The sequence below is a fragment of the Chiloscyllium plagiosum genome, unplaced genomic scaffold (genome assembly GCF_037043375.1).
Source record: "Chiloscyllium plagiosum isolate Xiang-an unplaced genomic scaffold, Cpla_swu_hap1 HiC_scaffold_2, whole genome shotgun sequence".
Classification (NCBI taxonomy): domain Eukaryota; kingdom Metazoa; phylum Chordata; class Chondrichthyes; order Orectolobiformes; family Hemiscylliidae; genus Chiloscyllium; species Chiloscyllium plagiosum.
The window spans coordinates 47,363,915-47,436,003 of record NW_028270140.1 but is presented as its reverse complement, the minus strand read 5'-3'; the positions used below and the strand labels follow the sequence as shown (position 1 = coordinate 47,436,003).

The following is a 72,089-nucleotide window of genomic DNA, read 5'->3' as shown; positions in this document are numbered from 1 at the left end:
TAACCTATGTACCCTTCATTGTACTATCTTCCATGTGCCTTTCCTAGAGTCGCTTGAATATCCCTGATGTATCTGACTTTACTACCACAGCTGGCAGTGCATTCCATGTACCCACAACGCTCTGTGTAAAGAACCTACCTCTGACATCTCCCTTAAACTTTCCTCCAATCACCTTAAAACTACCGCCGCATGTGTCTCCGCCCCCATGCCGATCTCCAAGCCTAACCCCGCCCCCCGCCGAGTTCTGTCACCACGCCTAACCCCGCCCCCCCACCCAGCTCCAGCCCCACAACAGGTCCTCGCTCCCAGCCCTGCCGTGTTTTCACCATCCCTCCAGACCTACCCCTCTCTGAGGATGAAAGATCAGTCCTCAGCAGAGGCCTCACCTTCATTCCCCTACGCTCTCGGATTAATGAGTTCAACACACGGCGTGACATCGAACAATTCTTCCGCCGCCTTCGCCTCCGTGCCTTCTTCTTCAACCAAGACTCTCGCCCACCCTCTGACGACCCTTTCTCACGCCTCCAACACACCCCATCCACCTGGACACCCCATGCTGGCCTCCTACCTGCCCTCGACCTCTGCATAGCCAACTGCCGCCGCGATATTAACCGCCACCTGAACTCCCCCACCCCTCTCACCCGCTCCAACCTCTCACCCTCGGAAAGCGCAGCCCTCCACTCCCTCCGTTGCAACCCCAACCTCACTATCAAACCAGCAGAAAAGGGAGGCGCGGTAGTAGTTTGGCGCACCGACCTTTACACCGCTGAGGCCAAATGCCAGCTCGCAGATACCGCCTCCTACTGCCCCCTTGACCATGACCCCAACCCCCACCACCAAACCATCATCTCCCAGACCATCCATAACCTCATCACCTCGGGGGATCTCCCATCCACCGCCTCCAACCTCACAGTCCCACAACCCCGCACCGCCCGTTTCTACCTCCTGCCCAAAATCCACAAACCTGACTGCCCCAGCCGACCCATTGTCTCCGCCTGCTCCTGCCCCACTGAACTCATCTCCGCATACCTTGACACGGTCCTGTCCCCCTTAGTCCAAGAACTCCCCACCTACGTTCGGGACACCACCCACGCCCTCCACCTCCTCCATGATTTTCGCTTCCCCGGTCCCCAATGCCTTATCTTCACCATGGACATCCAGTCCCTGTACACCTCCATCCCCCATCACGAAGGACTCAAAGCCCTCCGCTTCTTCCTTTCCCGCCGTACCAACCAGTACCCTTCCACTGACACCCTCCTTCGACTGACTGAACTGGTCCTCACCCTGAACAACTTGTCTTTCCAATCCTCCCACTTCCTCCAAACCAAAGGAGTAGCCATGGGCACCCGCATGGGCCCCAGCTATGCCTGCCTCTTCGTTGGATGTGTGGAACAGTCCATCTTCCGCAACTACACTGGCCCCAACCCCCACCTTTTCCTCCGCTACATCGATGACTGTATCGGCGCCGCCTCGTGCTCCCACGAGGAGGTTGAACAGTTCATCCACTTCATCAGCACCTTCCACCCCGACCTCAAATTCACCTGGACAGTCTCAGATTCCTCCCTCACCTTCTTGACCTCTCTATTGCTATCTCAGGCAACCGAAGCAACACGGACATCTACTACAAACCGACCGACTCCCACAGCTACCTGGACTACACCTCCTCCCACCCTGCCCCCTGTAAAAACGCCATCCCATTCTCCCAATTCCTTCGTCTCTGCCGCATCTGCTCCCAGGAGGACCAGTTCCAAAAACGTACAACCCAGATGGCCTCCTTCTTCAAGGACCCCAATTTCCCCCCTCGACGTGGTCGACGATGCCCTCCACGCATCTCTTCCACTTCCCGCTCCTCCGCCCTTGAGCCCCGCCCTCCAACCGCCACCAGGACAGAACCCCACTGGTCCTCACCTACCACCCCACCAATCTCCATGTACAGCGCATCATCCGCCGTCATTTCCGCCACCTCCAAACGGACCCCACCACCAAGGGTATATTTCCCTCCCCTCCCCTATCAGCATTCCGTAAAGACCACTCCCTCCGTGACTCCCTTGTCAGATCCACACCCCCCACCAACCCAACCTCCACTCCTGCCATCTTCCCCTGCAACCGCAGGAGGTGCAAGACTTGCGCCCACACTTCCCCCCTCACCTCCTTCCAAGGCCCCAAAGGAAACTTCCATATCTGCCACAGATTCACCTGCACCTCCACACACATCATCTATTGCATCCTCTGCACCCGATGTGGCCTCCTCTATATTGGGGAGACAGGCCGCCTACTTGCGGAGCGTTTCAGAGAACACCTCTGGGACACCCGGACCAACCAACCCAACCACCCTGTGGCTCAACACTTCAACTCCCCCTCCCACTCCACCAAGGATATGCAGGTCTTTGGACTCCTCCATCGCCAGACCACAACAACACGACGGTTGGAGGAAGAGCGCCTCATCTTCCGCCTAGGAACCCTCCAACCACAAGGGATGAACTCGGATTTCACCAGTTTCCTCATTTCCCCTCCCCCCACCTTGTCTCATCAAATCCATCGAACTCAGCACCACCTTCCTAACCTGCAATCTTCTTCCTGACCTCTCCGCCCCCACCCAGTCTGACCTACCACCCTCACCTTGACGTCTTTCCACCTATCGCATTTTCGACGCCCCTTCCCCAAGTCCCTCCTCCATACCTTATATCTTAGCCTGCTGGACAAACTTTCCTCATTCCTGAAGAAGGGCTTATGCCCGAAACGTCGATTCTCCTGTTCCCTGGATGCTGCCTGACCTGCTGCGCTTTTCCAGCAACACATTTTCAGCTCTGATCTCCAGCATCTGCAGACCTCACTTTCTCCACCTTAAAACTATGCCCCCTCGTAATAGCCATTTCTGCCCTGGCAAAATGTCTCTGGCTATCCACTCCATCTGTGCCTCTCATCATCTTGTACATCCGTATCAAGTCACCTCTCATCCTTCTTTGCTCCAATGAGAAAAGCTCTAGCTCCCTCAACCTTACTTCATAAGACATGCCTTCCAGTCTAGGCAGCATTCTGGTAAATCTCCTCTACACCCTCTCTCAAGCTTTCATATCCTTCCTCTAATGAGGCAACCAGAACTGAACACAATATTCCAAATGTGGTTTAACTAGGTCTCTTCAGAGATGCAACATAGCCTCGTGGCTCTTAAACTCAATACCCTTGGTAATGAAAGCCAACACACCATACACCTTCTTTATAACTCTATAAATTGGGTGGCAACTTTGAGGGATCTATAACATGGATGCAAAGATCGCTCTGCTTCTCCAGATTGTTAAGAATCCTGCCTTTAACCTTGTATTCTGTATTCAAATTTGACCTTCCAAAATAAATTACTTCATACTTTTTTCTGCATCCTGTCAAGACCCTGTTGCAACCTACAACAGTTGTGCACACTATCCACCATTCCACCAACCTTTGTGTCATCAGCAAACTTGCTAACCCATCCTTCCACTTCCTCATCCAAGTCATTTATAAAAATTACAAAAAGCAGAGGTCCCAGAACCAATCCCTGTGGAACACCACTGGTCACCTAGCTCCAGGCTGAATACTTTCCATCTACTACCACCCTCTGTTTTCCATGGGCCAGCCAATTCTGTATCCAGACAGCCAGATTTTCCTGTATTCCACACCTCCTTACTTTCTGAATTAGCCTACCGTGGGGAACCTTATCAAATGCCTTACTAAAATCTACGTACACCACATCCATTGGTCCACCTTCATCAATGTGTTTTGTCACATCCTCAAAGAATTCAATAAGGTTTGTGAGGCATGACCTGCCCCTCACAAAGCCATGCTGACTATCTCTAATCAGACTATGGCTTTCCAAGTAATCATACATCCTGTCTCTCAAAATCGTCTCTAATAATTTGCCCACCACACACACAAGACTGAGTGGTCTGTAATTCCCAGGATTATTCCTATTACCTTTCTTGAACAAGGGGATAAGATTTGCCACCCTCCAATCATCTGGCACTGCTCCAGTGGACAGTGAGGATGCAAAGATCATTGCCAAAGGTGCAGCAATCTCTTCCTGCATCCTGTAGTAACCTTGGGTATATCCTGTCTGGCCCAGGGGATTTATCTATCCTTATGTTTTTCAAAATTTTCAGCATATCTTCCTTCTTAACGCCAACCTATTTGAGCATATCAGTCTGTTTCACACTGTCTCACAAATGTCAAGGTCCCTCTCAGGAGTGAATATTGAAGCAAAGTATTCATTAAAGACCTCCCTTACCTCCTCTGACTCCAGGTGCAAATTCCCTCCACTATCCCTGATTGGCCCTACCCTCACGCTGGCCATCCTCTTGTTCCTTATTTAAGTGTAAAATACCTTAGGGTTTTCCTTAATCCTATCCACTAAAGCTTTTTCATGCCCCCTTCTAGCTCTCCTAATTCCATTCTTGAGTTCCTTCCTGGCTACCTTGTGACCCTCTAGAAACCAATCTGATCCTTGTCTCTTCAACCATAAGTAAGCTTCCTTCTTCTTCTTGACTAGATGTTCCACATCTCTTGCCAGCCAAGGTTCTTTCAATCTACCATCCCTTCCTTGCCTCAATGGGACAAAGCTATCCAACACTATCAGCAACTGCTTCCTAAACAACCTCCACATTTCTGCCGTGCATTTCCCTGAGAACATCTGTTTCCAATTTGGGGACTCCTGTTCCTGCCTAATAGCAGTGTAATTCTCCCTCCTCCGATTAACTACTTTCCCTTACCATCTGCTCCTATCCCTTTCCATGATTATAGTAAAGGTCAGGGAGTCATGATCACTGTCACTGAAATGCTCTCCCTCTGAGAGATCAAACACTTGGCATGGTTGGTTGCCATTGGTCTCCCCTCTTGTCAGCCTATCTACATTTTGAGTCAGGAACCCTTCCTGGACACACTTGACAAAAGCTGCTCCATCCAAATTATTTGAATTAAGGAGGTTCTAATTAATATTAAGGAAGTTAAACTCACCCATGACAACAACTCTGTTACTTACGCACCTTTCCAAAATCTGCCTTTCAATATGCTCCTCTGCCTGTTTCTGATTTCCACCCACACTGACTCTGTAGACAAACTCTTCTCGATGATATCCCTTTCTACAGCAGTGATCCTATCCCTGATTAACAATGCCACTGCCCCACCTCTTATACCATCCCACCATTCCTTTTGAAACATCTAAACCCTGGAACATCCAACAACCATTCCTACCTCTGTGATAGTCAAGTGTCCTTAATGGCCACAACAAAATAGTTCCAAGTACTGGTCAATGCTTTACATTTGACACTCTTATTCCTGATAACTCTTGTGTTAAAATAGACACACTTCAACCATCACATTGTCCTATCAATTGTCTATCCCTCCTCACGCTGTATCTGGCTGTTCACTACTTACTCCATCATCTGATCTGTAGCTCCAGATCCCACCCACCTTCCAATCTAGTTTAAATACTCCAGAAGAGCTCTAACAAACCTCTCACCCAGGACATTGGTGCCCCTCCAGTTCAGGTGCAACCTGTCCTGCTTGTACAGGTCCCATATCTGAAGTCCTCCCTCCTATACTAGCCCTGCAGCCATGTGTTAATCTGCACTCACTCTCTGTTCCAAGTCTCACTAGCCTGTGGCACCAGTAGCAATCCTAAAATTACTACTTTGCTTGTCCTGCCTTCTAACTTCCAACCTAACTCCGTATATAGGGTATTCTTTTTTCAGGAACTCATCTCTTTTCCTACCTAAGTCATTGGTACCAATATTTACCACGGCTTCTGGCTGCTAATGGAGTTCTATAATTTTACAAGCCAAACCTTAGCAATGTTGTATTTGTTGAATACACAATAAACACCTGCATGTTATCTATAGATCTGTTTTTTTTTATCTAAGCTTCCTGTGTTATGTAACTGTATAATTGTCAAGTGTTCTGTTGTTAATCCAATTGGGTGACTCAAATACAAAGTAGAATACTGCATTGTATTTCAATTTATTTGATCAAGATATTTGTTATTGTGCATTGGAAAAAATTGACATTTGCATGATAGATATAGGTGAAAGCAGAGAAATGTTTTGTTTATCATGAGTGAAGTACAGGTTTACAGAAAAGGAACCTGTGGGCATTGAGTTTGTCTGTCGTGTGTGGGGAAATTTGGCTGTGTTACTTTTAAATAGTGGTGAAGAATGGGGAACTTCCAAAGTGATGAGAAAAACAAACTAAAATGATATGGTTATTACTCTTGGTTGCAAAGTAATCTCCTTATTGAACCTTTTTATCAATTCAGTGATTTTTATCAATATTGCTTTAGTTTTCCTTGTGACTCATCTCATTTACTTTTCATGTTATTCAGTCTATAATATTAAAAGCTGTCCAAGTTATTAAATATTAATGAATTTCTTGTAGAGCAGTCTGGAATCTGCAAGACAATTTTTGTGTTCAGTTGCCTGAAATGTTCTGCTTAACCTGATCTATGCTCCCTTTACTGAAATCGTCTAAATGGGCAGATCCAGATAAATTTTAGTAAGGTCTCTCCAAAGTAGGTTAAGCCACCTGATTCTTTTAAAACCACTTCTAATACTCTACCATTCAATGCAGGCACCTTTGTCCAATGTCTAAATTATAGCAAACAAAATTAATGAGAGCATTTCAGCTTGGACAGAAAAGCTTCATTAGTAAATGCATATGATAAATAGATTAAACATAGGAACATAAGAAAAAGGGGAGGCTGTTCAGCCCGCCCTGCCTTTTCCACCAATCATGAGATCATAGCTGATCTGTGGCCTAACTCCATATGCCTGCCTTTAACCCATATCCATTAATGCCGTTACTTAACCAAAATATATCTATCTTGGATTTAAAGTTAACAACTGATCCAGCGTCCAATGCTATTTATGGAAGAGAGTTCCAAACATCTGCCACCCTTTGTGTGTATTAGCCCTTCCTAACATCTGTCTTGAAAGGATTGCCCCCTAGTTTGGAAGAAGTGGAAATGGTTTATCTTTATTTACCCCGTCTTTTCCTGTTAATGTCTTGAAGACTTCGATCAGATCACCCTTAACCTTCTAAGATGTGGAAGTGCCAGTGTTGGTGTGGGCTGGACAAGGTCAGAAGTAACACAACACCAGGTTAGAGTCCAACAGGTTTATTTGAAATTACAAGCTTTCATTACCAAAAGCTTTCAGAGCATTGCTCCTTTATTACTTGACAAAGGAGCAGCGCTCTGAAAACTTTTGATTTCAAATAAACCTGTTGGATTGTAATCTAGTGTTGTGTGACTTCTGACCTTAAACTTCTAATTTCTCGAGAAAATAGACCTAATTTTTATAATCTCTTCTCATAACCTAACTCCTGAAGTCCAGGATCATTTTTGTAAAATAATGTTGTATTCCCTCCTTCACTGAGATATCCTTCCTAAGGTGTGGTGCCCAGATCTGCTCTCAGTTCTCCAAGTGGGGTCTAACAGGATTTTGTATAACTACAGCATAACTTTTGCATCTTTATACTCTAGTCTTCAAGATAAAAAGGCCAGCATTCCATTAGTCTTCTTAATTATTTTCTGCACTATAAGGACCTTTGCACCTGAGCCCGCAAGTCTCTTTGTGCATCCATTCCATTTAACTTCACTTGATCTAAAAAGTGACTTGACCTATTCTTTTTCAGACCAAAGTGGGTAGCTTCTCACTTGTTGACATTAAAATCTATCTGCCACAGTTTTGTCCATTCACTTGGTCTATCCCATTGTAATTTTATGCAATCATCTGCACTGTCTATAGTACCACTTAACTTTGTGTCATCAGCAAATTTGGATATATGAACTTCTATGCCATTATCCATGTTGATAATAAATAATATGAATAAGTGAGACACTAATTAAGGATCCTTGTGGGATACCAGTGGTTGCATCCAGCAATTTGCCTACCACTCATTAATCCTACATTCTGTTGCCTGCAACTCAATTACCCAGCCATGTCAATGGTTTGCCCTATTCTCCATGGGCTTCCACATTAGTTAATCATCGCTTGTGGTACTTTATAAAATGCCTTTGGAAGCCCATGTGAACAACATCCCTGCTCGCTGCCTTAGTCATCTCCTCAAAAAATTGGATGAGGTTTGTCAGGCATGACGAACCTATGGATTTGATTTTTGACTTGATTTTATTTATTGCTGTCATACATATCGAGATATAGATGAATCATACTTATACAAGTACATCCGGGTAATAGACCTGCATGCAGAATATAGTGTTACAGCTACAGACAAGGAGCAAGTAATGATCAATTCTAATATATGAGAGGTCTGGTCATAACAGCAGGGAAGAAACTGTTCTTAAATCTGTTGGGACATGTTTCAAACTTTTGTATCTTCTGCCTGATGGAGGAGGGCGGAAGAGAATATAATCCGGGTGGGAGAATATAGATGTGGTCATCCTGTTATGACTTATTCGTTAGGTGCATTATCCATCCCCCCAACACCCACCAATCCACCCTTTACTCCTGGCACTTTCCCTTAGCACTGCAAGTGGTGTAAAACCTGTGCCCACACCTCCCCCTCCGACCTCCATCCAAGGCAACAAAGGATCTTTCCACATCTGGCAGAGACTTTCCTGCACATCCAAACACCTCACCTACTGTGTCCGTGACTCTCGATGTGGTCTCCTCTGCATTGGGGAGGCAGGACGCCAGCTTGCGGAACATTTCAGAAAACATCTACAGGACACATGTACCAAACAACCTCACCGCCCTGTGCCCGACCAGTTCAATTCCCCCTCCCACTCCGTCAAGGACATGCAAGTCCTGGGCCTCCTCCAAAGCCAAATCTTAGCCACCTGATGCTTGGAGGAAGAAAGCCTCATCTTCCGCCTTGGGACCCTCCAACCACACAGCATTAATGTTGATTTCACCATTTCCTCATCTTCCCTCATCCCACCTTATCCCAGATCCAACCCTCCAACTCGGCACCTCCCTCTTGAACTGTCCTACTTGTCCATCCTCTCTCCCACCTATCTGCTCCACCCTCCACTCCGACCTATAACCATCATCTCCCACCTTCATCCACCTTTCGCCTTTCAAGCTACCCTCCCCTCACCTCCACACTCCTCCTATTTATCTCTCAGCCCCCTTGGCACCCCTATCCCCCTCACATTCATGATGAAGGGCTTATGCCCGAAACGTCGACTGTCCTCCTCCTTGGATGCTGCCTGACGTGCTGTACTTTTCCAGTGCCACACTTTTTGATACATCCTGTTATGAACCACACCAAGTCTACTTGATTGACTGAAAATATTCAAGCTGTTCCGATATCCTGCCATTGATTATAGACTCCAACATTTTCCCCACCAGGTTGTCCTCTTTCACCCTTCTTAAAAAGCAGAGTGACATGTGCAAATTTCCAATCCAGAGGGACAACTCCTGCATGTAGGGAACTCTGAAAGATTATAATTAGGGTGCTTATAATATGCTCCCCTACTTACTTCCTAATATCTTTGGACAGAAACCATTAGGTCCTGGGGATTTGCCTTGCTGTAATTCCGTTAACTTGCTTATTACTGATGTTCTTCTTACGATAATCTTATTTAGTCCCAGTCCCCAATCCTCTACTAATTTCCTTGGGACTTCCAGCAATATATCCTCCTTTTCTATTGTAGATTAGATTACATTAGATTACATTACAGTATGGAAACAGGCCCTTCGGCCCAACAAGTCCACACCGACCCGCCGAAGCGCAACCCACCCATACCCCTACATTTACCCCTATACCTAACACTACGGGCAATTTAGCATGGCCAATTCACCTGACCTGCACATCTTTGGACTGTGGGAGGAAACCGGAGCACCCGGAGGAAACCCACGCAGACACGGGGAGAACGTGCAAACTCCACACAGTCAGTCGCCTGAGTCGGGAATTGAACCCGGGTCTCTGGCGCTGCGAGGCAGCAGTGCTAACCACTGTGCCACCGTGCCGCCCACCAAATACTGGAAATACTGGAAGCAAAGTAATTATTCAACATTAAAAAAAACCCGAAAGAATTTCAGTTGCTGGTAATCAGAAACAAAAGCAGAAATTGCTGTAAAAACTCAGCAGGTCTGGCAGCATCTGTGGTGAGAAATCTGAGTTAACATTGTGTGTCCAGTGACCCATCTTCAGAATTCAAGATGTCTACCATTTCCTTATGGTTATAGAAAATATCCCCACTTTCAGTTAGAAATGGACCAATACTGCTGCTGACCACCCACTTTCCTTTTACGTCAGTACAGAATTTCTTCTTATTGATTTTGATGGCCCTTGTAAGTTTCCTTTTATAATCCCTTTTTGTAACTCTGATAAGCTGCTTTGTGGCCATTTGCTGGTCCTTGTATCTTGCCCATTCAGTAGGATCTTTGCTGTTTATTTGCATTTTTGTAAGTTTTATGCTGTGGCTTATTTCCTTCATTGTCCATGACTGTGTTTCTGTGGTGGAGATCTTCCCTCTCCGTGATATGAACTGGTTTTGTATTGTGTTAAATATTTCTTTAAACATCCTCCAAAGTTCTTCAGCTGTCTTACCCATTAATAGATTTTCCCAGTTTAAATATATTAGATCAACCAGGGCAAAATTGCACAGCGGATGAGGTAATGCTGGGATGCAACAGTTGACTGTTACTGGAGGTAGATGCTGTATACAAGCAATTTACGCATAATAGCTTGGATCGAAAATTAATTAAACTAAGAAAATGTGCCTAATTTTGGATTATACATATGTAAAACTGACAGGCCAGAATTTACTGTTAATCTGATAGGGGTGAATGATGCGATGAGTATGCAAAAGTCCAGGCAATTTATGACGAGGAAGTTTTATCCTGTGAACTATGAATCATCACAAATTGTAGGATAATTGCTGCAGCTCCATTATTTGCCTTTCAAATGCTGGGAATTGCCAGAAACTCTCCCATGTTTGTCAAGATGCCTACATTTATACTTCTAAAATATATTACTTCATGCTGTATTCCCTTTATAATAGTCATTCATCTCTCCAGAAGCTGTTAATTTTTGAACTCAATTAGAAATTGAAAGATAATTGCTCTACGTACATAGAACGAGAAACTCAGCTCAGAACTTCTTGATTCAAGTTCCAGCTGCCCCAGAATATATGTCATAATAGGTTCATTGGAAATAATGTTTGGGGCTGTCATGGCACAATGATAGTGTCCCTGCTAAACAGAAGGTTTGGGTTCAAGTCCCATTTGCCCTGGAATTGAGTCATAATATGCCTGAGTAGTTTGATTGAAAATAATTCACAGCAGGTAACTAGGATATAAGTCAAACTGGTCTCATCAGCATGATTTGTCAAATTGATTTGTGATGGGTATTGGCAGGATGTTTTGTTGAACCTTCAGCAATTTGGCTGAATTTCAGGTTACCCATACTGGACCACCTCATTGATCTTATCGTGAACATGCGTGGTTTCACAAATTTCGAGTAGCCAAAAAGTACTGTTCTGTTTGTCCAAGTAGCATAATTCATATGCTAAAACAAACAAATTTCATGTTAAGATAACAACTGAATTAATTTCCTGAATTTCATGGAGACTAACAAGCTGAGTTCTGGCCAGGGCTCTGTCATATTTACATTGTCCTCTGCAATATCCCATCAGCATAATGAGGTCAAACATGCATTGTATGCCTGTGCTTCAACTGCCTGAGCTGATTCTGAGTGATGCTGACTGTTCAAGTCGTTAAACTTCATTGCTTAAGGAGATAGACTATTGGTTCATCATGTGCCAAGTCCGAGCCACCCAAATGAGCTTGTTATGTCATTACCAAATGGCGCTTTCAGCAATACATCAACATAAATTTAGTTGGAGCTGAAGGGTGAGGATGATATCCTGCTCATTGCAAAATGCCAATTCTAGCAAGTTCCGGCCTAATGTTTTTTGCATGTCATACAACCGTGCTTACGTAAAAATAATTCCAGCAATGCGAAAAAAAATCAGTGTCAATTAATTGTATTCATTATTTCTTCTCCAACCCACTTTCATGTTATTTAAGCTTCACTCTCCAGTGTGCATTGCCAGTCAGATTACTGAAGTTATATCACACAATTCCTGAAGAAGGGCTTATGCCCGAAACGTCGATTCTCCTGTTCCCTCGATGCTGCCTGACCTGCTGCGCTTTTCCAGCAACACATTTCAGCTCTGATCTCCAGCATCTGCAGACCTCACTTTCTCCTCAATTATATCACACAATGTTTTGCAGACATTCACAATAGTAATTCATTTTAAGTAAGTCACATATGCTGGAGGTTTTTCTGTGTGAGAAACAATATTTATTATGTTTTAAAATAATGACAGCTTATGAGTGGGTTTGGGGCAGCATATATGTGCAGATCAAGCCTGGTGGCAGGCTGATGAATTGCTCACCAGTGTTGTTAGAATTTTCTATCAAGTTTATTTCTAAAAGGTCAGGTGAATATATGCAAGTTTGTGGCTTTACTTGCTGCTATGTGTTTCAATAGACTCCCGTGTTCAACTTGCAGAGTTATGATTGAATTAAAGGTTAGTATTTGCTTATTTCTTAGAGGAAAATGAATCAGCCAACAACCAGCTGTTGAAAACCATTATGTTTATTGGAAATGCAAAGAACAAAGGTTCCAAAATATAAGAAACATGACAGAAAATATCCCTTGATCTTAAATGTGTCACTTGATATCTCCGACAATTTCAAAGTACCTCCTTATTCAATTACAGCTGCTGGAATGTACAAGGATATGACCATCAGATCTTACAAAGATGGATTTGGATGTGACGCTCAGTGTTGTAAAAGATAAATGATTGCTTAAGAGGTGTTGTTATACAGGGCCATTACCTGAAGATAATAAAGGAAGAGAATTGGGTGGAAAGGTGGGAAAGTTTGATTTGAATAGGGAGAACAGGAGGATTGCAAATGTCTGAACAGAATGGCTAATGGTTCAGACTGAGACCCGCCATTCAAACTGAGAAAGAAAAGTGCCACAAAAACAGAGGGCAGACAAAAGGTCACTGGATGCAAAACATCAACTCTGTTTTATCTCCCTACAGATGCTGTCAGGCCTGCTGTGTTTCTCAACCATTCTTCTCTTTGTTCCCTATTTCCAGTATCTGCAGTCCTCTGGGTTTATTTAGGGAAATGGGATCAGTATCTTCATAAGAAGCTTCTTTTACACTATACGAAATAGATTGTTCATGAAATTTTACACGCTTGGTAGTTATGTCATGAACAAGATTTTAACCCTCTCAGATGGGTGAGAATGGAGGTGGGTGGGTGGTGTGATTTCATGCCTACTGACTGGTGTACCAGTTTGTCAGTATCATTGCATCTGAGTCATTTATCTGGATGCTAGTTTGGGGATGAAATGGCTCCCTGCCCACAAGTTGAGTGTTAGGGACAGGGTCAGGGGAAAGCTGATTGAGCAAATTCACTGTCATTTAAAGCTATGCATCAGATAATCCTGAGCAGAAGACTCAAGGTTTCAGAACTCCAGGAGAACTTTAATATCCCCCTGTCACAACTCTGGCCATAGGCCATCCTGTGAAGGGGTCTCGACTTCACAATAGTAGCCTGGCTACCATGGCCATTTGTTAGCTCCAATCTGTTAATGTTTCTGAGGGGGCTCCATAAGTTGGGGGCATGGTTTCTCTTTCTCCCTTGCCTGAAATGGCAGCCTTACCTACTGATGAGGTTAAAGACATCCTGATTGCTCTCCACCTTCAGAAGCCCATTTTCATTTCCTTAATGAGCCAGCAAGTACATTGTCTACTCACCAATTGGGAATCTAGACTGTATCATTGCTGGATAATTGTTCCTAACACAATGTGGACTTGGGGCTTGCATTTAATTCAGATGTCGGGGTCTTGTTCCAAAATGCAAACTCCTGCTTCAAAGTGTTGTGTGATGGTGTCTTTACTAAGTGAAGAAGTTAATGCATTGTAAAATATTATTTGTGTCACTTCTTGATTAAGCACTAATACCAGACCAAAACATTCAAAATTCGATGTTTTGGTGTAAAACTGTAGCCAGTGTCATGATAACAGATTGGGACTTTTTTTCCCTTGAAGTGTAGGAGGTTGAGGGGTGATCTTATAGAGATTCATAAAATCATGAAAAAATAGTTTAGGTGAATAGCCAAGGTCTTTTCCCCAGGGTAGGGGAGTTCAAACCATAAGTCTTAGGTGAGAGCAGAAAAGTTTAAAAGGGTCAACGTTTTCCCACAGAAGGTGGTGTGTAAGGAATGAATTGCCAGAGGAAGTGGTAGAGGCGAATACAGTTAGAACGTTTAAAAGACATTTGAACAAGTGCATGAATAAGAAAGGTTAAAAGGGATATGGGCCAAATGCAGGCAAATGGGGATAGTTCAGTTTAGGAAAGCTGGAGGGCATGGACGATTTGGACTGATAGCTCTGTTTCTATGACTCGTTGACTCTAGCGCTAGAAACATCAAACTTTTAATTTCAACTTGCATTTTTAAAATTATTAGAAGACTGCTGCAACCAGAAGACAATTGTGGATATAAATTCAATGATTCAAATAATGCCTGGTCTTTGTGTGTTAGTGGCTTGAAATACCAATGTGTACACTAGTGTGCTGTGAAGATCACAATTTGAGAATTAATCATCCCTGCCCTGCAAATAATGAAAGAAAATAATACTCTTGTACTCTGAGTGCTGCCAGCCAGTCACTGTTAAAGGGAACCAAGATAAACGAATTTCAGGCAACCTGCAAATAGCCAAGGATCTCAAAATTGATGATCAGCTACCATTATCAATACTATTAGTACCATTCCATGTAATGGCTGCAATGTTCTACTATCTACTCTTCACAAGTGACTCCGAAGTTGATCTGCACACATTTCTATTAACAATTATCATTCTATTAAAAGAAAATCTTTATTCTTTTATCTCTATCAAAAAACATCTTTATCAAAAGTGCATCCAAGTTCTGAACTCACCCGCAAAAGGAAACATCCTTTTTCTGTCCACCTTGTCAAGACTATTCAAGATGTTATACACTCCCTTCTTTGGTTCTGTTTCCATTTATTTCCTTTGCATGGACTCATATAGACTATTCTTCTGATCTGAGGTCTCTGAATCCTGCCTTATGATTGTCTTAGCTTTCACAGAATCACAGAATTGGCATGAGGGTAGAAGAAGGCCATTCAGCACATTGTGACTGCATCTGCTCTTCAAATGAACATATTGCCTTGTGCCAATCTCCTACATTTTCCCATATCCTTGCACACTATTTCTAACCAAGTACTCACCCAATGCCTTCTTGAATGCTTCAGTTGAACCTCCAGGCAGTCCATGCCATACCCTAACCACTCGCTGCGTTACAAAATATTGTTCTCATTTGTGCTTCTTTTATCTAAAGTTGGTATTTATTCTTTTTAGGATTTTGGACCTCTACCTCATCAGAAGTTATAAGAATGTTCATAAGAGATCAATTATTTTTATTGCCTGCATACATAACACCTCCCTTGCAAATTAATGTTGTATACTGCTCATAGATTAGTCAAGGCTGAAAATGTGTTGCTGGAAAAGCGCAGCAGGTCAGGCAGCATCCAAGGAACAGGAGAATCGATGTTTCGGGCATAAGCCCTTCTTCAGGAATGAAGAAGGCCTCATTCCTGAAGAAGGGCTTATGCCCGAAACGTCGATTCTCCTGTTCCTTGGATGCTGCCTGACCTGCTGCGCTTTTCCAGCAACACATTTTCAGCTCTGATCTCCAGCATCTGCAGCACTCACTTTCTCCTCATAGATTAGTCAACCCTTTATATCTTTTTGCTATATATTTAATTGTTATGGCTATCCTCTTCAAAAACAACCTTACATTGATACAGTACTGTTCAAATTGCTTTACAGATAATCAAGGACCTTTATTTTTAAATTATTTTTCTTATGTAGTGTAATGATGCTTATGCCTTTGGCGAAAATGAAAATTACAATTTATATTGTTCGGTGATGCTCCCTTTTAAGAGTTACAATTCTCCAGGACTTGGCTTCTAGCAAATAATTTTGTGACCATTTTGCCTGTGAGATAACCAATAGAATAACAGGGTCAACCCGTAGTGATTTCTTGGGATGAGTAGATTATGGGTTTGGTTCTCTTTCAAGCAGAACAAGCTTAGTGCAGGAAACATCTCTTTCCAGCAGGATTTGGGAGTTTTGTATGTTGGCTACAGAATTTCAAAACTCTTGATAACTGAAGGACTCCTAATAGTGAGAAGAAATTGTAGGATAGTCAGGCTGTGTGAAAGGAAAAGTTTTAGGTGCATACCTCCAAGTTTGGGTGTACTGACCTGGGATGGCTGTATCTAAGCTGCTATAAATACTTGTGGAATTGAGAGTCCACAATTGACTGGAGGAGATTTAAATGGTCAACTTTGCTGGAAGTAAATTGAAGTTCAAAAAAATCTCAACTCATATGAAGTTTTGAAACAAATAGTTGCAGAAAAACATTTCCTTTTAGAAGGTTGGTTTAGTTTATGCGATTGTGAACATTGTATTTTTGGTATCTTTAACATTACTAACTATTTACAAAAGATACGTTTTCATGTTCTTTGAATCTGGAAAAATAAAACTATTTTGTTTACATTGTGAGCCTTGTAGCATCATTCTTATAGTAAATACCTGTGTTGTCAGATTCTAAGAAAAAAAACTAAACACTCTATTGGACTCTATAGAAATCATAATAGTAACCGATTTGTGGATAACAAGATCCTATAAATAGCACAGGATCAATGTCTAGACAATCTGTCAAAGTGATCAGACAAGGCTAAATATTGGCCAGGACACTGCAACAACTTCCATTCTCTCCTTCAAATAGTGCACTAGTAATCATGCTGAGGAAGCATCTAATTCCCCTTCACTGTGCATAGACTTCCAAAGGCAGAGAACCTGAGGAATAGGATAAACAACTCTTGCTAAATTAAAACCAGGCAAAGTTTAAGTAAAGTGGATTGTTGATTTAAAAACAAAAATATCTTGTCCTAGGGAATTGAAAACTAGGGCTTAATCTGGGGCACAGGAAATGATTGCATAACTAATTTCACACTGTCCTATCTCCCACTGTTTTAACCACATCCTATGAGAGTTTATTTCAGTCTTTCCTGGCCAGAAGGAAGCCACTGTTCAGGTTTAAGGATTATAGGGAGGACAGTGGCTCATGAAAAACTGATTGTTAGATAGCTGACATTTTAAGTGAATTCTCCTTACTCTCATGGTCTGATATTCAACAACTGTATGTATCCCGACACATCACGATTCTGCACTGAAACATCTAAAATAGCAAGTACTGTTTCCAGGCTGTAATCAAATATGATTGATCTGAAACTGACTCATTTTTTTCATTTTTAGGGAAACCATGGGTCAAGGATTTGAAGATAGTTTTATGCAGAAAATTGGCCCAAAGTGGGTTGGCATCTCAATATTGTTTTGGAACATTGTAAAATATGGGACCGAGCAGGTATATACCCAGTGGTGGGATTAGCAGGTTGCAAGCCATGCATTATTGTAGAATCAGGAAAGGTATCGTTCTGCTCCTGACTTCTTGATGAGGTAAACAAACCATTTGTTGTACCTATGCAACCTCTGCTATGCCCTCAGCATTGATCAAACTCAACCCAATACGATATTACCTCTTGCAGATTCCTTACTAGATAAGTTTAAAATCAAGTCCTAGAGACCCTAGAAGTGATTTACACGAATAGAGAATACAGAAGTGATTTACAAGAATGGAGAAAGAACTTAGAAGAATGGAAAGAATGAAGAAGCACTTAGTGAGAATGGAGAGAGTGCAGAAGGGATTTATAATAATGGAGAGAGTACAGGAAGTGATAACGGAAGTTGATCCAGGAATGAGAAACTTCAGTTATGAGGTTAGATTGAAGAAGTTGGGACTGTCCTCCTTGTCGAGAAGAAGACTGAGAGGAGTTTTGATAGGTGTTTTCAAAATCACGAATAGGCTGGATAGAGTAGATGGGGAGAAGCTGTTCCCATTTAAAAAGGGCATGAGCACAAGAGAACATGGATTTAAAGTGATGTGCAAAAGAATTAAGGGTGATGTGAGAAAACTACTCAGTGAGTGGCTAGGGCACAGAATACCTTGCCTGGAAGTATGGTGGAGACAGATTCAATTGAGGGATGCAAGAGGGCATTGGATAATTATTTGTACGGAAATAGAAAATGTAAGAGATTGGCACAAGATAATATTGCTCATTTGAAGAGCCAGTGCAGACACACTGGGCTGAATGGCCTCCTTCTGCTCCATAACAATTGCGTGATTCTGTGAAGTCCCTCAGAATTTTATTACATTTCCAATTGTGTACAGTGTGCTCCTATTGCACATGAATCAACAGAAACAAAATTAAGGTTTCCCAAGATTATTACAGAAGACTCGAACCTCACATGTTGCCTCATCTTCCAGAAAACGTCCTCAGTCTCTTCAACTACTTGATGGCTTGTGGCATTTTATAATTACCAACATTTAAACAAAAAAAAATCCCCTTTCACTGTACCCTAATTGTATCCACTTTACTCTACTTATACCCATCCTAACAATGAAAGTCGCCTCACATCATATCTGAAATAACCAGTTGTTCTAAAATAGACTAACTAATGCAGGTTAATTTCTGACATCAGTCAGAATTCAGTCACTCTTACAGCTATTTTTCTCTAAACATCCATCATCCCCACCTCAACCTTTTTATATTCCTGTAATATTCTTACTTATTCTAAACCTACAATCTGTTTGACATTTCTTTACCCACTGTCACATGATTTTCACTGCCTCTAGAACAGGTGAAATAGCTCCCTCAATAGATTCCTTAGGTCCCGGAAATGCTTGTAATATCCTTGGAATCCAATAACTTCCTTACGCCATCTCATCCAATCATTAATGAATCATAAATGGCCTTCACTAACTGAGCTACAACACAGCAAAGGAGGTTATCTGAATATTACCACATATGGCATTTTGTTCTTCATTCTTGACCTTATATAATCAAAATGTGTCCACATAACATCCATGCTACTGTTTGCTGTGTTGTTGGATCCAAGTGTACCACAATTTATGATTGTTATCCCACTCTTTCTAAAGATGTTTCCAGTTTCCCTGGCATTACTGAAGCAGCACCTCATGAAAGACCAATGCATGAATGCAAAAAAGATGATCTCTGCATTAGATAAATCGCTCAACACCATCATTCTTTTTCTTAGGTCCCTCTGATGTATTGACTTGTTTCACCATTTCACCATGCCATGGCTTTGCTTATGTCTGTCCCTGAGGCTCTGATCACTGAAGTATTACATTTTCTTGCAACAACCAAGAGTTGGACTTATACAATTAGATAGGGCCTTGGGTAGTGCTGTAGAACAGAGGGACTTAGGGGTTCAGGCACATAATTCTTTGAAGTTTGCATCACATATAGACAGGGTGGTTAAGAAGTGTTCAGTACACTTGCCTTCATTGCTCAGTCCTTTGAGTACAGGAGTTGGGAAGTCATATTGGGGCTCTACAGGACATTGATGAGGCCTCTTAGAGTCATAAAGTCCTAGAGATGTACTGCACAGAAACAAACCCTTCCATCCAATTTGTTCATGCCAATCAGATATCCTAAATTAATCTAGTCCCATTTGCCAGCACTTGGCCCATATTCCTCTAAACCCTTCCTATTCATATACCCACCCGGATGCCTTTTAAACATTGTAATTATACCAGCTTTCAACATTTTCTCTGGCAGTCATTCCATACATACACCATCATCTGCATGAAAAAAATTGCCCCTTATATCCCTTTTAAACTTTCCCCTCTCACGCTAAACCTATGCCCTCCAGTTCTGGACTCCCCCATCCCAGGCAAAAAATCCTTGCCTATTTACGCTATCCCTACTCCTCATGATTCTCTTCTGGAGTACTGTGTCCACTTCCTGTCACCCAGCTATAGGAAGGGTATTATTGAGCTGAAGAGAGTTTAGAAGAGATTTACCAGAAGGTTGCTGGGTATGGAAGGTTATAGTTATAAAGAAAGGCTGGATAGGCTGGGACATTGAGTTTGAGAGATGAGCTTATAGAAGTTTATAAAATCATGAGAGGTATAGATAGGGTTAATGGCAGGTATCTTTTCCCTAGGGTGGGGGATTTCGAGACTGAGGGCCCATTTTTAAAGTGAGAGGAGAGGGATTTAAAAAAGACATGAGGGGCAAATTTTTACACAGAGGGTGGTTTGCGTGTGGAATGAAAATCCTGAGGAAGTGGTGGATGTGGGCAAAATTACAACTTTAATAGACATTTGGATAAGTACATGAAAAGGAAAGATTTGGAGGGATATGGGCTGGGAGTAGGCAGGCATGACAAGTTACGTTTGGAATTATATTAGATATGGACTGGTTGGACTGAAGCATCTGTTTCCATGCTTACTGACTCTATGACTCTATGGCCCTATGACTTCATTACAAGTATTCAAGTAGCACATTGATTGAACAGTTTCAAATCCACAGGGATTTCCTGTTCCCCTTTGCTTTTCCTTTCTGTGTTGTGAATGGTCATCTATTTCTCTGGTTGATGTGTTTGTAACTACTTTCTGAAATTTGCATGCCCCTTAATCTTTTCCTGTCTGTGTGGTGTGAAATGCAGTCAGTTCATGCTCAGCAGTTTTCTGTTTCTGCAAAATAACCTTATAAAACATAATGCAGCACCAGGCTTCTCTTTCTAATGAGGGAGAAGCGCTATGGCCTTCTGGAACTATGGCATGCTGGAAATCTTATGAATCCAGGAAGATTCACCGATACTAGCTACATACTTAGTTGTGTGTGCTTGCCATTATCAAAATTTAACTAACTACCTGATAAATGAGATCCTAGAATGAATTTTCTTTGACGGATCAAGTGAGTAATTGGCAAATGAATGCCATTGTGGATAAGTGTATGATGTTGTACTTCGGTAGAAGAAATGAGGAGACCACATACTCTTTGGAAATTAAGACTCAGAACGTGGCTGAAGAGCAGACACATCTATGTGCACTGTTACATAATCACTGAAAGTAGTACCAAAAACAGAAATTGCTGGACAATTGAAAACAAAAAAAAACCTGGAGAAACTCTGTGGAGGGAGAAACAGAATTAACGTTCTGAGTCCAAACATTCTTTGGTGGAAACATTTTTAAACATTGAATTTGAAACATTAACTTTGTGTCTCTCTCCAAAGATCCTGCCAGACTTGCTGAGCATCTCCAGCATTTCTTGTTTTTTATTTTGAAATTCCAGCATCTGCAGTATTTTGCTTGCATTTGTATTAAATCACATTCTGTTTTGAGAGACAAAAGACTTTGCTGCTGAGAATTATTTGTTGCTCATCTTCTACCATAGATTACCAGAAGACCCTTAGACCAGCATAGAAAGAAGAATGGTGGTGAAACCCCTTTCCCATGACAAATTGTTAGTACAGAGGCCTCCCCATCACTGTTGTAACAATTTCATTATTCTGTTTCATTTTTGTTTCATTGTGGAGCAAAAATGAAATTGATAGTGTTCATATTTGGGAGTACCAGTGGACTCTTTGAGGACCAAGCCTATTTGGGGTAATGTGAAAAGATCTGATTGAGGTTTGCTGACTTAAAGACATCTGGATGAACCAGCTGCTTCAAGATACTGATGCACTATTGGGTCCTCCACTTGGAATATGCTTACTTTGGAGAATCAACAGAGTTGTACAAACCAGGACAAGCTGTTGGAAGAGGGAGAAAAGAGTGTATGATGTTCAGGGAGCCATTGTCCAACCTGAAGTGCAGTGAGGACCAAATTGTACTACGCCTGTGTTATTGTCACTAATGTCTGTGATCAGTTGTACCCATTATTACAATTTCAGATCAGCGGACACCATTTATATGCATGTAGCTAGAGTGGAGCTGTTAGACCATTATGTGGTTTGTCGTTGTGCAAGGGATGTCATTGACACTTTTTATTCTTTGAGGTGTGGATTTCATTCTCTTTTTCTACATAGAAATGATTAAAAGAGCACATGATTGCCAGAATTTCAGACTTGTCCTTGTTGGACTGCATGCACATTGATTTACTGATGCCCAGTATCGGCCATGTACTGCAACTGGTCAAGATTCTACTCTCTCAATATTCAGTTGAGATGTGACCATAGACACTGAATCATAGGTCAATTACTTTATTTTCAGAGAGTCACATTCACAAAGGTCTATATTGCAGATAAAGGCACATTGGCCAATCAAGTCTGCAGAGGTCAGATACAACTATCTAACTATTTTATTCAATTTTTCAGCATCTCTCATGTGCCTTTACCTGTCCTGGGTTGCCAGCCCACACTGTGCTACAACAGTGTGGCTGTAGCCTGGCTGGTGGAAAACTGCTGAAATTTAATGGGGAGACTGCACATAAAACATAAGGGCACAAGTAAACTATTCAAATCATGAAGTTTACTCTGCCGTTCAATGAGATCATGGCTGATCTGATAATCCTTGAAGAATATCCTTGAGTACCTCTAAGCCTAGAGGTGGCTCAGACTGCTCCATCTTGGCTAGGATGGCAGAGTCATTGATAGATTTGCAGCAGTAGGGAGCCCAGGTGTTATATTTCTGAGTAAGGGCAGCAGGTTTAAATGGACATTTCCCTTCCCGTGGTCATGTCTCAGTAATCCTGGTAGACTCTTTGTCTTATATTTGTCCCAGTCTGCTTCCTCTTATGCCTGAATTAGGCTTAATTCTAATGCTGTATCACTCAGTCTTTATTTTTTGGGCCTACCCTTTAATGCTCCTTTCTTGTGTCCTTTCACTTACACAATTAATTAAAATCCTTCCTCATTGAACTGTTTGGTTCGTGATCCCAGCTCTGCTAGAGTCAATTTGCTACTTAGATCATATCCCTTCTTAGCAAGAATTGGTTTTAATAGTCAAGAAATGCTCCGTTCTTGCACCACTTGTTCTGACTTGCAATTACTTTCTTTTCCTTGTTAGGCGTATTCTAATTTATGCATGACAGTTGGGGTAGCTAAGGGATTTCTACCTTAGAAATCCTTTTTATCACTTCTTCACAATTCTCTAGGCTCCTATGGCAGTACCTACAAAATCTGCATTCTCTCTCATCTGGAAGGACTTGGGCAACAGATACATGGGAACACCATCCCCTGCAAATTCCCCTCCCAGCCACTCACCATTCTGACTTGGAAATATATCATCAGTATTGCTGAGTATAAATCCTGGACCTCCCTCCTTAACAGCATTGTGGGTGTCCCTATACCTCTCAGACTGCAGTGGTTGAAGAAGGCGGCTCACCATCAACACCTCATGGGTCATTTGGGATGAGCAATAATTCATGGTCTAGCCAGTGACAACTACATGCTGTGAACAAATAAAAAGGGTGCCCTGAAAATGTCTGAAAACCTAAACTTTATTCTACTGTCAATATTCACTCCAACACAGTCTATGATGTCTGGTTGTTGACCTTTGTCCCACCTCCACCTCACCCTGAACATGCTCTTCTCTGATTCAGTGTATTCTTCATCTTGAAACTAGCGAGGCAACACAGCATGTAGTGTTAACATCAGCAGCTGCAGCAACATCCATCTGCTACTTCAATAAATTACACATCAAGGGTGTCATTGTGACTGTACAGACTACACCAGACTGTTGGAAACATCAACGAAGGCATATCCTGGCTTTAGGGCAGTTGAGAGTAGGGTTGTATGAAGAACAGACATTGTTGGGGTGGGAGTATTGATCTTCATTGGGGTACGGCTCATGGCGATCCGGTGGACGACTTGGCACTGCGGGGAAGCAAGATTGGACATCACAGCTGGAGACTTTGGGGGTTTGTATGATCTATGATCGGGGAGGGGGAAGACAGGCAGTGATCAGCATTCCAGAGTCTGAAAGTTTCCTTGAGGGTCAAGGTGGAGGTGCTGGGGGAGATGATGGCATCATCACTGTTCCTCCCAGTCCACTAGGAGTGCGAAAAAGGCATTTATCTTCCAGAGCCAGCACTTATGTTCACTGCTGGGTCTCCTAGGCCTTGTGAAACACACAGCACTAAGTTCAAAATCAGGCTCCAAATCTGAGTGTGGGCATCCTTTTCTGCTTGTTATGAGATGTGTTAATAAAAGGCTTTTATTCTTTTTCTGCCCTCTAGTTTCCCGACACACTGATGAATTTAATCACAAAATTTCCGCGGAATCCTTTAAGTTACTGAACATTGAGAAAGCATTTACTCAGCTATAACATTGATGGGAAACCATTAGAATGGGAAACTGTACAAAAAAATCCAGGAACTAGAATGCTATTGGGAACTCAGCAGAATGGGATGAAATAATCAAACTACCGCCACAGTGAGTAGGGGAAATGAACATGAAAAGTACCGTCAAATCATTTTATATTTCCCTTTTCTCAGAAATCTTGCTGATAGGAAGAAGTTGAACAAAATAGAACTGAATAGGATGTTGAGAGGCATTCCAATAGAAATTTACAAAGTCATGAGAGGTATAGGTAGAGTTAATGGTTGTGGGTCTTTTCCCTAGGATGGAAGATTTCAAGACTAGGGGGCACATTTTTAAGGTGAGAGGAGAGAGATTTAAAAAAGACATAAGAAGCAATTTTCTTACATAGAGGATGGTTTGCACGTGGAATGAATTTCCTGAGAAAGTGATGGATGTGGGTATATTTATAATATTTAAAAGATATTTGGATGGATACATGAATAGAAACATCAATAATCTCTGACCACACAGTTAGTTTCCAAGTTATTTACTTGAATTGTATTGGAATTACCAATGTTTATTACATTGTTCTATCAGGTATGAGATTGAATAAGTGTGCACATGGATAAAACAAGTCATTTAAAACAGATATAAATTATTCTGAAATTTAAAATATACCTCCAAGAGCTTGTTGTTAATTGGGTGCATATTTGATCATTTAATGCTTGTTGTTATTAAGCTTTGGTAATGATTTATAAGAACACTGTTGCCTAAGAACTCTTTCCACTCCAGTCTGCAGCATGCATCTGCCTCAAATTGTAGACTTATTTCTGCAATGTTAGGGAAGCGATTACAAACCACCCTTCCCAACCTAAACAAGGAACTCTTTCTATAAGGAATGTGAGGAAGGCAGTTTGCTGATCTGAAGATAGGCAGAGGTAGAAACAGAGCTTGGTAACACCTACATGGGGTGGACTGGAGAGGAACGCAATGACTTCATGTCCCCACAAATAATGCTTAGATGCTCTTAGGGCTTAAGAGTTTACTAATCTCAGAGCTTGCTTATCATTATCAGACCAAAGAAATGTTTACTCCCTTGACTTGGGCTTGTTTGTTCTGAAGATGAAAGGGTGGAATCCAATCCGTAACATTGCACAGTCCCTGAAGATATTAATATACAAACGAGGAACAGGAGTAGGCCTGCTGACCTTTGGAGCCTGCTCTGCCACTTGATGAGATTATGGCTGATCTGAATTTAACCTCAACTCTACGTTCCTGCATATTCCGAATAATCTTTTATTCACTAGGTAATCAAGGATTTATCTATCTTTCCTTTAAAAATAATTAAAGATTCCAAATTAATTACTTTTGAGGAAGGGGATACCTAATACTCATTATCCTCTGAAAGAACTGTTTTCTCCTCATCTCTGCCTTACCTAGGCACTCTATATTTATAAATTAGTTCTAGATTCTCTGACAAGCGGAAACAAGTTTTTTTCTGCATCCATCCTGTCAAGCCCTTTCAGGAACTTATATCCCTTAATTATGTCACTTTGGGCTCTTCTAAACTCCAGAGGATACAGGCCCAGCCTGTCTAGCCTTTCCTGATAAGGCAATCTGTTCATTCCAGGAAATAGTCGAGTAAACCTTCTCTGAACTATATTCTTCTGTAAGCACAATGACCAGTACTCCAAATGGGTTCTCACCAATGCCCTGTATGACTGAAGCATAACGTCCATTCAATTCCCCTCTAAATAAAACATAACATTCTGTTTACTTTCTTCATTACTTTCTGCAAGTGCAGACTAACATTCTGCAATTAGTTCCCATTAATACATGGGAACATCACCATGTACGAGTTTCCTTCCATGTCACATACCATACTGACTTGGAAATATATCACTGTTCCTTCAGTGTCAGTGGATAAAAATCCTGGAATTTCCTGCCGAACAACATTATGGATTCACCTAAAGCACATGGACTATAGCTGTTTAAGCATCTCCTCAAGAGCAACTAAGCACAGACAGAAAATGCTAGCCCAACCAGTGATGTCCTCATGAATGCAAAACAAAAATCATCTTGGGGGTTCAACAAACGGTTGGAAATTAAGACATTTCACTCTCACCATCGGGAAGCTCATTGTTGACCATCTTACATGATTTTCCCAACTTTCTTCCTATGGCCCATGTTGAGGGGCTGGCAGATTTCTGCACATTGTGTTAAAAGACAAGGGGAAGGTTTTGCCATATATGCACCTTCAGCTTTGTTAAGACATTTAAATGTCGTATTATGGCTTTGTTTATGGCTAGATTTCAAACATTGCAGAACATTCAAGTAAAGTGCCTTGGGTTTATAAAGCATACAATACACAACAATACTTAAAAATACATGTAAAAAATTAGATTTGCAAGCACACCTGCTGATGGTTTGGACAAAAATTTTGAACCGTTGCAGTTCTGAAGTTTGTACCTTCAGTCTTGCTTTGTGCCGTTGAGTTCTCTGCTTGAAGGTAGGACCGAACCACAAAGCCATGATTTCCATCATGAGTGCAGCAAGAAACCACATCCCAGACAGCACTTCAGCCAGAATGGGGATCAAAATGGCATTAATCTGACCCACACCAGCTTTCTGGTCAATTGATTCCCTGTGGATTCTGCAATCTCTTCATTTCTATGTGCTGCAAATATTTATAAGTTGAAACTCAACCTGTTTGGCCATCACATGCTGGAGTGGGAACGAAACTCAGAGTTTCTCATTCAGTGGCAAGATCATTACATAGCATCACAAGGTCTCCTCTATGGGTCTTTATAATTCCTAACAGCCATTACAAACTTCACTCATGATTCATTTCTCTTAACCTTTCTAATTGAAAAGCCATATGTTGAGTTACGGGTGTTATGGTGGCTCAGTGGTTAGCACTTCTGCCTCACAGTGGCAGGGACCTGTGCCCACTTCCAGCCTCAGACGATTGTCTGTGTGGCATTGCACATTCTCCCCATGTCTGCATGGGTTTCCTTTAGGTGCTCTGGTTTCCTCCCACGTTCCAAAATGTGCAGATTAGGTGGATTGGCCATGCTAAATTGCTGATAGTGTCCAGATATGTGCATGTTAAGTGGGTTAGCCATGGGAAATGCAGGACTACATGAATTGAGTAGGTGGATGGATCTGGGTGTGATGCTGTTCAGAGGGTTAGTGTGGATTCAAAGGGTCGAATGGCCTGCTTCCACACTGTAGAGATTCTAAAATTATATGTGAATTAAAATCCAATTCCATGTAATGAAAATTTAACAGACTTGTCCTTATTATTAAGAGTTAATGATGTGGTTTCTTCATCAAACATTTCAACTAAGTTAATGGAATGAATATAATTCCCCTACTTTCGTTATTTATCACTAGTTTCTCTCATGTTTCAATTTTGGCAATTGAAGACTTTATTTCAAAGTTTCATTTTGTATCATTCAATATTAGCCAATCTTCTGATTCTAATGAAATTTTAGGAAGCATGTCAGACCAATTGTTTTCCTGGAAGCCGTATGTATTAAAGAATATTGTTGTTGAAACATTCTGACTGAGGAGAAAATTTATTGTTTAACTGATCATGAACTAAGTAATTAAATACATGCACCATGTGATACAAAACAGGACTTGCGCCATTAAATATGGAAGAGGTATAATTCAAATTTGGAATTATTTATTCTTTATGTAATCCAAATTTAACATTTAATTGCAAAACAATTTCAGAGTGCATTTCTTGTAGATGCACAAATTACTGCAAATACCAAAGTAGCTTAATAGGACCACAATGAAGTAACTAAAATACTGAAGTTCTATGGAATCTGAAAGCCTACCAATATCCACTTTGGTAAAGAAAACCTTGCCTTGTAGCTCAGGGTTCTGTAAGCTCAATTGGCTGGACAATTGGTCTAATATACATAGCATCCAACATACAGATTCAATTCCTGTACTGGCTGAGGTCACCATAAAAGTGTTGCCTTCTTGACTTTGTCCTTTGCTTGAGGTGACCCTCAAGTTAAACAACCACCAGTCATCTCTCTCAAATGGGACAGCAGTCCAATTGGACTATGGTGACTTTACCTTACTCACTAGAGTTTAGAAGAGTGAGAGTTGACCCTTCTAAAATATCAAAGATTCTTAGAGGGTGCATTGACTGTGGTGATATTATTTCTCCTGTGGGAGAATCTAGAACGAGGAGTCAAAGTTCCAGAGTAAGATACCAATTTAAGACAGAGGAAGAGGAATCTCTTTCCTTTCAGAGGGCGGTTAACCTGTGGAATGATTCACAAAGGACCATCAAACTGTATTATTGGGATATATTCAAATCTGACATAGAGATATTTTTAATCAGTCAGGGAATCACGAGTCACATGGAAAAGGCAGAACAGTGGGGTTGAGGGTTATGAAAGCAGCCAGATCTTCCACTGCCTGGGCTGATTCTATTGTTAGGTATCTGAAAGAAAAATGCAAAATGGTAGGATTGTAATGGGGTTTGAGAAGAAGTCTTATTCTTCAATATTCATATCGGGTCATCAAATGAGACCATGTGGTTAGAAATTAGCAACAAGGAGACGGTCACTTTGTATTATAGACCCCCAAATAGCCAGCAGATACTAGAGGAATGGGTGTGTAGAGAGATTGCAGATACATGTAGGAATAGTAGAGTACTATTGGTTGGAGATTTTAATTTCCCCTTTATTGACGAGGCCACCCACAGTGTGAAAGACCCAGACTGGGTGGAATTTGTCAAATGTGTCCAAGAAAGTTTCTTAGATCAATATGTAGAGGGCCCTACTCAGGAGGGTGCAACACTGGACCTCTTAGGAAATGAGGTCGGGCAAGTGACTGAAGCATCAGTCGGAGAGCACCTTGGGTTCAGTGACCATAATGCTCTTTGTTTTAGGATAGTTATGAATAAAAATAGGACAGATTAAGGTGCTAAACTGAAGCAGGGCCAATTTTGGGGCCATTAGGCAGAATCTAGCAGAGGTCGGTTTGGTGAGTCTGTTTGAAGGAAAAGGAATGACCGGCAAATGGGAGGCTTTTTAAAAGTGTGATATCAACAGTCCAGGGACAGTATGTCCCTGTTAGGGAAAAGCTGGCAGGTTTAGGGATCCCTGGCTGACTAGGGATATTGAGGCTCTAGTCAGGAAAAAGAAGGCGGCATACATTGGGTAAAAGTATTGGGTTCAAGTGAATCCCTAGATGACTATAAAAAATGTAGGAGCATCAGAAGAGTAAAGGTATGACATTGATCAGGCAGAAAATATTAAACAAAATCCCAAGAGACTCTGTAGCTATATTAAGAGTAAAAGGGTGGCTAGGGAGAGAATAGGTCCCCTTAAAGATCAGCATGACTGTCTATGTGTAGAGCCACATGAGATGGGGAGAGATTTTTAATGAACGAGCAGAGAAGCATGGATGCTAAGGAAATAAGGGAAACAAATGGGGATGTTTTGGACTATATACATATTATCAGGAAGAGGTGTTTGCAGCCTTAAAGCACATTGAAGTGGATAAATCCCCTGGGCCTGATCATGTCCATCCTCGGATGTTGTGGGAGGCTAGGGAAGAAATTGCAAAGATTTTTGCTTCACCTTTGGCCACTGGTGAAATTTCTGAAGACTGGAGGGTGGCTAATTTTCCTTTATTTACAAAAGGTAGCAAAGACATGCCAGTGAGGCTGGCATCAATGTAGGCAAGTTGTTGGAGTGGATACAGAGAGAGACAGGATAAACCAACAACTGGTTAGTCAAGATCTGATTAGGGATCGTCAGCATCGATTTCCCTTCTCTAGAGTAATCACCATTGCCTTCTCCATTGAGGTGAAAACATTGAATTGTGATATTTCCCCTCTTTGATCCCGCTACCTTTGATTGTGTGACATTTTCTCCTGAAAGAGAAGGGAAAGTGTGGAGGTGATTGTAGTGCTATATGTTTGGGCGAAGTATATATCATGATTGAATAGTCGATAAGTGTGTGCTTCAACAGAGATGTATGTTTGAGGCATTTGGTAGTGCTAAGAGTGAGAGAACAAGGTGATGCTCTGAATATTGGGCAGAATTCCAGACTGGTAAAGATGTTTGGTTACTAGCAGAATAATAGCATTTGATGGACTGAATATGCATTTGGGTGTACTAAGCAGTGCTTAAGAGTTGAAGTAGGTAGGACATAGCATTTGAAGATGACCACAGGTTCTTCCTGGGCTGCAACCATGTTCCATGAAACTGAATTCCTGACTTAGGAAATCTTGATCTCCTGTCACTGCCTTCTCAGCATATGCTCCTGAGGATGTAGAACATCTCACCACTATTCATCGTCATCCACAAGGCTTTCAGAATAGCTTTTGGAAATCTTGGTGTTTATGTCATCCCACTGTCAGCCATTGTAGATTAATGCGCTGCAGTTATCTCACTGTATTAGCACCTCTAGCAGCCAGCCACAGTGTAACTTCCCTTTAAGATGTGCATATTACTTTTCTGCACTACTTAAACCTAAAAATAATGAGCATTTTCTAATGTGTGCAGTCAATGAACAGTATGGGCAGTGATGACAATAACCAGAAGTCATCATAATGAGTGAGTATAGAGGGGTTTAGACTCCATGACCTACAACCTGGAGAGTTGGTAGATATTTTCTAATCAGCCTGTTCGGAAGTGTTATTATACACCATGGGATCAGTTAAAGCTTGAACTCAGGCTTCCAGGCTCACAGGCAAGGACATTACTACTAAGCCCTTTCTAACATTGACACAGCTGGATCTTGCTTCATCAACTTGCTCAGGTGCATTGTAAAATATTTCTGGAATAGATGAGACTTAAAAGTGAGCCTTCATAGTTCAGAGGCTGAGAAACAAATCACTGCCACACGAGTCCCTAGCACCAAGGCATGAAGTTGGTTTTCTATCTTCATTCCAGTAAACAGGCATAGAATAGTTGCCTATTGCATGGACAGTATTTTAAAGCCCATAAGAGAAAGGTTTCTAGAATGAGATGTGTGGATAGTTCACCTGCTCTGACCTATCACACATTTTGCAGGAGCCAGAGGAGGTGCTGGGTGTCCTACCCAGTCTGGAGCCTATTGAAGTCCTTAAGTAACCAAGTATGGGCCACTTGAGTGCTTCAATCTACCTTTGCCACTACTTGCCCACAGCAGAGAACACTGAAACCAGGTGGGTTCCCAGCAACTTTCAGTGGAAGAATTTCCTTTTAGGTCTTTTTGTGTTCTTTTGTGGTATTCCTGACCTCAAGCTCCATAAAAGCTCATGACCTCTTAAACCTTCTCACCAGACTCTCAAAACCACACACCTCACCCCCTCAAAACTTCCTTCTTGGGACTGGCTAGTCAGACCCTGCCAAATTCTTGTACCAATTTGTAATCTGGCCTCCATAACAATGTCTTCCTCAGACTGCCTGAAGTCCCAGCAGTAGCCACTGCTGAAACCTGGTACTGTTAGAAGAGAAACGTGCTATAGCCAAATCAGAATGACCAGCAGGACTCTAAGACAGGACATCCTCTCCAGACAAGGGGCAGCAGTTCCAATTTGAGCAAACTGACACCTAATCAAGTGTTAAACACCTGCTGAATGTGTTCCCTGTTGAGTATTCAGGCCTTACCTTTGAGAAAGCAACTTTTTAGATAAATATAATCTTCAGGATATATATAAAACCCTTCAATATGAACACTGAATGCAATAATCAAGCCAATTGATTTTACATATTTATTTTCAATATGTATTCTTATAGGTTTTGAAAATACTGTTGCTTTTCTTAATATATTTACATAATCATACAAAAATATATAAATACAATCTATTTAAACACAAAGTCAAAAAATTCACAGTCATTAATAATTTACAACAAATCAAGTTTATCCATAGAATCCACAAGGCTCAATTGAGGCAGGTTAGCCAAATTTTTAAAAAAGTTGCTTAACTTCTTCTAGGCAGAAAACTCAATCCAAACTTTGCAAGTTATTAAATCATACAAGAACACTGGCAGAAAGTTCAAACCATCTTCTTGCAAATAGCACAGAGAATTTAAAAACAAACAATTCAGTTTGGATAAACTACAAAACTTCATGAAAGTCAAAAAACAGAATTGCAGTCTGGCAAAATAATATGCCTACATATGACCATATATTAGTTTACTTCATTCTACATCTTAAAAAAAAAACATACTTTCAAAAATTTCAACATGTTTACATAAAATATTTCAATACATGAGAATAGGTCACTTACTTTTTCTACTCTTTTTAAACAAAGTTTCACTCTACCTTTGCCAAAACAATCAGAGTTTGGTTCACAGCGCTGAAGTTTATTGAAAACTTGAATAGTGGCCTCATGACAGGTGTTTTTGTTCTCTTTCAAACTTTGGCTCTGGGTCTTCTTCTGAAGTCTCTGTTTGAGTCAGTGGTTTCTAATGATAGTCAGGTTTAGCAATTGAGCAGATAAATATTTTTGATATTCACTCGAAGAAGGAGGGAAGCCTCTGAAAAGTGTAGTAACCATGAGCTTCACTGTGGCCCGAACTAAGAACAAAAGGCTAGAGGTCTCAAAGTCCCCTGGCTGGGAATAGTCACACAGAACTTTGGAAGGGAGAAAGAGTAACAAAAATCTGGAGGTATATATACGAGGCACATTCGAATGGATTGCCAACTTCAGGGATTTTGCAAATGCAGTAGCAGATCCAAGAATTCAGAACGGAAGTTTTTCTGCTCCTCTTCTTCCTATTGTGTTTGAACACACAGCTTATAAAAAATCCCCAACAGTCCAATGCACCAGCTCAACAGACCACTCTGGCTTTTGGCACAGATATTCCTCAGATTCTGAACTGAGTCACATTGATAAAATAACTCCACATGCTGGCTGTGGCTTCAACAAGTAGCAAGAAATTCCCCTTCCATAAATCCCTACAAAACAAAACTTTCCCAACTGCCTGGTTTCAAGAATCATTGGCTCTTTACATTGGTGACATCATTCTAATTGGAATTTTTGTCTTCTAAGTAAAATTATTAAATTCAACTCAATGTTGCAGAACTTCTTCTTCCTCACATTATTTCCAGGCAACCATGATAGTTTAGTAGGGGAGAAGCAGGCCATACATGAAGCCTGGATTTCTGAAGCTGCTGGAAACCACTCCAAAGAGCGTTATATCTGGCTCCAATTCCACAGGTTAAGTTACCAATTTCAGAGAATTGTGTAGTTAATTGTCACCATACGGCAGAGTCAAATTCAAACATGCAGTAGTTTTTCACAATGCATCTGAACAGCAGATCAATCAATGTGCTGAGCAAGTAGAATGCTGGCTAATTAAGTGGTTGATGGATAATTTTGCATTTTCTGTGCATCGCCAAAATAAAATTGAGAGTTTGAATGGTATTGAACAGTCAGTTGGTATTGTAGAAATATACACAATTCTGTTTCCAAAAGCAAATCACACACTTTAGGATTTGAAAGCATTCTTCCCAATTTTGACAGTGAAGGCTTCATATTAATGAGCTGGTGTCAGAGATTCTTTTGATACCTAAACATATGGAGAAAACATGCAAAACGCAAGTAATTATTTAACATACCTTTGACTGTCATACAAACCAATCTGTCAGACAAGGTCATTTATAAACTACAGGAAGATTTTACTTGAATATGTTGAATTGATATAGTCTGTTCCTAAACTTACACATACCAGAGGCTTCAAATAAAACAAGATATATTATTTAATCTACTGTCTTGTTTTCTCAGTAACTAGGAGAAAGTGAGGATGCTGGAGAGTCAGTCAAAAAGTGTGGGGCTAGAAATGCACAGCAGCTCAGGCAGCATCTGAGGAGTAGGAGAGTCTGCTTTCAGGCCATCAGCCCTTCATCAGGAATGACATTCTTGATGAAGGGCTTATGCCCAAAATGTCAACTCTCCTGCTCCTCGGATGCTGCTTGACCTGCTGTGCTTTTCCAGTGCTACATTTTGACTCTTATTTTCTCAGTAGTTCACTTTATTTCTTATATTGTGTTACTTGTAGATTGCCTGTCCTTTTATCAAGGTTTAAAAGATGTTTGCAGTCTTTCACATTTAGTTTGATTAGTTCACATACAAAGCCCTCAGTGCTCTAATGTCAAAACAGTCGATTGACAGATGGCAAAGTTATTTAGCTATAGTTTTCTACCAGGCTACTTAATTCTCAGAGTAGAATAATAGCCCACCTTACCTTTGCTTCAATAAGTTGCCATTCTAAAACCTTTTTTGTTTGCCTATTTTAAGGGGGTTCACATTCCGTCTCTGCAGGTGTAATCATGGGATCGATGACAACTGCAAGGGCAGAAACAACAAAATGCCATTTGTAAAATGATGAGATAAATCTCTTCCAAATGGAGGAAATGGGAAAGTAAAAGCCAATTTTCATGATGATGAAAAATGTGTTCACTGATTGACCACTTGCTACAGACCCTGCCCAATGTTGCTTTCCATTGGGAAATCAATTTTGGATGCACATGGAAAGTTGATCTGCTACTATCCATATGCTCTACCAAGGTTGATCTTTGTCACAGGAACTAACTCAGAACAAAAGTTAAGGAAGGTTAGTAGTTGATTCCACTAGTACCTACAGTCCTCCTGTTGCCACTTTTCATGTTGTTATAACACAGACAGCAAGTTTCAACTGTTAAAAGCATCACAGAAAAACATAATCCTGTCTTCCCCTAAAATTCTCACAAGTGTACTTTCCTAAAAAAAGGGGGTGTGATTACTGGGAAGCAATCAGGAGTCGGAATCTTGACTGATTTTTGCACATTGCTCCTCACTCCGTGATCAAAAGACATGGAGGGCACTGGAAGGGGTTCCCAAGAAAATGACGGTTTCTTGAAAAATTCATTTGTTGGTATTTTCAATTTCAAATTTATGTTTCTCATGCAGTGATTTACTTCCCACAGGAGAGTGGGAAAATATAACTAAGCAACAGCAAATTCTACATTTGTAGTTTTAACTTTTTCTTCCCACCCCATTCCTATTTTTACTGTTTGATGGATAAAAGCAAAATCGAACACAATTAAGAAATATGTTTCAACTGATTTGAATGATAGCATCAATGCATGAATGAAAAATCAGAAATACAGGTGGAGCATTTTTCACGGTTCATAATTCTAAAGTTCTTGAATGCTCACTTGCATGTTTTCTAGTGATAACGACATCATGTACAGAGGGATTTACCTTGCTCACTTTGTTTTGATTTTAGGATGCAGGACACAATCATAATGAATCCAAGTAGAATTGTCACAGGAACAACAATTGCTGCAATGAGATAACTCCTCTTCATTGAAGGGAACTTATCAAAATTTTCATCTGTCTTTTCCACTTCTAAAAGTTAAAAGCAATGGTAATTAAAACTTAGTAATTAAAACAGCAGCCTAGTTTACAAACCAACATTACAACCCATTTAAAATAGAAATCAGTAACTGTAGCTAGTAGAAATACTACTGGCTTGCATACATACATAACTAATGGGATATGTATCTTATCTAAACTTTAAGAAATTTGTTTTTGTTCATGTTGTTGAAGTATCTTGGGAGACCTTATTGCATCGAAGTTGGTTTCACAACTGATCTGTGATGCAGAGTGATGCCGAGGGCCTGGCTTCAATTCCTGCACCTGCTGAAATCACCATGAAGGATTCTCCCTCAACCTGTCCCTCCCCAGAGGTATGGTGACCCTCAGGTTAAACCATCATCAGTCATCTATCTCCCTCTCCAGTGAGAAAGCAGTCCTATATAGTTAGGACTATTGCCATTTTACCTTTATTAGGTAATAAGAAGTTGTTGGTGTTTTTAAATTATCAATGTGAAGTAGGGTGACTTGTATTTATGTAATTGTTTATTCTATTAGTTGCCTCACTTTGTTAGCATATACAAGGAACTGTCATTTTGATAAGTCTGTTGAGATCAGAAACTCACTGGCTCTGGATTCCTGGCTCCTAGCTTGCATTCTGCTCTCATGCAACAGACTACATTACGTATAATCAGTGAACTATTCACCATATTGCTACTCAAATAGGATTTCTAATAATCCTGATGAAAATGTAGTGGTCAGAACTATTTCCAATGTAGTAACCTTTTCTCCATTATTGCCGCAAGTCTTCTCCCTTAATGTAGATATCGAGGCAAATATTCATAAGCACCCAGCAAAAGCTGCAGTGCTGGAATCAGGAAGCCCAATTAATCTCTCACCAGTCACACTGCATTGGAGATTTTCCAATGGCAAGCAGTCAGTCAGGTCTGACAAGAGGTGACAAAGGGCTTACATTATGTCATGGGAAGAAATAAACTATCCTTTGTCCAATCAGTGTGTGTGTGTGTGTGTATGTGTTGTGTTTATAAGATTAGAATGCAAAAATAAGCTACTAGGAAAGCCTCCTAGATTAAAGTGTGGTTGTACAAGTTTGCATGAAAATGTTAATCACTGTAAATTGAAATTGCTAGCTATACAAATTCTTTACATTCCGCTTGAAATACATTGATCAAATAAAGGTAATAAAAAAGTGACCTACCTTTAATGTGTAAAATAGCTGAAGTATTCATATTAAGTTCCTTATTCCAGAACATACACAAATAAGCATCATTAGTCTCTGCTTTTATCCTAAGTACACTTCTGATATTGTACAATCCATCGGTGCCAGTAAAGTGGGTGGTATTTGCTGTTTCGTTAATGTCAGATCCATTTGCATAATACCAGATAACCTCAGCTAAAGGATATCCGATGGATTGACAGACAAACTCTGTCTCTTTCTTTTCTTTTGTTTTGATGGTCTCTATTTGTTTGTAAGAAGCTGTAAAATAGAAAAGATATGGTGTCATTTAACCTGGCTGTGATTTTAAACATTCTGAAGTTATTGTATTTTTACAGGAGGATTTTCACTGTGTACAGTTTAAATGTTTCAATTTAAATCAGTACAAAACTGGTTTCTTTGCTACTATTTTCTTACTTTTCCACTTTTATAGTTTTCAAGCACTAATGCTTTGAGATGTTTAGGTTGTTCCTGAGTTACACCTTTGTGGCTTAATGTCACAACACATGTTGGCCTCTATTGAACTCTGCCTATGTCCTGTGCCTCCATATGACAGGACACTTGAGATCAACAGCTCCTTGCGTAGGGACTTACTGACACAGCCTCACACTTAAGAACAATTTAAATCTTAATTTTAAAAGTTTGCCCACCTCTGACTTCCAGTGCAGTCTCTTTATAATCCACTCCATTGAGATCAATAAGACAGCGGTAGGTCCCTGCATCAGAAACTCTAACTTGATTAATCTCCAGCACTGCACGACCTCTGCGGAGTTCATCCAGCAGCAGAAATGCTCGTTCTCGGTATTCCTGGGGTTGGGCCTCAAGAACTGGTTTCCCGTTCATCAACTGATAAACCAATCGAGAAGTTCCATCATCGAGCACATAATGCCAGTACACCTTTATCTGGTTTGCATTAAAGTTGGATTCAACTGGAAACTGACATTCCATTGTAATGTTATTTCCATAGGATGCAATGTAGGACGTTCTGGGAGCAGTGACTATAAAAATACCTGAAATGATAGAATGTGGAATTATTCAATGGTTTTAGACAGATATATGGATTGAACTTGTCATAGTTTTCTTGACTGCTGCCATAATAATCAGCTCCCTGAGAAACACCATTAACATTGTGTACATATTTTCCAAGGTTTCCACAGTAGACAATTAGGAGAAAAATCTGTGGAAATTCACCCCATTAATTAATTTAAGTTAACAATTCACATTTGTCCTGGAGAATAATGAGTGCCAGAGATATAAAACAGAAGCCAGAGACATTGATTAAATTAGACATATTTTAAATCAGTTAGGATCATTTCGATCCTATACAAGTCCTAGCTAATTGTATATCAGCAAATGTAATTAAACTAATTCTGCCTGTGTTTATAGTTTGGTATTTAAAGCCATTTTATGAGGCTACTCTGTTTTGTTAACATTTGTCCTAAATAGAACCATCCAGCTAAGCAAGTCACATTTTTTTCTGTAGCTAGTCTTTCCACTCTAATATGGCAACTCAGCATGGAGAAGTGTGTCAAACAAGCGCACAATATTCTCACCATCTTTCCTTTTTTATTAGTGTTTCTTCAGCATAAGATAGCTGAGTGTTAGTGACATCCATTGCTGTGGGCTGAGCATGCAGGAATCACCTGACCTGCAGACATGCTGTACCAGGAGCATTGCATGTTTCACCCATCACTGACACAGGGAGTGCTGAAGTCTACCCAAATACTGGTGAATAATCAATTAATTATGGACTCACTGGAGAGCAATCCCAGATTAATTTTTATTCTGTATGACTCAGATTGGCAAAACCACAAGTAGTGAGATATATGCTTTGTTCTTAAAAGAAATGTTTTTGAACATTGAGAAGTATTCTTGCCACAGCATAATATATTGACCCTTGTGACATCTGGTGTTTATTGGCTTTGAAGCCCGTAAGAAGGTTGATGTGTGAGGAGAAATTGAATTGAGGAGAACCTACTGCGAATCCTCTTACAAGGATGCCTTCCTTGAAGAAGCTCTCTTCCTCCCTCTACAAAGATTTCAGTGAGTCCCTCTCTCACTGCACCCCCCAGGTCATCTCCTCTGCACAGAAGCTCTTCAGCCACATTCTCAAACAGACTCGCTACCACAGCCATATCTCCTTCCTCAGCACCTGCCTATGGACTTATCCCGCATGGACTCCGGACTACATTCCGACCAACAAAACTTGGACCCAACCAGGACAACCAGTACCTACAACAAATCCGAAGCCTCCATTCCTGAAGAAGGGCTTATGCCCGAAACGTCGATTCTCCTGTTCCCTGGATGCTGCCTGACCTGCTGCGCTTTTCCAGCAACACATTTTCAGCAGAGAAATTGAATTGGTTAGGAATGCACTCACTGGAGTTAAGAATGAGGGGGGACCTCACAGAAACCTAGAAAATTCTAACAGGACGATACAAGTTACATGCAAGAAGAATGTACCTGACGGTGGAGCAGTCCAGATATAGAAATCACAGTTTAGAGATAAGGGGTAAACCCTTTAGCCCTGAGATGAGGAGACACTTCTTCCCCCAGAGAGTGGTAAGCCTGTGGAATTCACTGCTACACAAGTTGTTGAGGCCAAAACATTGTGTTTTCAAGCAGGAGGAAGATCGAGATCTTGTGCCTTAAGGGATTGATGGATATGGGAGGACGATAGAGTTATGATATTGAGCTTGATCAATCATAGTCATATTGAATGGTGGAACAGGCTTGAAGAGGCAAATGGCCTATCACTACTCCTATGTAATCTACTTATGTTTTTATGGTTAACCAGCAATTGACTGAAAAATCTGAATCAATTATCTACTGGTGCTTCAACAATAGGACACACTGCGTTGTCAGCGGGGGTGGTGGAGGCAGACATGATACATCTTAAATGAGACTTAATCAAGACAAATACATGAATGGGCAGGGAGCAGAGGCATACAAGTCTTTAGAAAATAGGCAACAGGTTTAGATAGAGGATCTGGATCAGTGCAGGCCTGGAGGGCTGAAGGTCCTGTTCCTGTGCCGTAATTTTCTTTGTTCTTTGTAACTTCTAATGGTTTAGAAACTTATTATCTGGAAATACCAAGATCTAAAGGTCCCAACATACATTTGTGTTTTGCACTTTATTGCTGAAGTGGCAAAACCCATATTGAATTTAGTGTGCAAAATCTTACCTGTCACCAAGGGTAAGTGAGCTCCCAGTACAATCAATAACGATAGAGTTTTCATATTTCTTAAGTGATCTGAAACAAAAACATGCTTTTCTTAGTTAGGTTCTATTTTATAGATAAGTCATTAACTTTTGATTTATCCGGTTTCTGAACAGTATCAAGTTCTATTTAAACACTCCCATCCCACATACTTAATTGGCTGACTGATGCTATGGCTTTTGATGGGATATAGCAGTTAATTGGATAGTTATAGAGTCATAGAGCTGTACAACATGGAACAGACCCTTTGGTCCAACTCATCCTTGCCGACCTATCTCATGAATACTATGGAAGAAAGGAATGATTACGTTCTGGAACAGAGGAGAATGAAGAATAAAAATGCTTAACTATCACTCTGCACTTTGATCACCTTCCCATCTCCTTGCTGTGTACAGTGTCTATGTGTTGAGGGGCACCGTTCTGTGTTTATATGTCATCATTGTCTATGTTTGCCCTATCAAACTGATTTAATATTTAAAATGTTCATCACAAGTCACTAAGTATCATCATGAAAATAGAAAGTGATTCAGCAGCTCCTCGAAATCAAAATATGTAAATGTTGCAGTCTTGAATAGAAATCTAGCATTATAATCCACCCTATACAATCCTACCTTTAAAGGATTAAATACAGCAAACAAAACCAGTGATAAGTAAATTTCATTATACACAGACTCTTTCTGGAACTTCAGAAATACCATGTGGTCAGCAAATTTAGAGCAACCATCTGCACAAGGCAAAAGGTCTGCAAATGACATTAACCCAGTCTCACAGGTTCCCTGCTGCACTTAATTCGGAATATTGCTATCCCAGCAGCCCAAAAAGTACCAAGACTATTCCTCAAATTATCTTGGCCCTGGCTGTGCTGTCTGTATACTATATACAATGATGTTGATCATCCAAATGTCTTTTCTATTTTGTACAACATACTTCAGATTGGTCAGTGAACAGCCCATTGCTAACAATTAGTGTGCATTTTTAACTCCCTTAGACTGGAGTAGATAAATTGCTACCACACAGAATTGCGTATTTTAACTTTAGCAGTTTCAATTTCCTTAAACATCACTTTCTGCAACAATTTTAAATTTTACTGTACAAAGTCACCAGCTATACTATTGAGATTAACATCTACAATATTACAATACCTGCAAATAAATCCCTTCTTTTGATCTAAACAGCGTGGTAAACCTATTTAATTGTGTCTGATTTCATTATGACCATGAATGTTTTCATTATTGTTAATGGACAGTAAAGTTGCAGTCAAAGTTCACACAATAATAAATTTAGCATCGCTTGCAGGAAGTCAGAACCATTTGTCAAACGAACAGTGTTTTGAGCTCACTTGCAATTTCACAGCAAATTAAGTGGGCTTTTCTTCTAAATACTGAAGGGCACTGACTTTTGTCCTGCACCATTTACAGCAAAAATGAATCATAATTTTCAGACGCTTCAGCACGTGGTTTAAATTTCCAAAGCAGTTGTTTACGAGCAGCTGGTTAGCGGGGAAGAAAAGTGAGTCAGAGTTGTATCTTGTCAGAGAATATTAAAAAAAAGTGTTTCCTCAATTTTTAAGCTTTGAGCCAATGCTACATGCTCTGGGAGTGGGGTTGAATAGGGTTGCCAAACAAAGTTTCCATGGAAGCCAGGAAATGTATGCAAGTATGAAATCTATAGAACTTTCAGAATCATTGGTCTATAGAATGTCAGGAATGCGATGTGACATTTAGCCAGACCAAACCCAAGTCAGGCGGGCATTTTAATTTGCATTGGAAACCAACAGGAGTACCGTTTCCTCTCTATGTAAAATTAGAAATGAAAAGGAGATAAGTCTAAAGAAACGTGAAAAACAGTAGGCAGTGCAAGCAGACTTTGTTACGCGGAAATGTAGCTGCTTGCGAAGCGTGAAATAGAACAAACCCAACTTTCAGATATTTCAATGCTCCAAATTGTACTGGAACTCATTCAAATTTTTTGTGAAACTGAGAGACATGGAGAAACACCTAATGATACTATCCTCTTTGCAAAGTGTGTTTGCATTAGATGATAATCAATTTTAATTGAAACAATCGCGTTTTATTTTCGGGCTTTATTTTAATGCGCTATGATATAGTGCAAAAACCTGGCTCTGTAACCAGAAGTAGCAAAGTGTCATTGTGTTTCTGCACACTGTTACAACTGTGACTTATTGAAATTACTTTGTTACATCAACTCTGTGACTAACATTTTCTACCACCAGATACTATTAGTACATAAAACAGCGGCAAAAATACAACTGCAGTATTCGTGAATCATCATTAAAAATTAGAAAAAACACCTAATATTTACTGTCCTAAACAAACTTGAACTCTGCTGTTCCCCTACAAGTCACTAATTGATGATGCCGATAGTTGCGCCCAGCATCCAAGAAACACAAGTCCAGCTTAATTCTGTCACAGTCGGGCGTGGTTAATTACACAATGTGACCAGAATGGGACCCACAGGTACTCAATCCACCTACTTCTATCTCAACACAGAGGAGTAGACTTTTTCATGTGAATAGCATTGTAAACTTCAGTCCTCGTCCTTCTTATTACCAACTGTTCCCTGACACATCTTATTCCGAGAACTTATCCCCTTTTCTGCAGAGAAAGCTACAAGTCTGAGAATAGGGAAATATTCCAAGCTGCTCTGCCTAGCACATCACAACCAAGAACATTATCCCCCACGCCTCACCCGGCGCTCCTAGACTGAGCTCGAGAATATGAGTACATCCTGGTAAATTTTCCATCCATGTGAGGATGAAGAGGAGTGGGGGCTGGGCATTGTTGGGAGTGCAATGCACACAGGTCGGTTTTGTACTGGACAACATTGTGTACCATAGAAATTTGAAGCTTAACAGAACAAAATGACTGGACTCTTTATTAGAAGTCCAACTGTTACTGTTATTTTAATACTTTATAATGACCAAAAGTACATGTTTCACATTGAGAGATACTAAATTAGCAATTTAGTACAGCAAAACATTCAATCTCAGATGTAAACACCTCAGTCAATTTGAACTATATAATTTGTTCTATCAAATTTCGAACGTTGAATTACATTATCTGAACACTTAGTTGTACCTACAGTAGTATACATATAATATCATCAATTATGTGGCGATTAACCTTGCCAAGATCCATTACTATTTCGTTTGGACAAGAACAGTCGTTTAAACTTGGGAATGGGTATCCGACTGCATTTCCAGGCTTAGTATGCGTCCTCAGTTGCAGTGCTAGAGCAAAGGAACTATCATCAAACACTAATTATATAACACGGACGGCGATAAAAAGCTCAACTGTTCCTCCCTGCGTTAATGCCTTTCAGCTCCTCTCTGTATTTAAAGAAAAGCTTCAGAATTGCACACTAAACTGTAATTTCATTGAAATCGTAAAATGGTTACGCTTTCCTCCGTAATCAAACATTTCCATCTCCAGCATGGTCCCCTGAAATAGTGTCCCTTTATCAGCAACTAATTCTGATTTGAAAGTGCAAAAAAAGTCACTCTGAAGTATATACATTGAGGACATATGCGGCAGATTAACCTAACTTACCAGGCTCTCCACTTAATGCTTATCAGTAAGTCACCAGTTGTATCTCCAGTGTAGGTGTACTGGGATTCTCGACCTCTCTTTATACGAAACATGAAGCGTAGAAATTCCCTCGGCTCAACTGTTCATTTCCGGTTTCAATGTGCCAGTAAAATCATTGTTTTCTACATGTCATGAAATGCTGGTTTTGCGGTTCTTCGAAATCTGACTTCATCTGGAACTTGTATGTATGCCTTATTCCGAGTGGCTCTGAGCTACAGCTTGTCTGGGAAGTATCTGATTTCTCGGCAGTAAGTGAATGGTTCAGCCCCCTCCCCTCCCGTCCCCACATTACCCCCTCCTTCTCCATGGGCTTGTAATTTAATAGATGTGCGCCGTCTGACTCAATCTCCAGTTCATGTAGAATCCGCCGAATCCCCCGAAAAATTTAATTAATGTTTGAACGACAATTTCGGTAATAAGCAAATCAAGCTGACGTTCTCCAGGATAAGACCAAAAGCAAAAGCTGCAAAAATTCAACCACGAAAAGTAGTCGATCTTAAATGTTAACTCTGTCTCACTCCATGGATCGTGCCTGACCATCTGAATTATTCCAGCCTTTTCTTTGTCTCTTTCTTAGCTGAGTTCTCCCAGCGAGTATATTTTGTTTTTTTTTACATGATGTTCTCCAGTTACTGGTTCCACAGAATATTACGTTTCACTGTTTGGTCTCCTGTTGCCTTGTTCCTTTCTCCAGTAGCTTTCAAAAAGGAATCTGGAAGTTCTGTGGTATCTAGCTCCATCCACTCATCCAGTACAGTGTCCAGTGGTTGTCATTCAGTTAGTGTTTACAGTAAGGGCACTAGGATTAGTACCAATTGATCCTTACAACAATAACAATAACCCAGATTTATTTAGCATCTTTCACAAAATGAAATACTCCAAAGCATCACAGACATGTTACAATGCAAAACTTGACACCGAGCTTTGTTTGAAAAAGCTGGAAAAGCACAACAGATCAGGCAGCATCCGAGGGGCAGGAGAATTGACATTTCGGTACATAAGCCCTTCATCAGGAATGAGGCTTGTGGGCGGTGGGGGTGAGGCTGGGGGAAAATAGCTTCAAATGTAATAGGTCGATGAAGGTGAGGAGAGAAGGTGATAGGTCAGAGAGGAAGGTGGAGCGGATAGATGGGAAAGGTGATGGATGGTTAGGAGGGTTGTGCCAAGTTGGAGGTTTGGGAATGGGATCATGTGGGGAGAGGGGAAATGAGGAAACTGTTGAAATCTACATTGGTCCAGGGTCCTGAGGCATTCTTCCTCCAGGCGCGGGGTCACTGGATTTGGCCCAGGACCTGCATGTCCTTGACAAAGTGAGTGGGGGAGTTGAAGTGTTCAGCTACGGGGCAGTGGGGTTGGTTGGTGCGGATGTCCCAGAGATGTTCTCTGAAATGATCCTTAAGTAGGTGTCCTGTCTCCCTGATGTACAGGAGATGACGTTGGGTGCAACGGATACAGTAGGTGACATTGGTAGAGGTACAGTTGGATGCGGAAGGATCCTTTGTAGCCTTGGACAGAGGTGAAGGGAGTGGTGTAGGTGTAGGTTTTGCACTTCCTGCGGTGGCAGGGGAAGGTGCCAGGAGTGGGTATGGGCTGGTTGGGGGTGGGGGTGGTGGGGCATGGATCTGATGAGGGAGTCACGGAAGGAATGGTCTCTCCGGAACACTGATAGGGATGGGGAGGGGAATATATCTTTGGTGTTGGGTCTGTTTGTAGGTGCTGAAAGTGGCGAAGGATGATGCGATGTATGCTGAGGTTGGGGGGTGGAAGGTGAGGACCAGGGGGGTTTCTGTCCTTGTTACATTTGGAGGGATGGGGTTCGAAGGCGGAGGTGCAGGAAGTGAAGGAGATGCACTGGAGGGCATTATCGACCATGTGGGAAGGGAAGTTGCGATCTTGATAGAAGGAGGCAATCTGGGATTTTCTAAGGTGAAATTGGTCATCCTGGGAACAGAATCGGCAGAGGTGGAGGAATTGGGAATAGGGGATGATGCTTTTACAGGCAGTAGACTACACTTTTTGGGAGGAGGTGTAGTCTAGGTCACTGGAAGTCAGTGGGGTTGTAGTATACATCCGTGCTCAGTTAGTCACCGGAGATGGAGATACAGACATCCGGGAAGGGAAGGAAGGAGTCCAAGATGGTCCAGGTAAATTTGAAGTCGGGGTGAAAGGTGTTGGTGAAGTTGATGAACTGTTCAACCTCCTCATGGGAGCATGAGGTAGTGCCGATACAGTATCAATGTAGTGAAGGAACAGGTGGGGTATGGTGCCAGTGTAAATGCGAAAGATGGACTGTTCCACGTACCCGACAAAGAGGCAGGCATAACTGGGTCCCATGCGGATGCCCATGACTATCCCTTTGGTTTGGAGAAAGTGGGATGATTGGAAGAAGAAGTTGTTATGGGTGAGGACCAGTTCAACCAGGCTTGGTGTCCTGAATGTGGGGAGTTCCTCGACTAAGGGGGTCAGGACAGTGCCAAGGTATGCAGAGATGAGTTCGGTGGGACAGGAGCAGGCTGAGACAATGGGTTGACTGGGGCAGTCAGGTTTGTGAATCTTTGGTAGGAGGTAGAATCGGGCGGTCCGGGATTCACGGACAATGAGGTTGGAAGCTGTGGATGGGCGATCACCAGAGGTGATGAGGTTGTGGATGGTCTGGGAGAGAATGGCTTGGTGATGGGAGATGAGGTCATGGTTGAGGGTGCAGTAGGAGGACGTGTCTACGAGGTGACACCTGGCTTCAGAGGTATAGAGGTCAGTTCGTCAAACTACCACTACTGATTTTAGGAAAGGTCATCAAAAATGTGGTTAACTTAGGTAGCATTTGAGGAGCATCATGAAGGAGCAAAGGTATTGCAGTATATGACAGATCTGCCAAGGCTATAGTAGAATGATGAAAGGTAGAGATAACAAGGCTTGTATGAGGACTTCAGCAGCAAAGGAGTTGAGTCGGGGGTGGGATAGTCAGAGGTGATGAATGTAATGAAAATGGAACTCTGTGGTCTTAGTGATGATATGGATATGGACGGAAACTCAACATGGGATAAAATATGTCACTTGATTTCTGAATGGGCTGGTTCCATGTCAGACAATTGCCAGGGAGAGGAGTGGAACCAGTTGTTAGTGAATGATATCTGTGGTTCAAACATTTCAAACAGTGGACATTTTCCAATTTGGAAATAGAGGAAATTTCTGCTTGCCCTGTAGTTGATACCAGAAAAATAATCAGATGATTTAAAGACTGTGCATAGGAGCTGAAAAAGGAGCCATTTTAATCAATAATCTGACTTTGATGGATCCATCTCTGGACCTGAAACAGTTTCCACCACTGATTGTGCTGTCTTCTGGCAGGAGAGATGGTCGCCCTGACTCTAGCCTGTCCCCAGTTCAGCAACACCTGCCTCAATGTTGAAAATGCAGATCTTGATTACCTTGAAATCTACCTGTTATCATTTCAATATCAATCATCAGAAAGAAACAGCTTCCCAGCTGTCAATCTTTTCCCATGTTAGTATCCAAATTTTGGAACAATGTCATAACTGCTCTTTCCTCTGACAGCTTAATCAATATATTTACATTTCAGTCCTGTGAATCTTCATTTTACCACAAGAGAGAGTTTTTAAAAAAAAAAGATTTACATCAAATTATTGTCCCTACCGTTTTGAAACACAGGATCACTTCCTTCATTTTGTCTCCAACTGCCATGCCACCCCTTCCATGTCATTCTCATTCCATGCCATTCTGTCTTTGTGATTCCATCCCTCTCTTCCATGTTATCTCTGTCATACTCTTGCTCACTCCATTCCCCTTCCCATCAATTCTATCCCATCCCTCACAGAAGCAACCTACTCAGTCAGGGTAACTTTGTTTTTGGGACCCCATTCTGTCATTTTTGCTCACCACTATCACCCTCCACCCTCCAGTGTCTTCGACTATGAGCAGCTGTATGTGGGTCTGTTTGTGCACCAGGCACCACCTACTAAGTAATCCCACCAATAGACTTACTCTTTAAACTAATCAGTCAAACAATCTAGACAAATAAAAATGAAGTATTGCAATTATAGGTGTTTATTTTACTTCTTCAGTACATTATATTCCTAAGGTACACATATGCTTTACAAAAAACTTGTTGTTGTTACATTGACAGAATTTTCCATTGCTATATCTAGTTTCTGAGGAGATCTTCTGACACAGTTGGGCATGTCCCAGCCAAACCAAAATCTGCAGCCTCAAATCCCATCTGCCTTGATGGTCAAGTTTACACCATTGACTAAACAGGATGAGTCTCCACTTGCAAATCTATTTGGCACATGCCAATAGCAGCTGATAAGAGTGGGAGAGATTCATGCTCAGCCACATTATGGAGTGCCTACTGTCACCATCCATTGCTCTGACTCTACAACATGTATGTAAAAGTGCATATTGCCTCAGTAATGTGCACTATTGCGTGAACTTTAACGCATAATCATTTGAGTTTTGCAATGTATTTATTTTTGTTCCTCTGCTCACTTAAAAAAAAACATTTTTGGAGGATCCTGTATTTTTCCCATTTTCAGTTACTTGTTACCCTGCAGGAATTGTATAGTTAATAATATGCTGGACTTCTTCCAACACATTTTGAATAACAGAGTCACAACTGATCTCTCATTTACAGAAAAAAACATGGAGGCAAAATATTTTGTTTCTTCTTCAGTCTAAACTAGGCGATTAAGGTTACATTTATTTCCCATTGCTAGTTTCCTTAACAATGGCATGTTTCACTAGGCTATTTCAGATAGCAGTAAGCACCGGCTGTGGAGTTTTGGACTAGAAGCATGTTCGAGGCTAACTTGGTTGAGCTGAATTTGAATTTAATTCAGTTTTACGATTCTACATGATTAAATTAAAACTCAGTTAAAGATATCTATGCAAGCAGCATTCCTTGTAGTTTTGTTGTATCAGCAGAGGGGAAAAAATACTGTGTTTGCTATCAGGAATAACAGTCTTACATGTGGGAATCTTGCTGAATACATGAAGTTTGACAGGCAGGAGGCTGGGAGAACACAGCAAGCCAGGCAACATCAAAAGGTGGGGAAGTCAACATTTCAAGAGTCCTGAATAGGATACTAATAGGAAATAATAGGAAATTAATGGAAAATACGAAAAGGGTAAATCCTCAAATTACAATAATTGTTTTACAACTGAATACAGTACAAATATTTCCAGTTGATATCTGCTGCACTTGCCTGGAGCCACATGTATGAGAAAGAAGGAAGAATCAGTGTGATTAATTATTATTTTAAATTAAATTTTAAATTTGCATAATTGGCATATATTTGAGAAATGAATTTCAACACTTAAATGTTAAGCATATTTTGGGAAGAAGAAAAGAAGGTTGTATATTATATGGAAAATAAAGCTGAAAAGATGTAAAGGTTAAAAGGCCATTTAAAAATGCATTAGAGTTTATTTCTAGTAGAATGGAATTGACAAGTAGAGAAATTATGCTGAAATTTTTATTGAACATTCATAATACTGTAAACAATTTTTTTGGTCACAACATAAAATTGAAAGAGACATTGTAAGATTTACAAGTATGATTGAAATATAGGAAATTGAGGGGCTATTATAGAAGTAGTAAAACATTAGATTTTTGTATGAAAAACGAGATGAAACACTTGACTTTGGGATGACATTTAGTCATGTAACCTTGCCACCACAAAACGTAGCTGATTCCAGCATTGTAACATTATCTATTCCTGCCCCAGTTCTGGCCATTCACCTCTCCTACAGTAATTTCTCAAACTTAAAATGTTTGTTTAAAACCCTCCCATTTCTGTAAATTCCTTCCGCCCAGAAGCTTTTAAAATATTGCAGTCATCTAACTCTGACCTCTTATGCATTGCCAGAGGCCTTCCTTCCACCTCAGCCACTCATGCAAGATGGTCTTTTAATTCCTAGAAGCATGATGACTGGCTTGAAAGTGGACACTGACCCTTGTGGCATATTGGTCATAGATGAAGGTAAAACTTTTTCTCAACATTTTAGCAGATGGTCCTGATGGCTTGCAGTCTGAGTGAAATGGGTCAGGTTTCTCAAAGGGCTGTGGCAGCTCTATGGAAAAGGAAAAAGATCAGAATGTTCACATGGCAGATCTGTCTATTTATCACCTGTTTCATACATCTATTCACACCAATTTGACTCAAACTGCAGATAGCTTCTTTTGTGGCCTGGAAGAAGATAAAGGCACATAAGCTGAGAGTGGCAATGACCTTGACTGACACTGGCTCTGTGCTTCCACCAGAGAGGCTTGATGTTGCTGAGAAGCAAGTCTTTCTTTTGAGTCAGATCTGACAATACTCTATTGTTTCCATATAGTCCAGCAAATGGATTTAATTGGGGTGTAATATTGATTGGCCAGTTCAGTTCAAGATTAGAGTGGTGCTGGAAAAGCACAGCAGGTCAGGCAGCATCAGAGGAACAGGAAAATCGTTGTTTTGGGCAGATTTTTGGGAAATCTGGTCTGTGCTATCTGTTTGGTCCAGTCAAGATTATTGCTAACAGCCGACAGGACAGACCTGGGCAACATCAATCTGTCCTTATGTGACTACCATAATAGTCAGTTTAACCTAACCAGCTGAGTAGGAGGCTGACAGAGTAGTATTAATCTTAGATTTTCATGCTGTCCAAATTTTTCTTGCACCTCACTGGGAACTAATTATAATTAGTTATAATATTATTATAATGGATGAAGTTTGAAGTAAATTATCCCCCATGTAATTATGTGAAATGTTCAGCCAGATTTTGTGACAAGAGCTTCAGTGCATATATCCCTTTTGGTTCTGAATTGTTTCTTTTATAATAAAGTGATTGGCCTTAAATTAATAGTATCCTTGTCCTAGCTCTTTCCCACCAACCTATGAGATCACTCAGACTAAACCTATACATGAGCACATAAAATAGGAGCAAACGTAGGCCACTTTTCCTGAAGCACATTTTCTGGTGTTTCACTGCATTTTTACATATACAAGTGTAGCCAGGAGGCTGCTGGGCACCCAGGCCTAAGACTGGCCAACAAAGTGGAATTAAGGGGTCTGAGCATAAATGATTAAAGATTTGTTGGGTAACGTCTCTGCAATCTACAAATGTAATCAGGTGACTCCACCAGGATGTGAATGAGGACCTCTGAGCCTAAGTACTAATGGGCACAAATGTTACCTGGTATCAGTGGATACAAAGGGCCTATCCTTTCAGAACAGTATCTGGATTGTTACCCCCTGGAAAGGAACATCAAAACTATTTCCATTGATTAAGAACTGCACTCTGATTAGAGGACTTGGCAAAACTTTCTGGAAATATGCCAGAAAGGTATATAATCCTGGACTTTGCCTTGGAAGAGTAGCACTGACTGACTGAAGGTGCTCACGGTGAAATAATATTCTACCCAGAGTTTAACAGCAATCTCCAATTTCAAATGAGCATGGGAATTATTTCTGGGAACCTCGGCTATTTAAAAGGAGTTGAGTAACTTTGAACAACTTGCTTATTTTTGATTATTTGTTTAATGAAGGTGCAACTGTTTTATTAGCATTCAACTTGAGTCTCATGTTGGTTTAGAAAGTACATGGGTAAATATGTTTTGAACAATATACTGATCTAAGTGTGCAGAAGTATGTGTTTTGCCATGGACTACACAAGCGATTTGCCCCCAGCTGCAAAATTAAAAGAGCATCTGACTGCATGACTGCCGCAAGATAGAAATATTAACTATCCAATGAGGCTATGGGGTACTGGATCTTGCAAATTTAATGGGGCTAATATTCCTTAGCAGGACATGGAATACCTTTGTCCTGGGCTTAAAGATCAGGAAAAAAAAATAACACATAGAGTTCAAACCAAAGGTAAAGGAGAGAGATTTAGAGATAACACTGCAAAATTAGTGTAACAAATTTATATTATCAGTTGCCATCATTGATGCACAGATTGGTTGGATTTTATCATTAAAATATTAAAGAAAAATGGTATTTCAAAAGTGAATTGAATTAATGCTTGCATCTTGTTTTGAGATGGTTTTCTTTTTTACCTGAACTTCTTTTGCCTTTCAAGTATTTACCCTATAAACCTACATCATGTACTTGGTGGGGAAGAGATTGGTTTGGTTTCTAGGAATTACTACATGTCATTATATTACATGTGTATCAAGGGGCAAAGTGGTCTTGAGTCTACCTGTATGCTAATATTTTAATGAAGGACCATCCTTACAACCTGGTCCACTAAATTATGGGGACAGGTTTCCTAAACCCACCTTATATTACTTTGAATACAGCAGAGTAGGGAGTGATCTAATTGAAATGCTAAGATGATAGAACTATTTGTGAGACTAGACAGTTAGAAGCTATGTCTACTATTGTAGAAATCCAGTTCAAGGAAACTTAGCATCAAAATTCAAATTAGGCCATTTTTCGGGATGCTGTTCCTAATACTCACAGAGGAACTTTGTGAAATAAAAAGTTAGAGACACTACCACTGAGACACAAGGACAGTGATATTCTATTGATAGGAATATGGCAGGCAAGACAAATTGGAGTAATTGATCAAGTAGAGAATGGGAAATCCAAAACTGCAATTTCTAATGACGAGAAATTTTAAGATCCGCCCACGCTGACATCAGCTGTCATATAAAGCAACTCCTTGCGTTTTGACATGTGACCAAACAGATCACTTACCCCAACGTAGAATTTCAGATTGCAGGTCCGTTTTGGAAAAAAAACCTGTTGCCTGACAACTGTGTGTACTCACGGTAATTTTTCAGTGTCCGGCGCCGCCTCGAGAAATTTCCAGTGTTGTCACTTGAAACTAGAGCAATCCCGAGGGTAACATGGGACTAGCCCAATGTTACAGGATAGGGGAGTGTACGTCGTGCTTTGTCAGAGTTCGTCGGTAAAGAGATTTGCAACTTGCCTTCAGGTAAATTGTTATGATGTTGGTCATGAATATTCAGGGCGGAGGGGAGGACACACACAGATCCAATATCCGCCTCCGGCACCATATCCTTTCAAATCATTAAATGATTTGTGGGAAGGAAGTGAATCGAGATACAAAGACAGTGAAGTGACGGCGATATATTTCAAAACCGGGATGCTGTGAAATTTGGTGGGGGATCTGATGTTGATGGTGTTTCTATGTGTTGTCCTTGTTCTTCTAGATGATAGAGGACAAGGTCTTGGAAGGGTCTGTGAAAGGAACATTCTTGAGTTGCTGCAGTGCATTTAGTAGATAGTGCACATTTCAACTGCAAAGCATTTGTGGTGGTGGGAGTGGATGTTTATGGATGTGGTATCAATCAAATGGGTTGTTTTGTACTGGATGGTGTCAAATTTCTTGAATGCAGTTGGAGCTGCACTCAGCCAGGTAAATGGTGATTATTATTTGTCCACAATAGGGCCTCAATTGGCAGCAACAATGGGAAAGCAATCTGGGAAGAACTGGGAAGGCAATGGAAACAAGTTTTCACCAGGGCTGCAGCATCAGAGATAATTCATTCTATTAGCCTATCTAAGAGAAATTTCCAGTTGGGTGATTGGGTACACCGTAAAAGAGAGCATCATTGAGAATGGAAAGGTTTTGGTGATGAAACATATCTTGATGACAACACCGTATATGCCAAAAATAACAATTACAACTAATTGGAATGAATTACACAATCAATGGTTCTGAGCAGTTGATACAAGCATCAAGATCGAGGGTTGGATTTTCCCATCGGAAACTGAAAACAAGAGGTAGGACCAATCCTGCAGTATGTTCCTGCCTCCCTTAGCACACTGCCTTCAAGTGCAATTTTCATGTGGCCAGGGTCTTAAACAGTCTAGATTCAAGCCTGCTGGCCAGTTAGTGGTTTGGAGAGTGGTGGGTGGGAATGGAGAAGGACATCAGGGGACTAGGTCACATTCTGGCCTGAATCATGTGCATACTGTAATGTCCATGGATTTTTAAAAGGAAATGTTTAAAGTAGCCAGGCTAATTTGAGAGGTGGAAACTGCGAAAGGGTTGGGAATGGATGTCAAAATGTCATTACTGATTTTTTTCTTTAACTATTCATATTTTTTCATTAAATTAAACTGTTTCAGCATTCCTATCCCTGTTCCAGAAGCTGAGGCTCACTAAGTTCCTAATGGCTGCTTATCCCCATGAACATCTGTGAAATCAGAAATGAGATCTTGACATACTCCATAAATCCAGTTTCTGACGTGGCAACTTTCCTGCTCTCTCCCCATCTTTGGGAAAGTCAGCTGAATGGAGAGTTAGAGAGGACAGACTAGCCTATAGGCTGACTGACTGTGCCACTTTATTTAGTTAATTAGCCACTAACCCAACCATTGTGCCACAAATGGTCATGTTTATTTTGAGATGAAATAGGTCAAGGACTGAATGTAGTGATGGGAATACTCATGGCACTCATAGTAGGGCTATCACACCCACTAAATAATTTTCTTCACTGGACACATATAAGACATCTGTTCCAAAGGTTTTTTTTTGGTGAGATCTGTTTTACTGAAAAAGACATGTTCAACTACTAGGAGATTGCAATTATTTATTGGTATTTCAACCATTCTGACATCTTTGTGATTATAGATGGGTAACACAGTGGAATTTGAGAACATTGTCATTGACGAGATAAGAACATAATTTAACATTTGGAGCCTGGCCTATTATTCAAGTGTTAAGTAAAGTGGAGCAACATTATATCAATAGTCCTCTTTAGAGGGTGATTTGTCCATCCTGATTTACAGACAGAAAGCATTACAATCTAAAAAGAAATGATGGATTTGTGATGCAATGTGGTAAACATCTTCAGAGATATTATTCTGTTCAGTGGAGTACTGAAGATCATATACACACAGTGTTATGTGGATGATCGCTCATTATGGAAGAATGGAGACTGGAGAGGTGAGAAAAATTATTAATTGACTTTGCTCCATTATAACAAATTCTTATAGAAGAAATCTTAAATGTTAATGGATAGTTACCAATCATAAACTGTTAGTTTTATGAAAAGCTGACAGCACAAAGAGCAAATGAAACATAATGCTTCATAAAGGTTATAGAGGCCTTTAATTTTTTGACATTTTGGTCATTTACTATTTCTGTTACTTTTAAGAGAGGAAAGAATTTTGATTGTATTGATTATAATTCAAGTGGAAGTTATTTAGGTCTCAGCTGGGGTCATATTTTTATATGCAATGCTCGTTTAAGAAACACATACTAAAATTAGAATAATATAGAAAAGACTAGCATGGTCCATGTGCAAGGATGATATTCAGGTTTGTGAGAAGGTCCATACAAATAAAAGGGTGCAGTGGTCGAGCCCTGACCTCTGGGTCAGAAGGTTCAAGTGTTTGCCAGAGGAGTGTCATGACATGCCCAGACAGATGGATAAAAATATGTATTTATTATATGTAATAATATATAAAATGATTCTGATAGTGTTGTTTCTCTTGGTATGGGATGTATATCTTTGTAAATAAAAACTGATAAATAAATAAAGAGTTTAGCATTCTGTCATTCTTTGCCTATGAGTTTTGACAGTTCTACTGAAAGGTACAAAATGCTGTAACTTGTTACAGGAATGCCATGTTCTGGAAGAAATGTAAGCATCATGCAGTGAGAATGTGGTCACCACAGTCCTTATTATGACAAGTTCCTGAGAGAACATTGCCTGTGATAGAGAGTTAATGGCTAGGTTTCTTTGTAGCTCTCTTGGAGCCTCAGGAAATATGGGAATGTTTGCTCAGTTTTTCTTGAAATGGTCATTTTCTAAGAGACAGCTCTCCTAGTTGGTGGGTACGCAAGTAAACACTGTCTACAGGATGGGTTATGTTTGATGACCTTGATAACCTGTACTCACTGATCATTTGTATGTTTGTGCAGACTGTGTATTGTATCTGGGCTCTGTCTGATATATGGCTCAGAGAGTTTACCTGTCTGTAGCTGAACCCAGTAACAATTTTGAGATTGCATTTCCCTGCACTAGAACTCAACATTTTATTTTTCTGTTCTTTGCTATGATTTGTACATAAATCAGACCACACAAAGTTCATTCATTTTCCTTCCATGTTCATTTAAAGATATTGAAGTTCTCATATTTAAATTATTGTAATAAATCATTGGAACATAGGGAAATGACAGGCATGAAAAAATGTTGTTGTCTCTCCAGCCTTTTCCATGTATTTACAATGGTTTAATCAGCACAAAACACAAATTTCAGTTCAACCAAAATAGTTTTAAAAATATGGCAGAGTCAATAAAATAGGGTTAATTTCAAAGAACCTACTTCTTGAAAATTCCTCTCCAACCTCCTGAGGTGATGAATAATGAATCCACGTGCTCACTCTGGTCCTAAGATCATGCATTACGAGGTGACTGCTTTTCCACACCAACCTTGCAGACACTGTCTTGGGTTCCAACAATCATCACTTCAGCTCTGGATCATTTCTGTGTCACTCTACTTTGAACACAACCGATCCAATTTATTTTTTAAAGTGCCAGTTGTAACATCCTTTAATTCACAGGGATCTGATTTTACTTTACTCTCAGGTATAGAACCTTAGTGCTTAGGTTACTGAATTGATTTATCGTCCAGGGTAAGTAATCAATCTGGTGATGTGACTTCAGTTCCCACAATGGCATTTTGTGAATTTGTATTCAGCTAATTAATAAAACTTTGGGATAAAATCATGTGTCAGTAATGTTCACCATGAAGTGAACAGGTTTATGAAAACTCTTCGGGTGAAAAACCTTCGGGAAGGAAATCTGCTCCCTGAACCAATCTGGTCCACATGTGACTGCATACCCACTCAGCGTGGCCTGACAAATTCACACTATTGTACTAAAATCACTTCAGGAAATCACACAAGCAATTATATCGGCTCGGCCGCTGGAGTTTCACTTGGGTATCAGATGTGGGCATGACAAAGGAACATGCAACCTACTTAACCCTGAAAGTGCTCCTTAAAAATATATGACACTGACTTGAAACAGCTTTAACTAACTTTACTGAAGTTCCATCATTAACATCCAGCTTTGACAAGACACAAAAATACTCTGGTCACAACAGCAGTTCTGAAGTTAGGTGTTTTGTAATTCACTCCCTGTCTCCCTGTAGCCTGCTCACCACTTATAAGACAAAAATCTGGCATGTGATAGAACAAATTGATTTGCTTCATCAATAACCTTTGCTCCATCATAAATACAGAAAAGGTGATGTGCGATCATTGGTGAACAGTGTTCAGCACCATTTGTTTTCTATTCGGATACTGAAGCAGTCCATGTCCAAATGCAACGAGATCGGGACAATATCCAGACTATGGCTGATAAATGACAAGTAACAGTCACACCACACAAATGCCAGTCTGTGACAATGTCCAATAAGAGATAATATAACCACTGCCCCTTGTCATTCAATACCATCACTGAATCCTTCATTATCAACATCCTGGGTGTTGTATTAACCAGAAACTCAACTGGACTTGCTGTATAAACACAGTGGCTACAAGAGCAGGATAGAGGCCAAGAATACTATGGTGAGTAACTCACATCTTCACTCCTCAGAGCCTGTCCACCATTCATAAGGCATAAGTCAGGAGTGTGATGGAATACTCCCCAATTGCCTGAATAGGTGCAGCTCCAACTACATTCAAAAGTGCAAAGCAGTTCACTTGATTGGCACACATCTACAAGCATCCACTTCATCCACCACCAGTATGTACTATCTACAGGGTACACTGCAGAAATTCACCAAAGATACTTAGACAGCATCCTCTAAACTCATTGCCACTTCCACCTAGAAGGTCCAGGGCAGCAGATACGTAAGAACATCACCACCTTCAAGTTCTTTTCAAAATCACTCACATCCTGACTTGAAAACATACAGCTGTTCTATCAGTGTCACTGGGACAAAGTCCTGGAATTCATTCCCTAAGGATATTGTGGGTCTACCAACAGCACACAGACTGCAACGTTTCAAGAAGGTAGCTCACTACCACCTTCTCAAAGTCAATTAGGGATGGGCAATAAATGATGGCCAGCCAGCAATGTCCACATCCCATGAGTGAATTAAAATAAAATACTTATTTTGTACAAAGCAACTCATTGACACATTGATCACCACCTTAAACATTCATACACATTCATCAGCAGTGTAATAGAGCTGCAGTATGTACCATCTCCAACAACTAAAGGCGTTCTCCAAAGTAACCATTTGGACCGCCTCCATCCCTGACAAGGACAAGAGCGGCAGATTCAGTAACACCAGGAAATCCTGGTTTCCCCCCCCAAGCCACACACCAACTTAAAAGTCCTGGAGAAACTCAACAAGTCTGGCAGTATCTGTTGAGCGACAGATGTTTCAAGTCCTTGACTTCTTCAGAACTGGAATTCTATCTGACACCAACTTCTCAAGGGCAGCTTGGAATGTTCAATAAATGCTCATTGTAAAGTAAGATCCACATTACACGAATGAATAAATAAAAAGGGAATTGAATCCACACCTTAATTATCTGATATCTGTTCCCATTTAATTAATTCTCTGGAATTGGATCTTACTCATTTAGTTCACTGGGATCTTATTATGTTCCTGAAATTCCTTGGAGTCTGACCTCAATCCTTGAGGCTGTCCTGGCCTCAGTGTTTCAGAATCCAATTATTGAACCAGGTGCCATTTGGAAAACTTCAGCTCCAGAACACTGACTGCCTGAAAGGAACAGAATGTGGGCCTGATCATCAGAGTCCATCCTCTGATGGCATGAAAAAGGTTTTTCTTCTAAAATGCATTGACTTTGACGGGCACACCTACACATTTTCCCCAATCTGCCCAGCTTCTGTTCATTCTTGACATTTGATTATTAATGTTGGAATGAAACCCAGAATGAGGAAAAGAAACAGAAAATAGTTCTGCCAGGAGACAGTCAGGTAACAGGACAATATTGTGTCACTTGCAGAATGGAGTAAAGTTCATAATGCTTTAGAGAAGTGATCAGTACAGAATACTGGATCTATCCAAATAATACTGAAGACATGATAGAGTCAAAAATGTATGCAAATGAAGTTTAAATGACAAGAACTTATCCATGAATTTCAGTGTGATTGGTGGTATCTGCAAATGGTTCTGGATCAGTGGTGCTGGAAGAGCACAGCAATTCAGGCAGCATCCGAGGACAGGCAAAATCGACGTTTCGGGCAAAAGCCCTTCATCAGGAATAAAGGCAGAGAGCCTGAAGCGTGGAGAGATAAGCTAGAGGAGGGTGGGGGTGGGGAGAGAGTGGCATAGAGTACAATAGGTCAGTGGGGAAGGAGATGAAGGTGATAGGTCAGGGAGGAGAGGGTGGAGTGGATGGGTGGAAAAGGAGCTGGGCAGGTCGGACAAGTCCGGACAGGTCAGGGGATCGAGTTTCTGGAGGTTAGAAGCTAGGATGAGGTGGGGCAAGGGGAAATGAGGAAACTGTTGAAATCCACATTGATGCCCTGGGGTTGAAGTGTTCCGAGGCGGAAGATGAGGCGTTCTTCCTCCAGGCGTCTGGTGGTGAGGGAGCGGCGGTGGAGGAGGCCCAGCACCTCCATATCCTCGGCAGAGTGGGAGGGGGAGTTGAAATGTTGAGCCACTGGGCGATTTGGTTGATTGGTGCGGGTGTCTCGGAGATGTTCCCTAAAGCGCTCTGCTAGGAGGCGCCCAGTCTCCCCAATGTAGAGGAGACCGCATCGGGAGCAACGGATACAATAGATGATATTAGTGGATGTGCAGGTAAAACTTTGATGGATGTGGAAAGCTCCTTTGGGGCCTTGGATAGAGGTGAGGGAGGAGGTGTGGGCGCAGGTTTTACAGTTCCTGCGGTGGCAGGGGAAAGTGCCAGGATGGGAGGGTGGGTCGTAGGGGGGCGTGGACCTGACCAGGTAGTCACGGAGGGAACGGTCTTTGCGGAAGGCGGAGAGGGGTGGGGAGGGAAATATATCCCTGGTGGTGGGGTCTGTTTGGAGGTGGCAGAAATGTCGGCGGATGATTTGGTTTATGTGAAGGTTGGTAGGGTGGAAGGTGAGCACCAGGGGCGTTCTGTCCTTGTTGCGGTTGGAGGGGTTGGGTCTGAGGGCGGAGGTGCGGGATGTGGATGAGATGCGTTGGAGGGCATCTTTAACCACGTGGGAAGGGAAATTGCGGTCTCTAAAGAAGGAGGTCATCTGGTGTGTTCTGTGGTGGAACCGCTCCTCCTGGGAGCAGGTACGGCGGAGGCGGAGGAATTGGGAATACGGGATGGCATTTTTGCAAGAGGTAGGGTGGGAAGAGGTGTAATCCAGGTAGCTGTGGGAGTCGGTGGGTTTGTAGAAGATGTCAGTGTCAAGTTGGTCGTCACTGATGGAGATGGAGAGGTCCAGGAAGGGGAGGGAGGTGTCAGAGATGGTCCAGGTAAATCTAAGGTCAGGGTGGAATGTGTTGGTGAAGTTGATGAATTGCTCAACCTCCTTGCGGGAGCACGAGGTGGCGCCAATGCAGTCATCAATGTAGCGGAGGAAGAGGTGGGGAGTGGTGCCGGTGTAATTACGGAAGATCAACTGCTCTACGTAGCCAACAAAGAGACAGGCATAGCTGGGGCCCATACGTGTGCCCATGGCTACCCCTTTGGTCTGGAGGAAGTGGGAGGATTCAAAGGAGAAATTGTTAAGGGTGAGGACCAGTTCGGCCAAACGAATGAGAGTGTCGGTGGAGGGGTACTGTTGGGAACGTCTGGAGAGGAAAAAACGGAGGGCTTGTTGGCCCTGGTCATGGCGGATGGAGGTGTAGAGGGATTGGATATCCATGGTGAAGATGAGGTGTTGGGGGCCGGGGAAACGGAAGTCTTGGAGGAGGTGGAGGGCGTGGGTGGTGTCTCGAACGTATGTGGGGAGTTCCTGGACTAGGGGGGATAGGACAGTGTCGAGGTAGGTAGAGATGAGTTCAGTGGGGCAGGAGCATGCTGAGACAATGGGTCGGCCAGGGTGGTCAGGCTTGTGGATCTTGGGAAGGAGGTAGAACCGGGCAGTGCGGGGTTCCCGGACTATGAGGTTGGAAGCTGTGGGTGGGAGATCTCCTGAGGTGATGAGGTTCTGTATGGTCTGGGAGATGATGGTTTGGTGATGGGGGGTGGGGTCATGGTCAAGGGGGCGGTAGGAAGAGGTGTCCTCGAGTTGGCGTTTGGCTTCAGCGATGTAGAGGTCAGTGCGCCAGACTACCACTGCGCCCCCTTTGTCCGCTGGCTTGATGGTGAGGTCAGGATTGGAGCAGAGGGATTGGAGGGCTGCGCATTGTGAGGGTGAGAGGTTGGAGTGGGGGAGGGGGTTCGACAGGTTGAGGCGGTTAATGTCCCGGCGGCAGTTGGAAATGAAGAGGTCGAGGGCAGGTAATAGGCCAGCGCGGGGTGTCCAGGTGGATGCAGTGTGTTGGAGGTGGGCGAAGGGGTCCTCGGAAGGTGGGCGGGAATCCTGATTGTGAAAGTAAGCTCGGAGGCGGAGGCGACGGAAGAATTGTTCGATGTCACGGCGTGTATTAAATTCATTGATGCGTGGACGGACGGGGACGAAGGTGAGTCCTTTGCTGAGGACTGATCGTTCGTCCTCAGTGAGGGGGAGGTCTGGAGGGATGGTGAAAACTCGGCAGGGCTGGGAGCTGGGAGCTGGTGTGGGTGTAGAGCTGGGAGTGGGGTCGGAGCCAGTACCTGGAGTGGGTGTGATGGTGGGGGGAATGGGGGTAGAGTCATGAGCAGGGGTAGTGTTCCCCTCAGGGTTCTGGGTGGTGGGGATAGTGACAGTGGGGTCTGTGGGGGGCGTGTCAGCAGAATGCACGTGAGTGGCGCTGGTGGGGTCGGAAGTGGTGGCAGACACGGCAGTAGGGGTGGCGGAAGTCACTGAGTGTGTGGCATCGGCGATGATGTGAGGGCCGGAAGTGGCTGTGGGAGTGGCCATGATGGGGGCAGAAGTGACATCATCAATCAGCGTGGGGGTGGTAGCTGCATCAGCCGCATGGCTAATGGTGTTTCCGAGGCCAGGGGAATCTTCTGGAATGTTCAAGGAGCGCTGGTTATGGAGCTGGGTAGATAAAAGTTTGTTGTACTTACAGTTTTTGATGTTTGAGATGGAATTGAAATACTGTTTGTTGAGAGTATGAATTCTCCTGAGGATGTAGTACAGAGTGGGTCCTTTGCAATTCTGAGAGAGTGTGGCCCTCAGCTGAGGCAGGGCAGACTGTAGAGAGGTTAGGTACCGGTGCATTGCTGCAAGCGTGGAGCGGAGGATCTTGATGGAGAACCATTGCTGGTGTTTTTGAATCTGTAATCTGTACTGTTTGTCCTGTTCGGGTCCGAACTCTGCTGGTTTAAAGGTGGTCCGGAGTCCGTGTGGGGTGAGTTGGTTACGGAGACAGGCACTGAGGAAGCAAATGTGGCTGTGATACCGAGTTTGTTTCAGGACATGGTTGAAGAGCTTCAGGGCTGAGGAAATGACCTGGGAGTTGCAGTGAGAGAGAGACTCCCTGAGATTCTTGTAGAGAGAGGAGGAAAACTTCTTCAAGGCAGGCTCCACCCTCTCCTCCCTGACCTATCACCTTCATCTCCTTCCCCACTGACCTATTGTACTCTATGCCACTCTCTCCCCACCCCCACCCTCCTCTAGCTTATCTCTCCACGCTTCAGGCTCTCTGCCTTTATTCCTGATGAAGGGCTTTTGCCCGAAACGTCGATTTTGCCTGTCCTCGGATGCTGCCTGAATTGCTGTGCTCTTCCAGCACCACTGATCCAGAATCTGGTTTCCAGCATCTGCAGTCATTGTTTTTACCTCGGTATCTGCAAATGTTCAGGCGACAGCATTTTGCAGGTGTTTTTAGACATATAATGTGTCTATCATGACAGTTTTTATACAGCTTGTATCCACCAATCTAATAAGTTCCATCTCAATTGCCTGATCAGCAAAAGGTCACTGACAAGATCCAGATGAAAGCAATTCAGTTTAACTCTCTGGTTTAACTCTGACACTGGGTTAGGACTTTTATGGTCCGGTGATGGTCTCCCTGTCTCTGAGCCAGGAGACCTAGATTCAAGTCCTACCTGCTCCAGAGGTGTGTAAAAACCATCCCTGAATAGGTAGATCAAAGAATATGGATCTGACACTGGGTTTGGATGGTTGTGGTGCAGTGGTAGTGTCTCTATATATGAGCTAGGAGATCCATGTTCAAGTCCCATGTGTTCCAGATGTGTGTAATAACACGTCTGAACAGGCTGGTTAAAAAATATCTGGATCTGACAATGGAAGGGAGCTGATGGCATTGTTGTAATGCAACTAGATCAGCAATTGAGGCTCCCAGGTGAATGTTCTGGGGACATAGGTTCAAATCCCACCATAAAATCTGGATCTAACACCAGGGTCTTGTAATGCTGCAGTATTGTCTCTACCTCTTGGCCAGGGGCCTGGGTTCAAGTTCCATCTGCTTCCAGAAGTGTATCATAACATGTCTGAACAGGTTGATTAAAAATATCTTGATCTGACAACCATGAATAATACTTTGTTGATCTTATTTGACCAAATAGCAAAGCTCTTGTCTCCCTGGCTAATTGATATGCAGCATTTTGGAAACTAATGAATCTCGATATTAAAGGAGCGTGGTCAATGCTCTTTAAATGGCTGTCGGCTGATATGTTGAGACTGGCAGCATTCAATATCGGGGAAGGTGATGACCTGGTGGTAATATCATTAAACTACTAATCCAGAAATTCAGCAAATGCTCTGGGGGCCCTAGTTTGAATCCCACCATGGCAGATGGAGGAATTTGAATTCAATCAAAACATTAAGAATCTACTGATGACCATGAAACCATTGTCAAGTGTTGGAAAAACCAACCTGGTTCACTAATGCCCTTCACGAAGGACATCCACCACCCTCTCCTGGTCTGGCCTACATGTGACTCCAGACCCACAGCAATGTGGTGGCTTCTTAATTGCCCTCTGAAATGGCCTAACAAAACACTCAGTTGTATCAATCACTACAAAGTTTCAAAGAAATAAAACTGGATGGATTATTCGGCATCGGCCGAGGCATTGGAAAAAAACAACAGCAGAAACAACCTTGTCAATCCTGCAAAGTCATCCTTACTAACATCTGGGAGTTAGTGTCAAAATTGGGAGATCTGTCTCACAGAGTAGTAAAGCAACAGCCAGATATATTCATACTCACGGAATCATATCTGATAATGTCTCAGACAATAGGATCTCTACCCCTCGATAAGTCCCGTTCTATTGGCAGGAGAGAGCCAGCTGAGGTGGCAGCGCATTGATTATACAGTCAGGATGGAGTTGCCCTTGAAGTCCTTAACATTGATTCCAGACCCCGTGAAATCTCATGGCTTCAGGTTAAACATGGGAAAGAAAACTTCTAGCTGATTACCATGGACCGTCCTCTCTTTGCTGATGAATCAGTACTCCTCAATGTTGAACAACACTTGGAAGAAGCACTGAGAATGGCATGGGCGCATAATGTACTCTGGGTGGGGCTTTCAACGTCGACCACCAAGAATGGCTCAGCAACAACACTACTGATTGAGCTGGTCAGGTCCTAAATGCCATAGCTGCTGTACAAGGTCTGTAGCAGATGGTGAGGGAACCAATAAGAGGAAACAAACATACTTGACCTCATCCCTACCAGTCTGCTGGCTGCATATGCATCTGTTCATGACGATATCAGAAAGAATGTCCACTGCACAGTCCTTGTAGAGAGAAGTTCCGCCTTCACATTGAGAATAACCTTCATCATGTTGTGTGGCACTATCACCGTGCTAAATGGGAGACTTTGAACAGATCTAGCAAAGCAAGACTAAGCATCCATGAGGCACTGTGGGCCATCAACAGTAGCAGAGCTGTACTCCCGCACAATCTACAACCTTATGGCCCAGCATATCTCCCACTCAATCATTACCACCAAGCCAGAGGGATCAACCCTGGTTTAATGAAGAGTGCAAGAGGGCGTGTCAGGAACAACACCAGAAAATGAGGTGTCAACCTGGTGAAGCTACCAAACAGGACTACTTGCAATCCAAGCAGCATAACCAGCAAGAGATACACAGAAATAAGTAATCCCACAACCAACAGATCAGATTTAAGCATGGCAGTCCTGTCACATCAAGTCATGGATGGTGATGGACAATTAAGCAACCAACTGGAGGAGAAAACTCCACAAATATTCCCATTCTCAAAGAGGGAAGAGCCCAACACATCAGTGCAAAAGATAAGGCCAAAACATTTAAAACAATCTTCAGCCAGAAGTGCTGAGTGAATGATTCAACTTAGCCTCCTCCAGTGGTCTCCAGCATTACAGAGACCAGTCTGCAGTCCATTTGATTCACTCCATGTGATATCAAGAAACAGTTAGAGACTCTGGATGTTGTTTAGGCTATAGACCCTGACAACATTCTGGCAAAAATACTGAAGTCTAGTGCTCCAGAACTTGCTGCTCCCCGAGCCAAGCTCTTCCAGAAGAGTTACAACACCAGTATCTATTAGACAATGCAGAAAATTACCCAGATATATCCTATACTTAAAAATGCGGGACAAAACCAACACAACCAACTAATGCCTCATCAGTCTACTTTCAACCATCAATAAAATGATGGAAGGTGTCATCATTAGTGCTAGTGACCAGCACCTACTCAGTAATAACCTGCTCAGTGACACCCGGTTTGGGCTCCGCCAGGGCCACTCATCTCCTGACCTCATTACAGCCTTGGTTCAAACATGGACAGAAGAGCTGAATTCTTGAGGTGAGGTGAGGCCAGAGTGACAGCCCTTGACATCAAGGCTGCATTCAATCAAGTATGGCATCAAGAAATCCTGGCAAAACTGGAACCAGTGGATATAAGAGGGCAAACACTCTGCTGGTTGGAGTCATACCTGGCACATAGGAAGATGATTGTGATTGGTGGAGATTAGTAATCTCAGCTCCAGGACATCTCTGCAGGAACTCATCATGATAGTATCCTAGGCCCAAACATCTTCAGCAGCTTCATCAATGACATTCCCTCTATCATAAGATCAGAAGTGGGGATATTTGCTGATGATTGCAAATGTTCGGCACCATTTATGACCCCTTGTACACTGAAAGAGTCCATGTTCAAATGCAACAAGATCTGGACAATATATAGGGTTGCTTTGGCAAGTGGCAAGGAATGTTCATGCTAGACAAATGCCAGTCTATGACTATCACCAATAAGAGTCAACTTAGCCACTGCCCCTTGACATTCAATGGTGTTACCATCACTGAATTCCCCACAATCAAAATCATGGGGTTTACAGTTACTACAGTGCCGAGTGACTCACCGCCTGACTCCCCAAAGTTTGTCTACCATCTACAAGGCACAAGTCAGGATGTGATCAAATACTCCCCACTTGCTTGGATGTTGCAGCCCCAACACTCAAGAAGCTCAACACCATCCAGGACAAAACAGTCTGCTTGATTGGCACTGCAATCACAACCATCCACTCCCTCCATCACTAACAAGTCAATAATAGCAACGTATACTATCTACTAGATGCATTGCAGAAATTCACCAAAGATCCTCAGCCAGCATCTTCCAAAGCCACAATCATTTCCATCTAGAAGGATAAGGGCAGCAGGGACATGGGAACATACCAACTTCAAGTTTCCCTCCAAGCTGTTGCTGGGTCAAAATCCTGGAATTTTCTCCCTAATAGCATTGTGGTCAACCCAAAGCAGGTGGCCTGCAGCCCTTCAAGAAGGCATTTCACTCCCACCTTCTCAAGGGCAACTAGGGACAGGCAACAAATGCCTGTGACAACCTCATCCCAGAAATGAATTTAAAAAAAAGGGTTATCTTGAGAAGCATGTCTTGCTACAATACACAGGAACTATCTCAGACCTACCTCAGTCTGGATCATCTACCGGTCAGGATGGATTACAGAGTAGTGAATTCTCCTGACTGTTGTGTTCCCCATTCTGACCCAACGTGGCACCAGGAGTCCATGATTCAAAATCAATGGGAAGCAATGTGTGGAACCTTTTCCTCATCAACCTACAGATAATGGGGAGGTCGATAACAGGTTGGGAATCTGATTCCTGAACAGATTTTGCTGTGGCTGTTTAACTCAATCACAGCATTAACTTCCTGCTTCCATGTTTCCCAACCACTCAGTGAAGGTGGCTGTGATATTACTGTGAATTTGTTAAAGATTTTTCAGAGAATGAGATCCTCATGGCAGCTCACTGCTGACATCTGCAATGCCTGCTCAGTACACACCCTATCTGTGTTTATGATTCAGAGATGCCGGTGTTGGACTGGGGTGTACAAAGTTAAAAATCACACAACACCAGGTTATAGTCCAACAGGTTTAATTGGAAGCACACTAGCTTTCGGAGTGACGCTCCTTCATCAGGTGATTGTGGACTTTCTCACACTCACAACCCCCACCCCAGACAGACACAGACAGACAGACAGACAAAGACCCAAATGCACACATATATATTGTGTGTGGTGAATTTTTTTTTGGTACTTTCAGAGTTACATTGCACTTTGCTCAAAAACCACATAGATTCATGTCGAACTCTGAGCTCAAAAACTGCATGAATTTATTAAAACTTATTTCACTTTTTAGATTGGAATCAATCTAAACATCAGGTCATAGACAGAGAACACAGGGGGCTAACACCTTCAACATATTGTCTAGCTATCACCATTGTTAACAGCTAACCCGAGAATGCAACTTTAAAAAGAAGGGTTTTGTGATTTACACATGAAAGAAGTGAAACTATCACTGTATTCTAACAGATGAACGGCTTAACAGACAATCAATTCTTCAATGTATAATTTCAGTTACATCACGCTGCAAATTTTTACTATAAATTCTGTGTTACGATCGAGCCCTCCACAATCACCTGATGAAGGAGCGTCGCTCCGAAAGCTAGTGTGCTTCTAATTAAACCTGTTGGATTATAACCTGGTGTTGTGTGATTTTTAACTTTGTACACCCCAATCCAACACCGGCATCTCCGAATCATGACTACTATCGACACCACTAACTGCCGGCTTAAAGTGGAGAGGATCTCCAAGAAGATCGCACATATCGACACAGACGTCAAGTTTCTACAGGAATGCAGGCAAGCAGGAAAGATCCCGAATGGATTACGGATCACGAACCCACTTAGGTCGACTTACAACACAGACTACGCAGAGAGACTTTGCCACCGCACCTCTCGTAAACTTCTCAATCATCTCGTGCACCAACTCCACAGCAGGCGCCACAACCTTGAAATTCAGATGAAATCCACACTCACAGCCTGCACACAGGATACATCAGTACAATTATGTGACATCGCCAAACAGACAAGGCAACAAAACTACACCACGTACATGCACGCCAAGAACAAAAAACTGGAGAAGCTTGGCATTCTCACCAGTAATAGCAAAGCCCACCTTGGAACCACAGTAGACAACATTATCACTGCGGGGAAGTCTATTGTCAACTTATCGGACCACACCCTTCGACTAGAAGAGATTGAAGTCCTGAGTAGGGGTCTCAACTTCTGTCCCACCACCAAAATGGACCCGTTGGTTCTGGCAGCAGACACAGAGGAGTTCATCAGACGAATGAGACTCCGGGAATTCTTTCAAGGTGCCGGCAGTGATCCCACTGAGCCCACTGATGAACTAGAACAGTCATCACAGGAATCTGTAGAGGAGAGACCAAAGAAGGTGTCAACGTGGACCCCACCGGAGGGCCGCTGCCCTGTGCTTGACATGTATGCTCAAACTGTCAGGAAATATATAAATGCCAGATTCATCAGCCGTACCCATAAGGTAGAGCAAAACATCACCCGTTCCAAAGCAATGCCATCCAGGCTCTCAAAACCAATCACAACATTGTCATCAAACCAGCAGATAAAGGAGGAGCCATTGTCATTCAGAATAGAACAGATTACTGCAAGGAAGTGTACCGACAACTGAACAACCAGGAACACTACAGGCAACTACCAGCTGATCCGATCAAAGAACATATCAGAGAATTAAACACACTGATCAGAACTTTGGATCCAGTCCTTCAGAGCTCCCTACGCGCCCTCATCCCACGTACTTCTCGTGTCGGCGACTTCTACTGCCTTCCAAAGGTACACAAAGCCAACACACCGGGACGTCCCATCGTGTCAGGAAATGGGACCCTATGTGAGAATCTCTCTGGCTATGTGGAAGGCATCTTGAAACCTATTGTACAGGGGATCCCCAGCTTCTGTCATGACACCACGGATTTCTTACAGAAACTCAGCACCCATGGACCAGTCGAACCAGGAACATTCCTCGTCACAATGGATGTTTCCGCACTCTACACCAGCATCCCCCACAATTATGGCATCGCGGCAACAGTCTCAGTACTCAACACCAACAACTGCCAGTTTCCAAACACCATCCTACAACTCATCCGCTTTATCCTCGATCATAACGTCTTCACCTTTGACAACCAATTCTTCATCCAGACACACGGAACAGCCATGGGGACCAAATTTGCACCCCGATATGCCAACATTTTTATGCACAGGTTCGAACAAGATTTCTTCTCTATGCAGGATCTCCAACCGACATTGTACACCAGGTACATTGATGACATTTTCTTCCTCTGGACCCATGGCGAGGAGTCACTGATAAAACTGCACAGTGACATCAACAATTTTCATCCCACTATCAAACTCACCATGGACTACTCTCAACTGTCTGTCTCATTCTTGGACACGTGCGCCTCCATCAAGGACGGACACCTCAGCACCACACTCTACCGCAAACCCACAGACAACCTCACAATGCTACACTTCTCCAGCTGCCACCCAAAACATATTAAAACAGCCATTCCCTATGGACAAGCCCTACGCATACACCAGATCTGCTCAGATGAGGAGGAACATGACAGACACCTGGAAGTACTCAAGGATGCCATCACAAGAACGGGGTACAATGTTCAACTCATCGACCGCCAGTTCCGACGTGCCACAGCAAGGAACCGTAATGACCTCCTCAGGAGACAGACACGGGCTGCAATTGACAGGGTACCCTTCGTTGTTCAGTACTTCCCAGGGGCTGAAAAATTACGCCATGTTCTTCGTGACCTGCAACACATTATCAATGAAGATGAGCACCTCACCAAGATCTTCCCCACACCTCCACTGCTTGCCTTTAAACAACCGCCAAACCTCAAACAGATCATTGTTCGTAGCAAACTGCCCGGCTCTCAGGACAACTCCATACAACCCTGTCACGGTGGACGCTGCAAAACGTGTCAGAGTGTGGACATAGATACCACTATTACGAGTGGGAACACCTCCTACCATGTACATGGCAGGTACTCATGTGACTCAGCCAACATTGTCTATCTTATACGTTGCAGGCAGGGATGCCCAGAGGCATGGTACATTGGGGAAACTGAGCAAAGGCTACGACAACAGATGAATGGGCACCGCACAACAATCAACAGACAGGAGGGTTCCCTCCCAGTTGGGGAACACTTCAGTGGTCCAGGACATTCAGCCTCAGACCTTCGGGTGACCATCCTCCAAGGTGGACTTCGGGACAGGCAGCAGAGGAAAGTGGCTGAGCAGAGGCTGATAGCTAAGTTCGGTACCCATAGGGAGGGCCTCAACCGGGACCTTGGGTTCATGTCACATTACAGGTGATCACCATTGCACTACACACACACACACACACACACACAGATATTCCTACACACACACACACTCTCACAAGCACACGGACACAGATACACACAGACGTGCACATAGACACCCACACACACCCTTATAGAGACACGGACTCCCACACATGCACCCCCTCACAGACTTAAGGCACTCTGCACTCACTACACACACACACACACACACACACACACACACACACACACACACACACACACACTTTCTCAAAATCACAACCCCCACCCCAAACAGACAGACAGACACACACACACACACACACACTTTCTCAAAATCACAACCCCCACCCCAAACAGACAGACAGACACACACACACACACACACACTTTCTCAAAATCACAACCCCCACCCCAAACAGACAGACAGACACACACACACACACACACACTTTCTCAAAATCACAACCCCCACCCCAGACAGACACAGACAGACAGACAGACAAAGACCCAAATGCACACATATATATTGTGTGTGGTGAATTTTCTTTTGGTACTTTCAGAGTTACATTGCACTTTGCTCAAAAACCACATAGATTCATGTCGAACTCTGAGCTCAAAAACTGCATGAATTTATGTAAAACTCTGTTATTTCACTTTTTAGATTGGAATCAATCTAAACATCAGGTCATAGACAGAGAACACAGGGGGCTAAGACCTTCAACACATTGTCTAGCTATCATCATTGTTAACAGCTAACCCGAGAATGCAACTTTTAAAAAAAAGGGTTTTGTGATTTACACATGAAAGAAGTGAAACTATCACTGTATTCTAACAGATGAAAGGCTTAACAGACAATCAATTCTTCAATGTATAATTTCAGTTACGTCACGCTGCAAATTTTTGCTATAAATTCTGTGTTGCGATCGAGCCCTCCACAATCACCTGATGAAGGAGCGTCGCTCCGAAAGCTAGTGTGCTTCCAATTAAACCTGTTGGATTATAACCTGGTGTTGTGTGATTTTTATCTGTGTTTAGAATCTCTTCCCCTCACAATCCATTTCTCAGACTCTCAATTTTGCTTTTGCTCTTTGCAAAGAAGGAAGTGTAAGGAGAGGCTGAGAACCAGGGGCTGATGCTTCAATCACAGGCACCTTGACCTCCACTGGCAATGTGTGTTCAGCTCGTCCACGGGGAAGGAGGTCTTGCTCCCAGAGGTTGCAGGTGTCAGCCTCCAAGCTGCCATGAAAGACTGAGCTTCTGACAGAGTGGGACTCACACCTGTCAAAAGAGCTGGACCCCTGCATGTAGACCCTATTTTGGAGTCTCACCTCCTGCCAGCTGGGTGTCAGTGTCCAGCAGCTCTGCCCTGTGGAGTACCATGTGGCTGAGGAGAAGGCAGATGCTGCTGCTATCAGTTTTGCTCCTGTGGCTACTGGTACTGTTGGTTTAACTTTTGCTGCTCCTTTTGTTCCTTATCAGACTGGAACTGCACAAGCTGTTGCCATGCTGTGGTGAAGTGCTGGAAAAGCACAGCATGTCAGGCAGATCCGAGGAGCAGGAGAATCGACGTTTCAGGCATAAGCTCTTCATCAGGAGCTCCACATCAGCAGTGCTCACTTTCTCCTCCCCCATGCTGTGGTGAAGGCTGACAGCAGGGAAGGGCAGATCTGTGCATGTGATGAGCAAGACAGGGGAACTGACATCCAAGAAGCTGGGTGTCTGTTGTCAGAGGATGTGCTCAGAGCAGCAGTCTCTCAGCTGGATAGGGAGCAGAATGAGCATCTTACCATCACTGG

At 42.1% G+C, this 72,089-nt stretch overlaps 1 protein-coding gene and 1 pseudogene across 5 annotated transcripts; one reads left to right on the top strand and one right to left on the bottom strand.

Annotated features, from left to right (window-relative positions):
• Positions 1–31,934: 31,934 nt before the first annotated feature.
• On the bottom strand, positions 31,935–52,623 carry LOC122562385 (programmed cell death 1 ligand 1-like). 5 transcript variants are annotated; one of them, XM_087996562.1, is made up of 7 exons: positions 52,385–52,623; positions 39,966–40,034; positions 37,431–37,790; positions 36,763–37,041; positions 35,430–35,576; positions 34,432–34,532; positions 31,935–33,756 (listed from the first exon to the last, which is right to left on the bottom strand). In XM_087996562.1, exons 2-6 carry the CDS (start codon positions 40,018–40,020, stop codon positions 34,480–34,482), a joined length of 894 nt encoding a protein of 297 aa, XP_087852688.1. In that variant the 5' UTR covers positions 40,021–40,034; positions 52,385–52,623; the 3' UTR covers positions 31,935–33,756; positions 34,432–34,479. The 5 variants fall into 5 exon arrangements, with proteins under 5 accessions (XP_087852688.1, XP_087852692.1, XP_043571181.1 ...); XM_087996566.1 differs by lacking the exon at positions 52,385–52,623 and adding an exon at positions 52,312–52,339; XM_043715246.2 differs by lacking the exon at positions 52,385–52,623 and adding an exon at positions 43,571–43,819.
• A 2,208-nt stretch (positions 52,624–54,831) lies between these two features.
• LOC122539738 (U6 spliceosomal RNA) lies at positions 54,832–54,930 on the top strand (annotated as a pseudogene).
• Positions 54,931–72,089: the final 17,159 nt, after the last annotated feature.

What these genes read in the sequence shown, in the direction of transcription:
- LOC122562385 (XM_087996562.1), bottom strand. Translation starts at nt 40,020, where the DNA reads ATGAAAACTCTATCGTTATTGATTGTACTGGGAGCTCACTTACCCTTG. An exon ending in TCACTTACCCTTGGTGACAG is followed by an intron (nt 37,791 to 39,965) that starts GTAAGATTTTGC and finishes CTATCATTTCAG; the next exon opens with GTATTTTTATAGTCACTGCT. An exon ending in GACTGCACTGGAAGTCAGAG is followed by an intron (nt 37,042 to 37,430) that starts GTGGGCAAACTT and finishes TCTATTTTACAG; the next exon opens with CTTCTTACAAACAAATAGAG.